The 71,600-nt window shown below is 37.4% G+C and overlaps 4 protein-coding genes and 3 long non-coding RNA genes across 12 annotated transcripts in view; 4 read left to right on the top strand and 3 right to left on the bottom strand.

Moving 5' to 3' along the window:
* Positions 1 to 946, bottom strand: part of LOC148870131 (protein SLOW GREEN 1, chloroplastic-like) — a 5,790-nt gene extending 4,844 nt beyond the window's left edge. For all 4 annotated transcript variants that reach the window (XM_088970847.1, XM_088970844.1, XM_088970845.1 and 1 more), the window contains exon 1: positions 1 to 946. This exon is cut by the window's left edge and continues 323 nt beyond it. In XM_088970847.1, coding sequence (XP_088826973.1) covers positions 1 to 776 — 776 coding nt within the window. In that variant the 5' untranslated portion in view covers positions 777 to 946.
* Positions 947 to 11,726: 10,780 nt separating this feature from the next.
* On the top strand, positions 11,727 to 15,646 carry LOC148870133 (putative glutathione S-transferase DHAR1, cytosolic). Of its 2 annotated transcripts, none has more exons than XM_088973918.1 (6): positions 11,727 to 12,093; positions 12,231 to 12,321; positions 12,492 to 12,635; positions 12,823 to 12,940; positions 13,064 to 13,204; positions 15,416 to 15,646. In XM_088973918.1, the coding sequence occupies exons 1-6, from the start codon at positions 12,036 to 12,038 to the stop codon at positions 15,500 to 15,502; spliced, it is 639 nt and encodes a 212-aa protein (XP_088830044.1). In that variant the 5' UTR covers positions 11,727 to 12,035; the 3' UTR covers positions 15,503 to 15,646. The 2 variants fall into 2 exon arrangements, with proteins under 2 accessions (XP_088830044.1, XP_088830043.1); XM_088973917.1 differs by having other exon boundaries at positions 11,836 to 12,141.
* Positions 15,647 to 17,844: 2,198 nt separating this feature from the next.
* Positions 17,845 to 20,648, top strand: LOC148870134 (uncharacterized). Its single transcript, XM_088969954.1, has 2 exons — positions 17,845 to 17,937; positions 20,271 to 20,648. The coding sequence occupies exons 1-2, from the start codon at positions 17,845 to 17,847 to the stop codon at positions 20,646 to 20,648; spliced, it is 471 nt and encodes a 156-aa protein (XP_088826080.1).
* Positions 19,941 to 22,043, top strand: LOC148870135 (DExH-box ATP-dependent RNA helicase DExH11-like). The gene is made up of 3 exons (XM_088968873.1): positions 19,941 to 20,746; positions 21,231 to 21,341; positions 21,485 to 22,043. Exons 1-3 carry the CDS (start codon positions 20,648 to 20,650, stop codon positions 21,515 to 21,517), a joined length of 243 nt encoding a protein of 80 aa, XP_088824999.1. The 5' UTR covers positions 19,941 to 20,647; the 3' UTR covers positions 21,518 to 22,043.
* Positions 22,044 to 32,012: 9,969 nt separating this feature from the next.
* Positions 32,013 to 53,472, bottom strand: LOC148870136 (uncharacterized). Its single transcript, XR_016108274.1, has 3 exons — positions 53,343 to 53,472; positions 53,152 to 53,199; positions 32,013 to 32,265 (listed from the first exon to the last, which is right to left on the bottom strand). It is a non-coding gene; the product is annotated as an uncharacterized LOC148870136 (long non-coding RNA).
* Positions 46,353 to 51,590, bottom strand: LOC148870137 (uncharacterized). 2 transcript variants are annotated; one of them, XR_016108273.1, is made up of 2 exons: positions 50,297 to 51,590; positions 46,353 to 46,758 (listed from the first exon to the last, which is right to left on the bottom strand). It is a non-coding gene; the product is annotated as an uncharacterized LOC148870137 (long non-coding RNA). The 2 variants fall into 2 exon arrangements; XR_016108272.1 differs by having other exon boundaries at positions 50,155 to 51,590.
* A 5,214-nt stretch (positions 53,473 to 58,686) lies between the features above and the next one.
* Positions 58,687 to 59,999, top strand: LOC148870138 (uncharacterized). Its single transcript, XR_016106987.1, has 2 exons — positions 58,687 to 59,414; positions 59,559 to 59,999. It is a non-coding gene; the product is annotated as an uncharacterized LOC148870138 (long non-coding RNA).
* The last annotated feature ends 11,601 nt before the right edge of the window (positions 60,000 to 71,600 follow it).

Here is a 71,600-nt window from a genome sequence, read left to right on the forward strand (position 1 = left end):
CTAACCTGAGCGACCAGTAACTTGAAATCCCTCAAATTCTCTTTCTTCTTCTCCTTCTTACACCTCTCCATAGCGCTCTCAATTCTCTTCAACACGTTTTCCAAGTCAGCCGACTCCGACTGCGAAGTTGCCATCACAAGGCCATGGTAAGCTTCAACAAAAAGAGGGTCTTTGGATAGAATCTCTTCGAACCCTAACTTGGCCAATTCGGCGTCTCCGCTGTAGTTTTGAAGGTGCGCCTTGAGTAAAGGCCATTCCCTTTCAGACGGTTCGATTTCGATCAGTCGGTCAATGATGGCGATTGCTTCTTGAAGCTTGCGAGCTTTAATCTTCACCTCCATTAGGGATCTGAGGGCTTCAACGTCGTCAGGGTGGGACTCCAAATACTCTTCGATGGTACTCTCTTTCTCTTCACCATTGAAGGTTTCGGTGGTCTCCCTGCTGGTGGATTCGACAGTGGGTGTAGGGATCGGCGCGGCATACGAGGGTTTGCTGAAGCGATTGAAGAAGAGAACACCGGCGCCAATAACGAGGCAGGTGGTTTTGAGGACAGAGGAAAAGGGTTTTAGGATTTCGAGTGGTAGCTCCGAGTGATGGCTTTGCTGTGGATTCAGCGGGCGAGGAGCATAAGAGGCTTGGACAGATTTAGGCTTAGGCTTCGAAGAGGGGATCTTGGAGAAGGAAATGGAGGAGACGGGTATTGACAAGGACAGACGGCGATGGAATGAGAGATGCAGAGGTTGGTGATGGTGATGGACTTTAGCCAGGCTCTCCATTGTATCAGTCGTGTCGTCTGCTCTTATTAGTTCTTAGTTCTGACCGGAAATTGCAAGTGTAAAGAGAAGGGGGAGAGGGGGAGCTAAAACCCTCGCAAGAGAGGGAAAAAGGGAGGAGGAAGGAAGTAAAACCCTTCGTTATAGCATTAATGTATCAGTAGTCGCCTCTTCAAATTACAATATACACGTATACGGTATACCACATTATACCATTATTATATAGGAAAAAATTCCAACCAATACCCTTTAATTTGAGTAAGTGACAACTTGTTCCCCGAAATTTAAAATGTGAAATCACTTTCCGAATTTTTGAAACGCAACAATCTAGTATATTTTTGGCAACGATGATGCTGCAGATAAACGGTACAGCTGAATTGCTGATGTGTGGGTTTGAATTATCATTTTTTAAGAAAAGTGTTTTTTTTTGTTTGAAATAGTTGTGGTTAGGTAGGATGTTTCTTGAGCGGCAACAACTTTTTTCTATTTGGTACTAATGTTCTAATAAACATTTTCAGCACTCGCACTCATTATCCAGTGTCACACCACTGCCATCTCACATTCCTGTTGTTAACAATGAGTCGCAGCTCCAGAAAATGTTAAATTCGGCGTTGCTCCAAGCCATGCCTTCCCGATTTCTAGGGTGTGGCTTGGAGAATCACTTTTTTATGGAAAAACGATTCCAAACAAACACCTGTCTCCTAAAGCATCGCTTTTTCTGATGTGGTGCCATTTTTTGGAGTAACGACAACAATGCCAAACAGACGCCTAGTATTTGCCATTAATGGATCGTCAACTATGTATATCACGTGACCTCATGTGCAATTTAGGAGTTTTGAAAATGTAAAAATTACCCTTGTAAATAAAACACACCGTTCATCATCTTCTTCATCAATATTCAAGAAGATGAAACAAAGACCAAGCTTTCTACCACAAATACCACAAAAGCAATCTTTTCTAACATACCCACTCATTGCCTCATTGGATGGTTGGAATTGCTCCAGATCATTCTTGTTTTATTTTTATTTTTATATTTTAATGAGAACTTTGTCAAGTAAATCCCTAGTACAGATGCGACATGCCCAAGGTTCTAACTCCTAGTCGGGCCTAACTCTTTTTTGTCTTGGCTTCCTATCCAATTTCAATGTCTCACCTGAATCCCCATCGGATGAAGCTTCAACTGATTTGGTAAAAGAGCTTGAAAGGTTAGAATGGAGATCAACCACCCTCCTGAATGTTGTTGTTAAGCTCCCGGATCAGAACCACACGAAGCAATTTTCTTGTAAAGAACGCAATCAAAAAATGGTGCATGTTTGGATAAAAGAGAAATCATTCTCACAAGAAAGTAAGCTAAGGGATTTTGGCCAAGGACACTGGGAATTCTCCGGATAAGCTGTTATTGTTCAACCTCCTATACGATTAGATACAAGGAAACAAAGAAAAGATAAGAAGTAAGAGATTAGATGCAGAGGACTAATGAGAAAGATGCATGAATTCAACAAAGAAAGAGATGAATAACTCTCTGTGTCTATTCAAAAAACTCACAAGTACAGCAAACTGCTGAGTTGACCCAAAGACATGGGAATGTTGTTGGAGAACCAGTTATAGGATAAATCCAACGTCTGAAGCTTGGGAAGGTTTTCGAGATCCATCAGAATTTCTCCATAAATGTTATTGTTCTGCAATAACCTACAAATTTCAACCCAAACAAGAAAAAAAAAAGCAGAAGAAAAAAAAAACCAAATGGATGTGTGAAAATTTCAGTTTGCTATTTGGTTGATTATCTCTTAGAGGAAACAAAATTAAAATGGATGATTGGTTCTGATTTTAGTGGATGGTTGATAAAGAAAATTAGTTGACACTTAATGGGTATTTGTGTTTCACATGCCACTTTACATTTGGTTAACGACATGTACTAGATTGTTACATTGCATTTTAAAGTTCGGGGACCAATTTGTCACTCGAGCCAAAGTATAGGGTATTGATAAGGAATTTTCCCTATTATATATTGCAAATGCCAAACAGGCCCGATTCAGTGAGCCTACGACTAGCCCAACTCATCTCAAGCTCTTGAAACAGGGATGATCATGGACTCTGTTGTATGGGACTCAATATACGACTAGCCCGGCCTAAAAATCTTAAAGACCGAGATCAGCATGTTTTATGCATAGGCCCTAGCTAGCTGGACCAAATACAAAAGCATAGGATCACTTGGTCAAGCCAAGAATTGTGAAGTCCGGACCGGATGGGTTTCTCCTAATTAAGGGTGTCAAAATCAATTTGGACGGATTGGACTGACCAATAGGACATAATGAATTGGGTCAATCCGATCAGAATATTTATTAGATTAGATTAGGCCTGGTCTGTTTGTAATAAATTTATATTAGATTAAGCCAATATCTGGTCTATTGGTCTAAGTTAAGAAAATAGGTGCCAATGAATGATTTGGGTTAAAACCAATTTAAATTAAATCAAATTTGAACAGATTAAATGGCCAAACATTAAATTGGACTGGTTCAAAATATTCATTAGATTCGACCTGATCCAATTGTAATGGACTCACATTAGACTGGATCGGATTGGACCAAATCCAGTCCATTTGACACCCTATTCCTAATAAGCCGTCGTAGCCGTGCTAGGATTGGTCACCCTTATGAGGAAATATTTTGGATCATGTTTGGCATAAGCTCGGCCATGCCCTTCCAGCTTCCCGGCTAGGCTAAGCTCATCTGACTAATTATTCTGATACGAATTTGAATTGATCCAGGTTTAGCTCACGTGAGCTGCTAGTTGAGCTCATTTACAATCCTAAATGGTATTAGCTTTACATACATGGCATGTGCAAATACCGGTGTGTGTCAATGGATCGTTTTGCCCCGATAGCCGGAACAAAACCAAATCGATTATGGGCTCGTTTGGCACGTCTTTTTGAGAAGATCTTCTTGTAGCTCTGACAGTCAAAAGATGTATTCAACTTTTGACATAAGATCTGGGCAGCCCGAAGACAGTTTAGCAAATGCACGTTTCAGTGCATTTGCTCGTGTCTTTCTGCGCGAGATTAAAATGCGAAAGACGCAGGAAGCTTCAATGATGCGATTAGATCTCCTGTGAGCCAAACGGAAATAGATAAAAAATCGGTCTTCCCGACTTATAAACAGCCAAAAGACCGTGCATAAAAACATGCCAAACGAACCCTATATCAGTTGTGGTTTTATGATTCTGTCTCAATTAACAATAAAGTCAGATCCAATTCTTTCTTGTAGGGCTCGAATTCATTATTTTATTAAATATATATAACATTTTCTTATTTTTAATGCTTGAAATGATAAATTTGATAGATAACATTAATTAAAAATATTTAGTTTATCAGCATATTTTACTATCATTTTTATTAAGATTATATTATCAAATGTTTTCCTACTTTTTGTCACGGCCAAGCTGTGGAGCCTGGGGATCTATAGTGTTGCCATGTCACCACGCAATAAGTAAGAAAAAATTATGTTTGTGCACTTCCCTGCCCGGATTTCCACCAAGCAAAAATTTTAATAGCACATCAGGAAATACATATATATTAAATTTATAAGGAGATATTCGTAATTAGATCTATTTATGGGCTGGGCAGTGTTTGAGCTAGATTTTGCTTATTTATAAACAAAAAATGACTAAATCTGAACCCAAAAGCTGATCTGGATATTTTTCTATTAATATTATTTTTACACAATATTATATTTTTTATTATACATATACAATTATCAAAACGAGCTGGGCTTATTTGGGAAAGCCCTAGGCCAAAAAAATATCAGGCCCGGTGTTTAGAACCCAAACCCAAGCCTGCAGTATTGGGCCGGAAAAGTTCGTAATGTGCCGTTGGATGCCTGATGTGTGCAGCATACTGCTTGAAATTCTCACAGAATGAGACAGGAGGGAGAAAATTCAAACATGAAATATGGCTCTTCATTTCTCCTTCTAATTATTGAGAAATCATCATTAACACCTAAAAATTATAAAGCAAAATCAATTCAATCAAGTCTACTAAAAAAGTTAATAAGTCTAGGCTAATGCTACACATTTGGGAGGGGATGATGATTGACAGCCTTGACCAGCTATCTTTGGTTTGGAAGAAAAAGCACATTGGATGCTGATAAAAGGTAAATTATAATCACCCCCAGTACCATGGAGTTAGTGACAATTACCTCTTAGAATTTTCATTTGGGACAAACCCTCCTTGACTATGACTATGGGTCAGTGACAATTCCCTGAATTTTCACTTTCGAATGAATATCCCTTTGTCTTTAGGGTAGATGACATTATGTGTTAAACTACCAAAACACCCACATGAATTTTCTTTATTTTTTTTCTTTGATATTTTTTCTTAAACTCTTATTAACTCAAAAAAAGACTTCCATTTTCTTCAAACAAAACCAGCTAAAATAACAAGAATCATTTCACATAGAAAAACATGTTTTTTTTTTTTTTTTTAAATTCTTATTTCATTTCACTCTCATAAATGCCTCTCTTCATAAAGGTGTAAAGTGGGCTGGCCCCATGGGCAGCCCGCCCTAAAGGTGGGCCGTGTTGTGCTGGCTTACGGGTTGTCATGGGTCATGTCGTCCTCCCCGATGGAAATTTTGGGGGTCGATCCGGCACAATCCATTGCCCAGGCCCAAGCGAGCCCGTGCTGTGCTGTACTGGCACGTGGGCTTGGGTCGGGCCAGGCTACAGGTCGTGCCATGGGCTTGGACTGTTCCGGGTTGGGCAACAGGGCAGGCCTTGGGCCTAGGCCGAACTGGGCTGCATTGTTTTTTTTTTTTTTGAATATTTTGATTTCTTTTCTAAGTAAAATTGTAAAACTAAAATATTTAACTTTCATATGAAGTTTGGGAATTAGGAACTACTTAAAAAATTAAGAAATGGGAAATCTAAGTTATTTAATACATAAATGAAAACAAATACTTAACCAAATTGAAATAAGAATGACAGAATAAAAAATTGAAAGAAAAATAGGAATTTTATTTCATTTAAATTTGAATGGTGCAAATTTAGTGAACTACAAATACAATGATTGGATCATTGCATACTTGGATGAATGAAATATAAAATTGGAATAAATTAATAAAATATAAAATATAAAATATGGTTACAAATTGAAGCTACAAAATTACATTATTAAAAAATTAAAAAAAAAACATAGCAAGTAAATTAAATAAAATTAAAAAATTTTACAATAATTTGAAAAAATGAAAAATTCTATATGTAGTCAAATTCATGAATCATCTTTCATGACTTTCATCATCTTCTTCGGGTGAAATGTCTGGTGTTGTATCATGCCCTCCATTGTCTTGTAATCTATCTTTTGCATCTAGCCAATCCTTGAAGCGGATGCACATTTCTATGCTCTCATCGTTCATGCAGTTTTTTTTTTCGTCATCCAGCACCCTGGTACCTACACTAAAACAAGACTCTGATGGAACTGTAGACACCGAAGGGGTTAGTAGATCACGTGCCATGGCGGCGAGAACCGGATAATTTTTCGAGTGTTCACTCCACCAGGCTAAAATATCAAAGTTATTTGATACTTCACCTAAATTAGAAAAATTTGCTTGCAAATAAAAATTAAATTTAGTAAATGAACTTGTTGTAGAATTAGCAGATTTTTGCCTTCTACTTATTAACTAAAAAGGCTTTTCTCTTCTACTACTAGACTCAAAGTTAGAAGGAGAAGAAGAGGATGATGAACAATTTCCTACAACTTCATATTCATACAAACTGTACATTTCAAATAATAAATTATTAATTTCTTCTTTTTTATTTTCTATATGAATATTCATATTTTCATAATATATGTTTCAAGTAAAATATCTAAACCATCTTTCCTAATCCTATGGTCTAATATTGTATCTAAACGATAAAGGGAAGAATTGTTCTTCCATAATTTCAACAATACATTGAAATTGTGGATTATTTTTATATTTGGCAAAACAATCACTAATTACCATTAATTGATATGGTAAATTACAACTAGTTGGATAATAAATTCTAGATAATTCATTTGTTGCATCATAAAAATGTTTTAAAAAATCTCTTATATAGATTGCCATTTCCCAGTCTTCTTTAAATATCATATCATTAGGCATTTTTAAATTATAAAAATAAGAAAGAATTTGTTTATGAGATATACAACTTTTCAAAATAGCATAGGTAGAATTCCACCTATGCTTTACATCTAATATAAAATGTTTATATTTTAAACCATAATTTTGGCATACATTTTTAAATTATTGCTTTCTTGCCCTTGAACATTTTATATATATAATGCAATTTCTAATTTTTGAAATATGATTTGAAATAATATTCAAGGCATATTGAATACATAAATTTAAGATGTGACATGCACATCTAATATGAAATAACTTACCATTTAAGCGTGGTTTTAATTGAGATTTTTAAATATTTATTGCAGAATCATTATTGCTAATATTATCAAAATAATTCTATTCCATAAGCATCCAAAATATTTAAAATACTTGCAGCAATAGATGGACCACTATGTGGTCATTCAAGCCTAGTAAAACTTGAAATTCTTTTATTCAAAAGCCATTTTTCATCAATGAAATGACCGGTAACACAAATATAACTAATATTAAATTTGGATGTCTAAACATCCGAAGTAATTGCAACTTTAGAATTAAGATTTGCTAACAAAGAAATTAAATTTTGTTTATATGAATGAAAAAAAATTAAAGCATAAGTTCTTATAGTATTCCTATAAACTTTTTTATATTGTGGGTTTACAGAACTATACAACCATTTTCTCTAGCTTTGGATCTTCAACTAGCATAAATAGTTGTTCTGCATGTACAATATACTTAGCAAGTTCTTGTCTCATTTTTTCTTGTGAATATCTAAAAGTACCAAAACTAGTCCCTCTTCCAATTTGTGTTTGGGTTATTTCTCTCCTTTCATCTTCCTCTCGCTCATGTGTGAGCAAATGTCTGCTCAAATGACCCGTACCACCCTTGCTACAATAACTAAAGTCTTTCATACATTTTTGGAAAATGGCCGAAAATGGCCCTTTTCCCTTCCCCTCAATATCCTCTAATTTGAAAACTTTCCAAACCAGGCTATTCGGCTTAGAAGCCCTCCTTTTTCCCATACTACTACTACTACCGGGGGTGAGAGTTCCACTTCCATTGATGGCAAACACATTGGCATTAATGCTAACACTAATACTATTGTGATGCGATTGAAAGTCATCAATGGTGAACATGTTGGGGAATCGGTTTTGAAAAGGGCCAACCATTTTTTTTTTAATTCTAAAAAGATAAAAATTAATCTAATTCGACTTACTCGGATTGTCAGTTCAAAATCCCAACTTGATTTCAACGGTTAAGCCTTTCAATGTCCAAGCCTCCTAAATTGAGATACTTGAGCTGGTTGAGCAAGCCTTCTTCTTGTTGAAAGTAGAAACTTTGATAAAATTGAGACTTGAGAATTGGGGAATGCATAAACAGACAATCAGCTAATCAGGATTTCTCATAATGTAGATAATTGAGAATGTATGAGTATGAGAGAGAGAAAGAGAATTGTTGAATTGGTGTGATGAGAATGGTGGAGGATAGGGCTATTTATAGGAATTGAACATAATTCAATTATCCAAAATACCAAAAAACTATATGTTATTTAATTGTTGGGAGGGGTATTTTAGTCATTATAAAGATACTTATAAATTTACCCAAAATTCCTCCATAAACTAGTTGTTATATAGCTGTTGGGGAGGCATTTATGTCATTTTTTCAACCCCCATAAGCAAAATACAGAAATACTTATAAATTCCCAGGCGGGCCAAGCGCGGCCCATTACGAGCCTAACGAGCTGTGCCATGCTAGCCCGTGGTGGGCCGTGCTTCGTGTGGTGCCACGGGCTGGGCTGTGCTGTCACACACTTTGATAAACTCAGTCTCGAGGCTTCTCTGATATCACCTTATGATGAGGTAAGGTTGGGATCCACTTATTAGTCCAAATATGAATCTACCTTCCATCACCTACTCTCCAAATTAAACCTTTTTCCAATAATAATAATAAATATATATATATACATACATATATAATAAAATTAATATATAATAAAAATATTATAATTCTTAATTTTTTAAATATCAAATAAAAATATTATATATATAATTTTTTTTATAAAATCTTTTATTTTTTCAAATCGAGCTCGAGCCGAGCTCAAACTTTTAAATTTTTGACTCGAGCCTTATACAATTTTGGCGAGCCGAGCTCGAGCCTCGTACTATTCGGCTCGGCTCATATCCACCCTTATGTGCACATGGTGACCAGTGGGCTCACTTTGCATGAGGTGGCAAAGATGCTCTCATAGATGTTTATGTCTTGCTTCTTGGGTTTACCAAATGCACATGTTATGAATTGGTATCAAGTTGGTACGACCAGGTTGGGTCAGCTTAGCTAAGTCAACGGGCTTAGGTGATATCGGCTAGGTCAGTTAGTCTAGGTGAACTTAGTCACGTCAACTCAGCCAATTCAGTTAGCTCGACGAAGTCTTAGGTGAACTTAGTCCTTCCAAGGTGATGTGGGGATGATTAACTACTTTGCCCCCAAACTTGCGATGCTCGGTGATTTTTGAATGGTGGTTGGTTTTGGTTGTATTTATAACAAATGTTTGAAGTATTGATATGTATGACCCGTATTAGCCGATACATATCGTGCTAATGGCTCTTCAATACGTCTTTACAGGAGTTGTATCGGATCAGCCACTGTTTTAGAAAATAACCGGGCCTTAAATCGGCCGGCCCCTCTTGGCTAGTGAGAACAACTTCTAGGCTCTAGCGAAAAGCAATGGAGTTGGGATCTCCTGCCAGTAAACGATATTCCTACACCCTGTTAACATGATATTGCACTGCACATCTCAACTATGAAATTGACATGCACCATGTATGAAATGTATAATGGTAAATTATGTTAGCAGGATGTTGGAACGTGTTTTATTGGCAAGAAATCCAGACTCAAAGAGCATTTGGATCTCCTATCCACAAAAATCATACCACAACACCTACCGACAGGATACTACAGCTGCACATAAATGGCAAAGCGTCTTGATTCATTCATTACACTTTACTCAGTACTTGATAAAAAGAGAGCGAAAAAGACAAGTCGCCAACCAACTCTTTTTATAAAAACGTAATTTTTCTTCCAAACCAATCAACTGTTGATATTTAATCAAAATTGGCGTGGCTTTCTCTGACTGGTTGAAGTTTTCAGGTACCATGTCCTTTTTCAATGGCATTTGATTCTTTTGTCGTAGATATTGCGATTCTCTACCTCTGTGTGGTCGATTGCCGAAGTTTATTACTTCACTACCTTCCCTCTTGTTCTGTTAATTAATTTTTGTTCTAGCTTAGAGGTGCTAATCATGCTGTACATTTTGTTGCTAAGGATGCTAAGGAAGTGAATTTTTTATTATTTCAAACAGTTTCATCTATTTCTATATCATATAAAGCATATACTTATCTTAGGATTTACTAAGGGGTTATAAAAGTTAAATCCAAATATCATATAATTAATACTTGTTTGTATGCATGCTCTTGTACCAACTTTGTAGAATCACTAAAAGTAAACATTAAATCACTAATAATAATATATAATAACAAAGAATTATTGTGTTATTTGCTCTTTCTTATAGGATAAATATAAAATAGTATGGGATAAATTGTTTATATATGTCATGGGGTTTTTGTCAAACATGAAGACACTTGAGCCCCTCAAGTTTCCCTAATAACTCATATCCCCTTCCACCAACAAACTATACTATTCCATGGGGATTATTCCTATACATATATTTTAATGTGTATATATTTAATCATAAAATAAAAATAATGCCATATATAATATACACTTCCAGGTCTTATGCCTAAAAACTGCTTTTTGTGAGGTTCACCCAAATAACGATATCAATTAAATGATCCTAGATGTTTGAAGAAGCCATTTTAGAAGTAATTATGTAGAGGTTGAATCAATATGATAAAAAAGATATAATTAGTAGGAAGAAAATTTTCATAAGATTTTTTTTCCTGTATTTCATTATTGTAAGATAAAAACTAGAAATAGCTTAACCCCCAATATCTATATGGATATCTATACTATATATATAAATTGCATAATTGTCTTGGTTTTGGTGTAGGATAGAATAAATAATTTAGATGATATAATGCTAACTTTTATATTTATTCTTTATTATGTATAAAAAATTTTAATCTTTATTTGGACAATACTTACACCAGTTAGTATACTTAAAATAAATACAAGTGAGGCTTTGGTACAAGGTGTACCAGTCCCAAACCAATTATTAAGTGGCTTTCAATAATATGCCCAAAATTGTCTCAATTATTAATTTGGACAAGTGGATCTGACCTAATTATAGGCATCTATAATTATCTATGTTAATAACAACTTAAAAACTTCATTTTCTTATAATACTAGGAAAGACACTGTTCTTAAAAAGATGCCCATATCACGTTTAGTTACTTAATTGAATTGGTTGTATGGATGAAATTAAATGGTCCAATAATTAACTTTTTATTTAAAATTTTCAAAAAAAAAACACAAAATTCTAAAAAAGGTCGGAAAGCAATTTGAAGAATCTGATGTACACAACTGCATTTTAGAATATAAGTATATATAACCTTAATAAATCAAAATGTTTTAACCAAAATTATTTATAAAATTTACCCATTTAAACATAAAATACAGTAAAAATTACACTAGAACTATATAACCTTTATATTAACCAATCCTGACTCAATTATTAATCAGCTCGATCTGTTTTGTTTCGATCGGATAGAACCGAACATTGAAAGGGGGTAAAAAGTTAATAGGTAAATCACATGGGAGGTCAATAGTATTTGACAAAACCCAAGGGAGGTATACGTAATTTAGCGAAAAAATAAAGTTTCATCGACCAGTATCAGTGGACAAGATCACTTCCAACATCGTCGTCACTGGAGAGCACGTTTTAAAATCCACCAACAAAAAAAAATCATAAAAGCAGGGTAGCCATTGGGAATTGGCCAACAGGTCGGTGTAAGGCGCGCTCTGTGAGGGGCAAATCCGGTCTCAGCCATTGGCCAACACAACACATACACATCACACGATTATTGTTCCGTATTCTTCCTCATTATTCTTTCTTTCTTCTTCTCCATAACTCTGTTCTTCTTCACTGCTGAGATCGATCAAAGAAACAAGTAAAATGGCCTTGGAAGTGTGTGTGAAGGCTGCAGTTGGTGCTCCTAATGCCCTTGGAGATTGTAATATCCCCTTTCTCTCTTTCTCTCTCTCTCTCTCTGTTTGTCTCTGTAAGTTTCTTTGTATATATGTTCATCGAGTTCATCAACTATGTGGTATTAATCACTTTTTATTTGTTCAATTGATCGGTAATGAAAAGGCCCTTTCAGCCAAAGGGTTCTTCTAACTCTAGAGGAGAAGAAAATTTCCTACCAGATGCACTTGATCAACGTCAGCGACAAGCCTCAATGGTGAGAATCTCTTCTATCTCTTACTCGTTTTATTTCCCTCTTGTGTTATTTTATCCCCCAAAAGAATTCACACATTTCTTTTTTACAAATTTTCTTCACACCTTATTTGATGTTTGTTCCTAGAAATGAAAAGTTTGTTGCTTTAATTGCTGTTTTGATGATTGGTTTAGGTTTTTGGAGGCAAACCCAGAGGGGAAGGTTCCGGTACTTAAGTCTGACGACAAATGGATTCCCGACTCCGATGTCATCACCCATATTATCGAGGAGAAGTTTCCCGACCCTCCTTTCTCTACTCCCTCTGAATACGCCTCCGTGTAATCTCTCTCTCTCTCTCTCTCTCTCTCTCTCTCTCAGAATACAACTTACTGAACTTTTTCAATCACCATTTCCGGAACCGGAAGGCCCACATTTAGTTCTGTCTCAAAGTGTCTTATCTCTGCTTGAACCAAGTGGAGAGAATGTTTTTACTCACTCTAGCATCAATTTCCTTTGGTCTTGCAGGGGATCTAAAATATTTCCTTCCTTTGTTAAGTTCTTAAAGAGCAAGGATCCCAGTGATGGTTCGGAGCAAGAACTGCTGGATGCTCTGCGTGCGTTAGATGATCATCTTAAAGCACATGTATGTGCCCCTATCAGTGCCCATTCTGTGTGATATAGTATCCTGTTTCTTTTGGCAATGTTTTCTACTTTGACAATTTTTACTCGTCACTGACACTGCTCATCTATCTTGGGGCGACCCCAGGGCCCTTACGTCAATGGAGAGAAGATTTCTGCTGTTGATCTGAGCTTGGCACCCAAACTGTACCATCTCGAGATTGCACTTGGCCATTTTAAAAGCTGGACCATTCCAGAGGATCTGCAAAATGTCAAAGAGTACATTAAGGTATGACCATTAAATACTAGAATAATCTGGAGTTGTTTCTTGTCTTGCACGCCATGTTAATTTCCGTTGTAGTTTGATATGGTTAGATGCTTCCTCCTATTTGAAGATTATTATTTTGACAGTTAAAAAACTACTTAATATTATTTTGAATATCCAGACGGGTGGATGAAGCAGAATTTATATACCAAATTCAGATTTGAAAATGCCTTTATAAGCAAAGCCATAATGAAAGAATTCTGGAAGTTAATGCGAAGTTAAAAATTTCTATGTTATATATACCTATGCTAGATACTGTGGTCAAAATTCCAATTGCCGATCATATTTACTTCTACCTAAAACAATAGAAAAGTAAACATATTATTCAGTTGTTGGCACCATGCCTGTCCATCTGTGCTTATGTCTAGTCTGCAGAGGAAGTCAATGTTACCCTACTTTTGGGATTCGAAATGGATAAGTGGAAGCAAAATTTAAGCTGAGTCTGCTCGATATAAATAACAAGTCTTGTTATGAAGCAATGTTGTCATGAACTCATAGTAGTGTCCTGCAAGTTAATAGGGAAGGTAGAGCACTTCTTTATTGTCACTTGTATCATAGCACCATCTACTTGGATGTGTAACTGAAGCATTAACCTCAACAGAGTAAAGAACTTCCCTGCAAGTTAATAGGGAAGGTAGAGCACTTCTTTATTGTCACATGTATCATAGCACCATCTACTTGGATGTGTAACTGAAGCATTAACCTCAACAGAGTAAAGAACTTCCCCTTGAGATTCATGGTTGTGGATGCCTTGATATGTAGGAAAAATCTTATTGTCTGTGGTTGTGGAATGAAAGCCTTCTTCCTCTGTACAAGGACAACCAGCCTATTTCTTCCAAGGAGATAAATCATATTGACAATCTGAGATAACTCCTGTCAAAAAGTAGCCTAATTGGGCCAATTAGGATTCTCCCATGGACAAACCATCTTTTTCTTTCATGGGGAGGAACCTAGTGACAATCTTAGCAATCCATTAAATGTAAGACCCCCTAGATTGGGCACATGTATTATTCATTTGTAGTCTATGTTAGGAGATTTTCCTGAGTAATAGTAGCCTAATGATACACTTTTTTTGTTTTTAAATTTGAGGAAATCCCACAAAAAAGGGCTTCTTATGGAGTATGAGTGCATAGAAAGGATGGCACTGAGCCTCCTAACATCCAGGTGCCTTTATCTTTTATGAGCTAGATTTGTTGCTTTGGATATTTTTGCTCTGTCAGCTAATATAGAATATCTAAAGATATTAGGTATGGTTGTAGCGGATATCATTTTCACTTCTTTTAATTGCCTCTCTGTTTGATAAAAAAAGGTTTATCGGATCTGCCTGAACCTGCATTGCCTGACCTACAATTTTATATATATATATATTTTTGTGACTTTGAATATAAATTTAATTTTATTAGCTTATGCAGGCAAGCCTAGATGCCTGGTTTGGCTGCATAAAACCTGCCCTGGGCATGTATTATCAGGACTGAGAAGCTCAAAATGCTATTATAACCTATATAAACCCAGCCTATGATCAACCTTATCAAACAGTATGTGCTTGGATGTTTCTAATTATTTGTCTCCATGTTATTATCTTGCTTCTCTTTTGCAACATGGACTAATCAATGATATGGTTTCATTTCTTTGTCGGTGTAAACGGATGGATAACATTAAATACTATTTAGTTTCGCACCCAGTTAGATAGTTTATTAGTAATTGGAAACCTGCTTTGATCCTCAATGCACATGAAGTGAAAGAGCAAGTATTTTCTTTTTTAGCAATATCGCAACTTCACACTATAGGATAGCATTTCAACGAGATGCTTGAGATGATTTTCATTGGTGGTAGTTAGTGCTAATACTCATTGTCCAGATCACATTTCCTTTTTTCTTAGCCAAGAAGTCACTTTGTACACGTCAGAAATCTAGCCACCTGTGTAATGAATTGGTCAAGGCCTGCAACTAGTTAATTTTACTCATCGGTTTAAGGCATGTTCACAACAGTAACACACACACACACACACCTGCATGATATTAAAGTTGATTTCTTTTCATGCCATGATTATTATTTTATCATCAGAGCTGTCAGATCACCCCCTCCAAACTTTGTTACTATTCCTTTAAGCAAAAACATTATAGTATACTTGTCTGGAGTTTCCTGGTGACAATGATCTTGTGTGACATTGTGCAGTTACTTTTCTCTCGAGAGTCATTCATAAAGACCAAGGCTGCAAAGGAGTATGTAATTGCAGGGTGGGCACCAAAGGTTAATGCATGAGGGTTCTTACAAGTCCATGTATTTGAACTTGTGACATGAATGGTAGTCTATTCATCTATTCATCTTGTGTTACTTTCATGATGTTGGAACTAGAAAGGGACTTTAGGTCCCTGCTTTAATTTGCAATCTATTCATCTTCAAATCTATTTGCTATTACTAGGAATAAATTGTTTAGTCTATCATGCATCTATAGAACTTTTCTTTCTCATTCTCATTTTTTTTGAGTTTGTTCATCTTTTACATGTTAGGTAGATCGTGGATACTGCAAACACCATTATTTTGCCAATCCTGTCAAGGTTTAGCTGTTGAGTTATCTATCTAACCAACACACCATTTCTCTGATAACAATATAGTTTGGTGCCCCTGTGCGAAAATAACAATTACTGCTATGATTCTATCTTTACCGGATGGTCATCATCAATCCCAGACCAGTCCAGTCCATTCTTTTCTTTTCATTTTCTCACCCTCCATATCTCCCGAAAGTAAAAACTGTGTACATCGCATCCAGCTGCACATTGAGAATATCTACAGTACATGTATGTTAAATTCATGGGGAGATGTTCCCAATGCGCAGCTGGATGCCTGTGCTTTCAGAGTGTGTGTGTGTGTGCAGTCTTTGCTTTCAATAAGAGATCCCATCTCTCCTCTATTTGCATAGTAGATTAGGCCGTCTGGCTTAAAATGCATTTGGTCTTTTAAATTTGCTTATTCTTTGTATACACATTTCCGTATATAGGCTGGTTATATTTCCATGTTTGTTAGATGCTTAGATGTATCATTTTCTGTGAAACACATATAGGGGGCAAGGGGTCGATTTTTATTTGATCATAGCAGTGCAAACACATATAGGGGAAGGGGTGCCAACTGTCTGGCTTGGGACATGGGACCCAATCCCGCCTGCATCAGGGTTTGGGGGGTTATGGATTGGGGATGGGCTACCCCTGTTGTGTAGCCCCATAGAGCAAATAAAAAAACAAAAAAAAACAAGAGTTGATGGCTGTCTTGGACCTGATAACCACTCTCACAACCGCATTGGTTTGACTTCGAGTGGTCGAACTAGACCTATTTGGAGAAAGCCAACTGGGGTGCTTTGAAAGTTAATGTAGATGGTGCAACCAAACCTCAGTATGGGGGTGCTGGTATTGTGATCTGTGATGGGGAGGGAAATTCTGCTTTAGTAAGGCGGTGAAGAAATCTGAGTTTTGATTCTATTAATCTGGAGGGATATGCAGTACTCACTATTGTAAAGTCTGTTGAAGAACTATAATCCTCGTGGCAATTTGGGAATATTTTCGTCGAGTTCAGGGTGCTTGTGTCGAAATTCTCCCACTACTCATGCCCTGTATTCCTTGAATATGTTATTGATTATGACATGTTGTGCTCTAGCTTGAATGGTTTGCCATTTGTTTTGGCTTCAAAAAAAAAAAAAAGTTGAAGCAAGTTTTAACTAATACCTTCAAGCCTGTAACTAACTGCATTTAACGATTTACTGAACTACATCCAAACTCTTCTTAAACCTAGGTGCTTGTTCATGTTTATTCTAACCCCTGTAAGATGGTGTTTATTCTGTATGACACTTGTTGCTGCACGGGCACGGCTGTGAAGCATATAGCATAAAGTATTAACAAGATTAGAGACGAGCATGATTCGTGCGTAAAGATATTAAAAACGAATAAGGAAACCCTAAGAAAAGGAAAAGAAGAGGATCAAAGAAGAGGATCATCTCGTTCTTCCTCAAGAAATAAAGACCTCTTACCTGCAATACTAACGAAGCAGCCATGGCCTGAAGGTCCAAAAGGCCCATTGGGGGGAAATTGAGGTGAAGAGGAATAAAAGGGAAAACAAAGAGAAATGAAAGAAGAAAATCTTACCTAACCAAAACCCTTATTCCCCGCTCCTTTGCCACGAAACGGGGTCCTGCTCTGGCAATCGTAGAGACTAGCCAAGAATCGAAGAAACCCAACTTCGTTCAGCGGTTTTGGTTTCAGAGGAAAATTAGTGAGGCATCGATGTTAAGGACTCACCTTTGCCGTTGATTCACCACTGTTCACCAGTGGAAATGCTGGATGAAATACAAAGAAATTGGAGGAAAAAATAAAAAATAAAACAACTACGGAGCTAATCGAAACCTTAAGGCTGCATTTGGTTGGAGTGTAAACCTGAATCGTTGCCAATTTGTACTCCGGTTCAGATTTGCATCCTTGAGGTTAGGTTTAAAAAATGCATCGATTTTCAATGCAAATTTGTATATTTTATTAGGTTTGTATCGAAAATAGGAGAAAATATTGCTTTCTAAAAAAGAAAGAAAAATTTGCTCCTATATTAGGTCGAAGTAAATAGGGATGGTTGTATCAGGTTTGAGTTTTCTTTTCTCTAAAACCCTCGAAGAAAAAGAGAGAGAAGAACGACGAGCAACTCTCAACTGCGAGCGAAAGGTATCTGCGAGCAACTGTGTAGAAACAGAGTAGGTTTATATTTATATTTTAGTAATGGTTTTTCATAATTGATGGTTATTACCATGGTTTTTAAAATCAAACCGGTTAGGGCTCTGGTTACCGGTTCAAACGGTCTGATCGTTCGACTCGAACAACTGGCCCATGCTGACAAATAAAAAATAAAAAAATGAAAAACGATCAAAACCATTTGAATGGTTCAGACGGTTAACCGGTTGGTTCAGCAGTTTGCTGACCAAAATCAACGGTTTTGGGAAAAAAAGTGATTTTGGGGGAAAACGAAACCGGTTAAGTGACCATTCCAAGTTTTTTTGGTCTGACCGTTTGGTCCAATTTGGTCGAAAATCATGGTTATTACTACACTGCTTAAAAATGTGCTTGAAGTTATGCGATTTTTGCATCATGAATTGTCAGTGGAAAGCCTTCATGTTGTTTTCTGACATCATGTCTGATGGAAAAAGCAAAGAAACTGTATCCATTTTTCATTTCTTTCATCCTTCTCAACTTCGTTCACTTTTGGTTATGCCATTGTCTGCCAGGTGATCTTTAGAGAGTTATTTATTTATCTCTTCTTTTTCTTGGAGTGTTCTTTATTTCTGATGAATTTGCAAGCTTCATGCATTTTTGGTACAATGCAGTAGTCAATTTCAAATTAACATTAGTAACCCTATATTAAACATTTAAAAAAAGTTTTGGTCAATGGAGTTCTTTTAACCCTCTTTAGCAGTGATGGATCTCCCAATATCAATGTGAACCTACAGAAACACAACTTGCATGTTATCCTTGTAATATTTTCACTTGTTTGTTCATGAATTATTGCATCCGAGTAACTTTAAGGCATTTCTCTTGATGACATAAGAAATAACCTTCCCCTGTTTTTACATGTGTGGGCTCCCGTCCGACCGTCCCCGTATAACATTGTAATACATCTTGATAGGAGATCACAAGGAAATCCAAGCTTGCCAGGCATAAGTGGGGATTGCAGACTCCAATATGCTGAAGTTATTGCCCTCCCTATAGTTTCTCAGATAGCTGGCCAGGAAAATATTACATCTTTTTTGGTGGAAGGCAATTCAAAAGCAAATGTCGCTAGATGAGCCAAGGTTTGGTAAGGGGCCCATGATGTCTCACTTCCATTACAGCTGGTATCCAATGGACTTCAAAAGAAGTCAACATGATGGTTCAGGCAGCTAGAGCGGGGGTGGAAAGAACCAGTGAAAACTTTTTACCTACCTAATTTTTGAGATGGACTGCTCATTTGCGGAATTTTGTACACATATATACATCCTCTCATGTACACCATTTTGCCAAGCATTTGGTCTATGAAAGGTGCTTCGACATACAATAAGAGGAATTTTGTACACATATTCCAAAAGTTTGTTAGTTTAAATGATAGTTATTTTTTCCTTACAAAGTTAGCTGAATGTTCAAGATGAGAAGGTGGGACCCATTCTAATTTTTTCTCTTAACTTTCTTGCCGACCAAATAGAAGTTTCAGAAAAAAAAAATTCCTCTTCTTTTCTTTTCTTGTTGTCTTTCAGTTTTTTATAATCTTTTATTGACAACCAAACAGAGTCAAGACTTGATAGGAATAGGAAAAAAAAATGAGGCAGGAAGAAGCCATTCCATCATATTTTGTTGCACTCCATCTAACAGACATCCTGAGTAATCATGACCCACCGTCGAATAGATAGACCTTTACTTGATAAATTCTTTAATTTATTAGGGGATCATCATCATCAAGACCCATATAAATGTGAAACCGGATTCAGTCAGTGCAAAGTCTGGAACAATCATTATACCCTTGCATTGGGAATATCTCCCCATGAAATAAAAAACAGAAGTATAGAAATATTCGCCCCCGATGCAAGGCTGTAAAGGACTCTATAAATGTATTTATTAACTATCAATTATTAACTTAAATTGCTTTTTATAAATGTATTTATTAGTTTCCAAAGCTTTGGAAGGAAATGTAGTATTATGATGGGTCCAAAATGTTGAAGCCAGTTGGGTGGAAATAATATGATAAATACTATTTAATCAAGAAGCTTCACTGTTTTATGCATGGGTGCATGGGCATTCTGTTCAAGATCTATGCACCTTTATCACCCAAGAATTTCCAATTAAATTGTAGGATTCCCTTGGTTCCTCCTGAAACAAACTATTTGTTAAGCCTACAAGCCTATTAGTTGCAAAAAGAAAAGCTTCCACCATGGGTTGCATAGACCTATTACCCCTCCAACCTAGGAAGTTGTCTTTATTGTTCATTATTTCCCTCTTCTCCTGGTATCTTATTCTACTTCGTTTTTCTGTAGAGCAACCTGATTCAAACACTCACCATCTCAGAACATGACCTTGGGGGAGAAGATCTCTTCAAAGCTTCAGAACCTATCATAGAAGAACCAGAGATGGGTCTTGTTCCCATTATAGCTGCCGTTTCAGTGATTTCTTCTAGGGAAGACGTCATGTCCTACCAAATAATAAAGGACACAGACATGGAATCAATTCAAGGCGAGCACCTACTGAGTGAGGTATTATATGGGTGCAGCAATGCTCTCATGGTGAAGTCTGCCATATCATCCCCTGAAGTCTCAGATATCAAGGTTCCTTCCATGTTAATGGAGGATGCTACAATTGCAGAGAAAGATCAGTTAGTCATGGAAGGGCCAATTGAGAAAAGTTATAGCTCATAATGTTTGAGCTCAATGGAGTGGACAAATTGTGGTGCTTTCAGGTGGACTTTGATGCTGCCTATGGGATTCAAAGAGCATTCAGTGAAGGGGATATACAGGTAAGAATTCCTCATTTCACCTTGTCTTTGAGCCTTTCAATTGTGTTTTCTTTGCTATCTATAATTCCGTAAGTGAGCTAGCAAATACTCTCTAAGAGGCAGAACTTTATACCTGCTTGATTGCAACACCTATTTGTAAAAGAGATTATCCACCTGTAAACTAGGAAGTTTTAAATGAGAAAAAAGAGTATTACGAACTAACTATTAGACGTTAGCACAATCTGCTGGCATAATTTTTTAGGACAGTACATCCCTTCTAAGAGGTATGTGACTAAGCATGCACTTTTAAATATCATTGAGGACACCTGAGTAGAGAAACAATTGTACTTTGACTGATAGAACTTTCTAGTGTTGTTATCTCTGTGGCAAACCTATTTCAGACCTGAAACTGAAACATGTTGATTTCGTGGAGTCGTACCGCACATGGAATAGTTTGTTGCAAAGGATGTCTGAAAGCAAGTGACATGGTTGCACAAAATTGCAGGAGCACATTATCTTACTAAAAGAAATAAATAAACACAAAGAGGAAGTTAGTGCACTGAAGTACAAAATCTCAGATGAAGCACTTCAACAAATGCCAGCCTTTCAGGGCCGGGTATATTTTTCCATGAAATCTCTTTTTTTTGCTTTCACATGACATGGCTTCTGCTTTGTGGTATACAGGTCTAGTGTGAACTCATCTTAGAAACAGCGATATATGGTAACTGAAGTTTTTATAACATACTAATGCTTTTGCAGATTGATGTTGGCTGCAAGATGCTTATCTTGTAGTTCAGAACAAGGGACGTGTTGCATGTGAAATGAATTCTGGGGAAGAGTTGATATGCACAGAGTGTGTTTGAGAAGGGTGCAACATAGAAGGGTTTAATACGCCATCACCAGCACCTTAAGCCGACCAACTTAAGGCATTAAAGCATCTTTTCCTAAGGGGCGACCAATCCTTTTAGGTCCTTTTAACTCTTTGTCTCAAAGTGAAAGAGTCCTCAACTTCAAGGGTGCAAAAAGGAAGTTGCGAATAGCGGCAGTTGAGTTCACAACTCTGATGCCATGTCACAACACGAGAAAAAAACAAGAAAAAAAAAGGAGGGATAAAAGTAGAGAGAGGTCTTGTACAAAAGAAAGCAAAAGGGAAGAGAAAAGGGGTCTTGAGGAAAAAGAGAGAAAACAGCATCTACTGCTTTAGAAATTGTAAAGTTACAAAAATGCCCCTATTAAGTGATTCTTAACAAGGGCAATACAAGGTGATATCGAAAGACAAAAAATACCCTCATGGGAATACATTTCAACAAAGAAGAAAGGTCAATGAACAACAAAGAACGTGCAATACTATTAATGGACAACAAATTAATAAATAAATTAGGAACATGTAGAACACTTGAAAGAGGGACGACAAACAATAGAGAGATGGATCTTTGACCAACTATGAAGAGAAGGAATCATCAAGTAGTTTCACCCTTTAGAACAAAGTTGACTTATGAGTCATGTGGTTGGAAGCTTTGCAATCAATTATCCAAGGAGATTCCAAAAAATGAGAGGACACATAAAAGGCAAAAGAGGTTGAGGGAGTAGGGTTAGAATCCATCTGATGTAGTGCCCTACCATACAATTCCAAATGGTCACGAAAGGCATTGATGAAGTATTCCTTGATCAAAACTAAAGGGATGATTTTGAGGAACACCTGTTTGTTCGTAAGAGGCCATGTTTGCAAAGGTATACTCCTTTTAATTAAATTTATTATCATGTTCTGGTGCGAGTTTCCTGTTCAGTTCTTGAACCCGCAACCCTATTATAGGAGCTAGATCAACAACACCTTTAAGTGACCGACCAAACATAACCTCAAAAGGAGTCTTCTTGGTAGATCTATTAACTGAATCATTGAAAGCAAACTCAACTTGAGGTAGGATAAGATCCCATTGCTTTAAGTAATCTCCAACTAAGCTCCTCAACATATTGCCCAAGCTTCGATTAACCACTTCAATTTTTCCATCTGTTTGTGGGTGAAATGTACTCCTATGTTGTAGGGTAGTAACCATACGCTTCCATAAAGTCCTCCAAAAGTGGCTAAAAAATCTTGTATCATGATTTGATGTGATAGACCTTGGCAATCCATGCATCATAACTTCTTTAAAAAATAAGTTAGCTACATGAGAAGCATAAGAAGTCTTTTGGCAACCAATGAAGTGGGTTATTTTAGAGAAACTATCAATCACAACACAAATTCCATAGTAATATCAGTCCATACTTATATGCTTTATTTCATGAGGAAATATTCCTAATATAAGGTTGAAAAAGGCTGTAGGAATGGTGTGGGCAGAGGTTTGCCTTGACAGAAGCCGATCTCAATTGGTAGATACATTATCAAACATATGTTAGTCAACTTCTTCAGATATCAATTACCGAGTATAATCTTATTACTGAAGAGGTAGACATCTTCATTATCATTTCATTATATGATTCTTATCATGTTCTTATAATATTCTTAATTCCATTCTTTATTTACTCTCATAGGATTTATTATGTTTTGATCATTAGCATACTTTGAAGATATGGGCAAGAATGGAGTTTGATTTGGCGAAATAAGATACACCCATAGGATGAATAAGACTTTTTAGGTTAACTGCATTTTTTATCAGTGGGTTAACTACTTTTTCTTGTTTAATGGATGCATTATTCTTCATGTCATTTGGATTCTTGTTCAGTAAAACAATTCTCTGCCTTTTTCAAATAGTGTCAAGTAACAAAAGAAAGAGAGAAGAGAAGGGAAGAGGTGGGTGAATTACTGCTCACATCCAAAGAAAAGTTTATATTATCCTGAAAAAAAATCATAAATGCCCCTAATAGGGTGTCCAAATACAAAAAGAATTGAAAAAACCTTAAAGGCCCTTGTTACAATACATATTCTCAACACTCCCCCTCAAGTTGACCATATATATTTATCATGTCTGGTTTGCCAAGGTTTATATCAAATTTCGGTTTGTGGAGACCCTTGGTGAGACTATTAGAAAGTTGATCTTCAAACTTGACAAATGGCATACATATTTCTCCACTGGTTATTCTATCTCTCATCTCCCCTTTTCCCTTTAAGCCCCCATTGGTTTTTTATGGAAGTTATTTACCCGTATTCTTTTATTTCCTAAGTAAATAAGACGACCGTTTTAGTCATATAAAGCCATTATTAAAAGTGACAATTTTGTCCCCATTCAAGTGTTGTCAAATTTCTCCTAGGTGGCAAAGTTATTTATCCACTTGGAGTGTTTAGGGAATATAAATTTTCCATGGACCCCCATAAATTAAAAAAAAAAACAAAACAACACAAATATCTTAGTTAATGGGAACCAAAATCTCATTGATGAACTTTTCCCCCTTACAAAATCTAAGGTGGTGTTCATTTTTGGGATTTTGAGAGGAGGGAAAGTTGTCCAATGGGATTACAAGAAACCCATGCTCTTTTTATTTTTTTAGATTTATTTTGGGGCTAGGGAAAGTTTATTTTCTTGGGTAAGTGACAGCCATCTCCTAAGTGGGTAAATTAACTTTCCCATTTAGGGGGAAGTTGCTAACACTTGGATGGGAGAAAAATACCCCTTTTGATAATGAAATTTTTATGGTTAAAATGATCATTATATTATTTACCTATGAAATAAAAATAACATGGGTAAATACACTTAATGGGTTAGTCCATTTACCTAGGTAAATAACTTACTGAAAAACAAATAGGGCCTAAACGACAAGCCCTTATTGGAGAATTAGGCTCTATTTGGATAGACTTCTCAAAAGTACGAAAAACACATCATGTTTGGATGGCATATGTCCTACCTTGGCTTTCATACTTTTTGAAAGCACAAAACCCCCCAAAAGCACAAAGTTGACTTTTATTACTTCGTGCTTTTGGAGCCAGGCTGGATTTTTCATTAATATGTTAATTAATTATTCATTTTTAGTAATTATTTATTTAAATAATTAATTTTCAAAACTTCTCGAAATTAAATTACCAAAATCAGTAATTTTCATTAAGTGACTGTAATTTTCATTAAAACTTGTGCTTTTAAAAGCACAAACCCCCCGAAAAGCATGGAATAGACTTTTATTACTTTGTGCTTTTGGGGCCAGGCTGGGACAGATTTGGGTTGGGCTCTGTCTATGTATCAATAGAATACATTTAGGCCCAAGCCCGGCCCTCATAAAAAGCCCAAAGCTTGGGCCCGAGCTCAAGCTAGACTAGAAATTTGAAAATAGAAAATTTTTTCATTTTTTTATTCAATAAAAAAGTGTTTTATTTATATTAAAAACCTTCAAAACTCAAAAATAATAAACTTCTCACTATTACTTGAAAAAAAGAGAAGAATAACAAAGAAAAAATATTGTATATATATATTGTTAAATAAAATATAATTTTTATTATTTAATATAGAGTATCATATCGGGCTCATGCTTAGGTTGGGCTTTTTTGAGAAAGCTTGAGCTTGGCCTGAAACAAGTAGGGCTCAGTTCTTTAGGCCCAAGCCCAAGTGTGTGCCTAAAATTATGACTAAGCCCGACTAATAACGGGTCGGGCCATCGGGCTACTCGGCTCATGAAAAGGAATAGTGATCACCCTTCAGGTAAAACCCCTTGGTCGAGACTCCCCCATTTGCCTGTCATCTTCAAGCCCTAACCTCTTTGTCGCGGTGGGTCCTTGTTCCGCCGTTCCCATCTACGGCCCACCATTGCCATTGGAAATCGTCATCGGAAGCACAGTCTCAGGGTTAATCATGGGTCGGGCCCAAGCCGGGCTTTGCACTTATGATAAGGGCTAAAGCTTAGGCCCGGGCCCGGCCCGACCTGGGGTTTTGGGCCTATAATATAAGCCCTAGCCCAGGTCTACATGGGTTCGGGTCGGGCCAGGCTGGGCCTGATTCCGGGCCAATGTCTTTTATATATAAAACATTATATATCTATAATATTTTATATTAAATGACATAACATGCATATAAACTTTTATTTTATATATTATATAATATAAAATACTACATATAATATAAATTATGCATGTTATGTTATAATATTTATATATAAAATATATAATATAATGTAAAATAGCATGTTTACATATGTATACAGTAATGCATAAATTTAAATATATGTGGGCCGAGTCGGGCCAGGCTGAAATGATCACCCCTACATAGTCTTCACCGGAACTGCAGGTATGGATCCTGGTTTCATATTTTTCCCTTTCTTTTAAAGTTTTTCTCCATTACCCATGATTCATCTGATTTGTATATGTGACAAAGGCCACATTACCCATGATTAGCCACCTGTTTACACGGAAGATACACATGCCACATGTACACATCATGTATGCGTATCAACCACTTAGAATTGGCACTTGGTTTAGGAAACGAAGTGGTTTTGTATAGGTATAATATAACATTACAGCAAACAAGCTATAGAAACATTCTATTAAGCTTCAAGAATAGTTTAGGAAACGAAGAAATCAACGACATTGATTCTAATGGTGGTAAACATGCAAAAATGGTATTTTTGTTTTGAAAAGTATGTTTTCCAAAATTTTTTACCCAAACGATTTTCAAAGTAAAAATACCAAAGTAAAAACTGTATTTACACTTTATACTTCGTGTTATTAAAAGTACGAAAGTAGAATTCTACCAAACATAGCCTTAAACCCAAGTTTCAGAATAAGGGAGGTCGTGCGGGCTTGGTTCTTATTTTAGGTCCATTAATATGTTACTCTGATCTTGGTTAGATATGCAAGCCCAAAGGATATAATAGTGAAATTTTGATCGCCGGACATGAGTTTGGGTTAGGGAGGAGTTAGATGTGGGGTCGGTATGCTGTGAGTGGATAAACTTTTGTCGGCTTGAGGGTCGGTATGCCGTGAGTTAGATGTGAAATTTTGACGTCGGCTTATCTCAGCCACGTTGGCATATCTCGACTGAGCTACGCTATTACTATGGCTCCCCATCTTATCCTTTCAGCCACACATCACACAAATGAGAACAACTACGGATAAAGAGGAATAAGGAAGATGACTCCGATGGGGAATGGAACTCTATCTTGAATATCTCGGCGACTAACCTCATCCCGACAACCCCGAAAGCCCAATCCAACTAGGACATGGATATTCGGCTATAAAAAGGTACTCTATGCTCAAGGTAAGGGATCCCACTTATGACACCCATACTGCTATTCTGCTCGAACCAGCATCCCTGTAGCTCAGCCCGACCATCTATCACCTCCTACTGACTTGAGCATGGGAGTATCTATCCGGGGATAACTCCTCGGGCCTTTGACTTCTCCTTTCTTGATTGCAGGTCTTGAAGTGTGGCCTCGTCCTTGTAGCTCAGCCCCACCATGGGCTTAAGCTCTCACAGATCAACCCCTTCAGCAACAACTATGTTTACTTGTCTTTGGAGCTCCTCATGCTCCTTAGAACTCATCCTATAGTGGGGTAAGTTAGGCAATGTTGCTCCTGGCACTAAATCTATATGATGTTGCACATCTTTTAGGGGAGGAAGGCCATTAGGTAATTCCTTAGGCCTCACATCAACATATTCATGAAGTAGCTTCTTCACCATCACATCATCATATTCAATTTGTTTGGGGTGAAGAGAGTAGTGGTTGGCATTGTTTCCTTCCTTGAAAATGAATCAAGTTGCGTTGGTTTAAAAGTTATCTTCGTATTGCCTTTCAGAAAGTTGCATGTGTTCTTGTCCCCATGATGAATGGTCTTACAGTCATATTGCCATGGGCATTCCAAAAGAATATGGCATGCATCCATTAGGACAACATCACACCATACCGATTCTTTAAATGTATTACCAATAGAGAAATTAAATAAGTATTTAGAAGAAACTCTTACCTCATTTCCATTGTTGAACCATAAAATATGATATGGTTGGAGGTGTTGAACAGTTTTGAGCTGTAATCTATCCACCCTCTCTTAAGAAACAAGATTCTCACTACTTCCACTGTCAATAATCTAGTTACACAACTTCCACCAGTTGCACAATGTGTTCTAAAGATATCATTTCTCAACCAATCCCCTGGTAGTGGTTCTTTAGGTGCAACCATGGAGTGTCGTATCACTAAAACTTCACCGTCTATGTCCCCATCCAAGTTTTCTTCCTCTAAAGCATCAGCTTCAATAGTTTTAGCCACTTATTCATCCTCAACATGGCCTATACCATCTTGTTGTTCATCACATGACTTCATCAACTAGATCTGTTTGCCCTTCAATCGATCTCTTAGGACCATGGTTTTCAAAGCCGGACCAGATCAGATAGTCGGACCAGAAAAACCGGGAAACGATCACCTGACCAGTTCTATTTTCCCCAAAAATTTTGATTTTGGTTAGCAAATCGCTGAACTGACCAGTTAACCATTCGAACAACCTTGATTGTTTTCCAATTTTTTTATTTTATTTATTTTTTGTCAAAATGGGTTGGCCGTTCGAGTCGAATCGTCAGACCATTCGGGTCGAACCCCTAACCGGTTCGTTTTTAAGAACCATGCTTAGGACATTCATTGGAAGGATGTCCAACTCAATACAAGTGAAACATCTACAATAGGCTGCCCCAGATTCCTCTTGGTTGCATTTGGAGCCCCTTGGACTATAGGTCGTGTTTGGTTAATCACACAATCCTTACCAAACCCAAAACTTCAGCCTACTAATGAAGATGTACCTTGGACAACACTTAGTTTTCGCCCCAAGCTCCAACTCAATTGTGCTTCAACAATCAAAGCTAGCCGATATGCATCCTTTACTTTATATGGGCAATGTAGGCTAACTTAATCCTGTATTGGCAACCTCAAACCATTGATATATCTACTAACATTTTGATGTTCAATTTCTGTCACAATAATCCAAAGAATTAATCTATTAAATTCTGTTTGGCATCTTTAAACCATTGATTTGGCATCCTACATTTTTCTCATCTCATCCCTCTATTTTCCTCAAAACAAATAAGAGAAAAATGAATGTTTTTGGAACATTCCCTTTTTTCTCATCCCCATCCCACAAACCAAATGAAGCCTTAAACTCTTTTGCGTACTCCTTTACAATCTTTTCTTGTTGTCTTAAATTATGCACCCTTTGGTAAACAATTTGCTCATAATCTGGTGGTAAGAATTGGAATTTCAACTTCTATTTCATTCTTCCCCAAAAATTAACTTATATTTTTCCCCTTCATTTCTCTACCCCTTCGGTAATTTTTCCACCAATCCAAGGTTGTCCGATGCATCTTTACTATAACAAGCTTTGCTTTTTGTTCTTCATTCATTTTTTTCCAATTAAAATAATTTTAAATGTTGTCCAACAAGTCTAGAAACTCTTGAGGTTCCAGCTCATCATCAATCTCGTTAATATATAGTTAAACACTATGACCTTGAGTTGATTGTAAAGCTTAAACTATTTGGTTTTCCTACCCCTTGTTATTCCTTTCATGTTGATCACTTCCAAGTTGCTCAATGTCTTAACTTGACTATTCACTAATAATGTTAGTGGATTGTTCATCAACTCTAGGAGATTGTCTTCTTTTTCCTAGCCCCAAATCACCTATCATGTCACCATGATAATATAGCAAAACCCAACAACGAGATAAACTTTGAGGCAAACCCAAGGAAAGAACTTGCTCTTGTACCACTTGATATGGACAAAAATACAAATTACAAGCAACACCAATAAGCACAAGAAATACCCAACTAAAAACAGCAAAACAACTTGGACTTTTTATGGATTTTAGACTTGAACCTGATGTAAAACTCCTCTTGTAATAGTTCCATTATAGTAACAATGCAACAAGTTGGCCATACAATTCAAACAAGAGGGAAAGAACCAAACAGCCCCACCAATAACAATCCCCCTTCTCCTTTATACCCAATGGCTTGCCAGAGAAACCAATTAAAATGTTTACACATAAACCCCTAGAATGCTTCCCTCTCACAAGCAACTCCATAAGAACAAAAATAACTTCAAATGAACCCCCAAGAGACTAAAACCCAATAGATATGCACCCTACTGCCCCTGACTAGAATGTAACTTATAAAATGACAAAAAACCCCGATCGCAAACTGTCAACAAAGCTACCCAAAAACAACAATTTAGGATCATACTACAAAAACCATGCAAAACAAAATTCATTATCATTTTTTTTTCAAATTTCTTTTCTTTTTTTGCCTCATCTGTTTTCAAACCATATCCCAACAACTATCACAAGTATGTCTAGGTCACTAACAATGCCCACGTCTTATCATTCTCATACCCTTTCTTCAAGACGTACATTTCTTGAACATACAAGAGATCCCTAAATTTCTTGTAGGCCTTAACATCCTCATGGCTTTCCCATTCAATACTCAAGAAATTATCTAATTCCTTCAAGATACCTATGAGAGTATGGTAAATAGATAGAGTTTGATTGTCCCCAAATTTCACGAGTTGTACCCACCCTTGTAAAGTTTTGTTTGATTAGTGGTAACATAAGGTAAGAAGCCAAGTCATGATTAAGCAGTTTTCATATTCCCACTTATCATGCTCAACAGTCCACAGAACCAGACCGGGTCGGATAGTTGAACCAAAAAACCAGAAACCAATCAAGTGACTGGTTCCGTTTTCCCCCAAAACCGTTGATTTTGGCTAGCGAACCACTGAACCGGGCAGTTAACAGTTCGAGCGGTTTTGACCATTTTTTATTTTTTTGATTTTTTTTTGTGTCAAAAAGGACCAAGTGTTCAATTCAAACGGTCAGACCGTTTGACCCAGTAACCAGACCCCTGATCAGTTCGATCACCAGGTCGGTTTTAGTTTACTTATAGCATGCCAAGTAACTCTTACCGTCAAACATGAGTAATAGTCATTGGAAAACACATATGGGTCACACCACCATTCAATGCTCCTTGAGTAGAAGTCATCCTAGAAGCCACCCTTTTTACTTCAGTTCACATTGAGAAAAGAGGCACCACCACCGAGCACTAAACCAGCACCAACTCAATGGTCGAACTCTAAGTTACTTGAGGAAAATCAGTCCCACGCTCTTCAATGACAAACCAGACGACTCCCAAGTCGACGAAGGCTAGTCACCACCAAATCAGACCACATGGTCCTATGATACCATAAAAATGAATTCACATATGCCCCCCTCCCCACAGAACGTGTCTCAAAAACGCCCCACATGCATATCTCAACGTGTATTGAGAAACATCTCTCGTTCTTGTCATTAGAAGATGTTCCTAATACACGGTTGGGATGTGCTGTGGGAGGCTGTTAAACCTCTTCACAACATTCAGCCACCACCATCACGCACACAACCAGGAAAAGAGAGGAACAAAAACACTTGAAGGTCCTAGATCAAGTCGATTAACTGTTCTTGAGTCAATCACAGAAATCAGAGTAAAAAAGGAGGAGAAGTTCATCAATCTGTTCTCAGACACTAGAGTCCTGCTCAAATACCATATTAACAGCAAGAAAACCAGGAAAAATAAACATAAATAAGAGGAGAGAAGAAATAAGAGACAAGTTCTTGAGTCGAGAAGAGTTGGCTGGCGGTGCCTTCGGTATTATTTATAGTAGGGTGACTCAGCAGTAAAAAGTAAAAAAAATAGAAAGGCAAAACTGCTCCTGCAGCACGTAAGTGTCAAATACAGCACTCTTGAAGTGGGGTCCTATTGCATGGTTGAGTAGTTTGCATAAATAAGCTATATTGAAAAATATGGGACCCATAAAGAATTTTGGAGGTCTTTAAGGATTAAATTTAATCTCAAGTTCCGATTAAAAAATGATGCTATAGCTAAAGAGGAAAAGTAGTGGGTAATGTGAAATACAGGGCACAAAAGAATTCGACTATAATATCTTTGAACTACAACACCTACCAAAAAATATCTTCAAATTGCAACTTTTTACCAAGGCATTAAATTTCTTCTGAAAGCCAACATTGTTATCCAAATCACAAAGGTGATGGCTATAGTGGGTTACCAATGAAAGATGGTTATTGTAGAACCCAGAATAAAGAATGAATATCAGCTAATGAAACTACAAAAGTAACAAAAAGAACTCAGAATATAACAGCATTGTAGAAACTCTAAGATTGGATTTAGAAAACAGGATTTACTGCTACAAAGATCCAAGAGCTTTATGCTTATGATGTCAATAGTTGTAGTTATTATTTATTAACCATATATGTTGGTAAACATGTTATGGCATTAGGTAATTACTCTCTTTTCTTCATATGAGATGCATAAAATATTGAATGAGTTATAGATCATAGGAAAAGAGTTATAAAATTATACCAAGAAACCATTTTATAGCAGCCATCACAGACATTACATTATTGAAATCACTTTCTTGTTCATTCAGTGCTTTTTTCATTATGATTTTGAAACCACAGAACTTATAGCAGAACTTATAGGGAGGCCCTAAAACTGGTGCATTCACACACACACACACTGGTGCATTCTAAGATTATCACAATTCTCACTGAAGCAAGTTCAGGAGTTGAGAAATGTATGTGGCTCCCATGCTTCAAGACCTGGTATCATCTTGCAAATATATATGACTTTAGTCAGAGCCATTGGGATATATGCATATAAAAATAAATAGATATAATGATCATATCCACAACCTGAATAAATTTTCCAGGAAGTTTTCCACTTGTATCCTTATGTGGAATGCTAAAGTAAAATCCCTGCCTATTATTGAAGGGAATTTTCAAATTTGGCATATTGAATTCCCCCGGATATTTTTTTGGAAGGTTATGTATGGCTGTCATTTCAATGTTGATTAGAAAATACTAGTATCACAATAATTTCTTTGCAACATCCAGAAGCTCATCTATGCCATCCTTCACAGCAAAACATTGTTGTGTTCATGCAGCAAAAGAAACTCGTGAATGAAGTATATCCCCCATTAATAACATTACCAATCCTGAAAGAAATCCAGTAGCTTCTTGACGAAATTACTCAAATGTTTAAATATTTTACCTTGCTTTTTTATCTAAATAAACAACTGATCTCCAGTTATGCATAGTGTATTATATCCATGGCAGCATACAAATGATAGAAGAAAATTCAAGTCTAAACTATGACCAAGGAATGCTGAAGCCTAAGCCATAATCTTGTTACTTTTGCCAAGACATAAACGGCATTAAACAGAATGAAAGGCCATGCATGAAGTAATATCCTCATCATTTTTTCGGACACATAACAATCAACTTTATTGTAATAAAGAATGTTAGTATCTCCAAGGAATAAGTGCCAACCATCTCAATGTGTAATGCTACAATGATAACTCCCATCTCAATGTGTAATACCATTCCCATTTACACCTTTTCTTTTTATTTATAGTCTTCACCTAATTAGATTTAATTTATACTAATGTGTAATGCTACAATGATAACTCCCATTAGGGGCCCATAACACAATATAATTGAAGGACAAAAATGCCGCTTATTTTCTCAGCAATATTATCAAAATCAAGCCCTAAGTTACTATTATCATTGATAATTAAAGAGGTCAAGTATAATTAGGTCTAACCGAGTCAGACCCAATAGTCCCAATTAACAAGCAAGTTCACATCTCCGCCCCACAACATCCCACAGCACATTCCCGCCATGTATTGGGAACATCTCCCGATGATAGTACCAGAACTGATGATGTCATCATCGGAAGATGTTCCCAATACACAGCGGGGATATGTTGTAGGACGTTGTGGGGCGGAGATGTGAATTCTTAACGAGCAGCTCAGATATGGGTCTTATCTTGTTCCGATTAATAATCAGATCAGGACTGGTACTCCCTGTCCCAAACCACGCACAACCCATTGACAGCCCTAGATTGCAGGGGGTTAGACAATTGTGGACCATGGTGATAGAGTTAATTATTTGATAATGAGGTTGGGAATTTGGTGATATGTGGATATTTTCTAAGGGATATTGGGCCGGAATATTCTTATACTTTTCCCCGTCTCTTATTCTTCTTTAATGAGTTACTGTTTGCATATACACAAACATAATGTAAGAAAAAGCAAGTGTACCTTGACTTTTTTTTCTTATAAAAGCATACTTTTCATTTTCACAGATGGAGTGAGAAATGTTTCAAAGAAGAAAACACTTTGAATCCTTAAGCACCTAAATGTTTAAAACAAAGAAGTTAGTCTAGCATCTCAGGAAAGTATAGATTCTCATGGCATCATGGGTGCAAAATACATATTTATATACCTTTGCAAGTAGGGGCATATCGTCCAAAGCAATCTTAAGAAGGATAATCTTAATATCAGCACCTGACTCCTAGCGTTATCAACACCAGAGGCCACATAGGCAATTTTTTTTTTTTTGCTTGACACAGAAGTGACAGAGGACCCTATCTAGTACTTTCTGGCAATTTTAATTTGCTTCAACAAACATGTGCAGCTTTTGCAAAACTCAACTACTTTATTGAAAACTATTAGAGTTGCCAATTGGTAAGGTATAACTAAACCAAGTACCAAACCAACTGGACCGATTATGTCAGTTCTCATTCGCTGGTTTGTGTCCTGATTAATAATTGGGTCAGGAGTTATTTCTATTCAAAACCAATTATATAGTCAATAATATATAAAGGTCTCCTGGTTTTCTTGCATTTCTTTCTCCCCAGCATCCATACGATTGTAACTCTTGTACAATTCCACATTGTTCTACCCCTTTTCTTTCAGCATCTAACCACAGAGAATCAAACAATCTATCCAAGCCAACAGTAGATTAAAAACTAAAAAGTGGTATACAATCTCACCATTCAATTTGCACATGATACACCGGTTAGGAAATAAAGGCTACTAGTCTCCTTTTTTGCAACATGGAACAAGTGTTGATGCTCCCATGAAAAAATTCCCAATAAAAACCCCAATTTTTGGGGAAATAGGTGCACACTAGACTTCCTTCACAAGAAAGGACCTAGAGGGGAGAGAAGTGACCCTAACAAGCATATTTGAAAACGAAGTATAAGAAACTTACCCGCAGGGTTAGGAACTAAGAAACAATAACAAATTTAGACTCTCTTTCATAGGGGACTCCCCATGCTATCATACTCAATGTGATTAAGAAGTATGGGAAAAATATTATGGATTGCCTTCCAAGGAGAAGCAAGGATAAGCCGGATAATTTTGCATAGAATGGAACGTACTATGGATTGCCTTCTAAGGCATCTGATTTTGGGAAAATATATTGCAATGAAGTACAAATAAAATAAAACATTGTTAAGTTATCCTGAAATTGGCAATTGCATGTGTTTTTATTTTCCTGGGTGGGCAAAGCAGATTAGAGGTTAGTAGGTCAGTACATAAAAACAAGTTTCAAACCCGCTTTCCAGATATCGAGAAAGATTATTTTTTCAGACAAGATAGAAAACATGTAACCTTGAAAATAAAAAGTAAAATCTCCGCCATAAGATAAATTGTAATATGCATTTTAAACTTTTCCTTGGGATGGGTAAGTAAGCTGAATTGGGCAGTGGACCTCACTGCCAACTGATCAAGAGAAATCTTCCTTGAAACTAGGTAGCAAATAAATTATTTGATACGGATGCAGTTGACATCAGATCTGAGATAATGCATCCTACCTTTTGAAATCAAGAAAAGAATGTAGCACGCCATTTCATGAGGATTAGATCCCAAGAACTTTCATCTTAATTTCGCAAAGAAAAATCAAATGCAGTGGTACAAATTTGTCAGGACGAAAAACTACAACAAATTCATTTTCTCAGTTTAAATGAGAAGAATAAAAATTCCTTGGGAAGTTTCAAGCTTTGAAGTTAAAGATTAATGAGTGCAACAAATTTCATTTTGAAAGATAGGAAAAAAGTCAAACTAGTAAAATAGAGTAAATTTATCAATAACAAAGTTTTTTTTATTTGAAGTTAGACAGTTTTTTTTTTATCAATAACACACTTCATTAATTAATCACAAATAATTACAAAGGGGAAGATAAACTTTCTTATCTTCCAGCTGAGGCTTGAGCCCCAAAGAAAGGAAAAAGAGAGTTACAACTGAGCCCAAAGCATAAACTCCCTCTCCACCCCTTGTTTAGCTAACACATCAGCAAAAGAGTTAGCTAATCTTTTCACCCAACTGATCTTGACTTCCATCTCTTGAACCAGCCACCTAAATTTCCTCCTGTCATTGCTGTAATTCAATAACCCATTGTTGTCTTTATTCAGTCACCCTACCACCATCTCCAAGTCCCTTTCGATTATAAGTGTTCTTATATTCATCTCCTTAACTCTCTGGACTCCTTCCATAACTGCATAGGTCTCAGCTCTGAGAGAGTCACCCACTGCAATTGGGCCTGAGAACAAGGCTGAAACAATCCCCTAAACACACCCCAATCCCCAAGTGTCCAGGATTCCCTCTACTACACCCATCAAAGTTTAGTTTTAAGAAACCAGCTGAGGGAGGGGTCCAAGACACACTTATTCCAGTTCTGGTCTGGGTGCAACTAGAAATCTCATCCCACTTCCTCAACATGTCATCCACTGTGTAATCTGTGAACAACTCTGAGGATTTCAGCCACTGTACAACCCTTATATGGATCCTGAAGTTTCTTTCTTCCCATCAAGACTAGCATACCGCAACCCTCAGGCATCTCCACATGGTTATACCCTTTTTCATATGCCACCTAAAGAAAGAAGGGGAAAAAAGACTTTGCAAATTTGATGGAGGGTCATACCGCAACCCTCAGGCATCTCCACATGGTTATACCCTTTTTCATATGCCACCTAAAGAAAGAAGGGGAAAAAAGACTTTGCAAATTTGATGGAGGGTTCCATATACACCCAAAAAGGGAGAAAACCCACTCCCAAATAGACTTTGCAAATTGGCATGATACCAATAGGTGAAAACCAGTCTCCCAAGCAGCTTTACAAAGAACACACATGTGAAAGCTGTTTGGGGGTACCACATTCAGGTTGTCAAAGAAAAGAGGATTATAATGTGGAGATATACAAGAGCTACTTTGGTTTGAACAAATAGAAGGAGAGGAATGCACGAATTATCAAGGAAAAAGAAAAAAAAAACAAGGATGCTTTAATTGAAAGCATTACAGTTAGGGAGGCACATTGATTAAGAACAATGTATTGTTCTTAGATTTCATTATGCATGATGTTTACAAAAATTAGGCAGCAATTGTTGCTTCCTCAATGAAAAACGCAAGAAAACAAGGAGTAATTGGAAATCATGAAAGAATGGATGGCTGAAACTGAATAATGATGGTAATAGTAATGGTAATCCAATTGCCCTTTCGGATAGGGGGACACAAAAACTAAATTAATCAAATTTATCACTTTACAATATAAGTAATCCCATTATTTCATTTGAAGAGAATTAGGTGCAAATTATTACGATCTAACCAAAAAACAATTGCTACAAGGACCCAATGCTAAAGCAGACAATTAGGTGATGGTCTCCACTGCAATAAATTAGTCACAATATCAATTCAAACCAAGCCTTGATGTTAAAAATTAGAGAGTGCAACAAATTTCATTTCGACAGAATGCAAGAAAGTCTAATTAGTCAAATAGAGTAAATTGATAAGGAAGAGCAAGAGCAGATGGAAGAAGTTGTGAGGGAAACAGTGGGGTTAAACAAAAATTTTTTTTATTAGCAACACTAAGGAAAATTTTGTTCATTAAATTTAAAAAGGTACTACAAGAGGTTGTGCATACAAAAAAGAAGATATACTGACACCCCCAACTTTCCCACCCACATACATTTTACATTACATCAAAGCCAAAAAAGTACTTGTCAATTAAATCCTTACTTAGCCAGGCGATAAGCCAAGCCATTATTAGATATTTGAACTCATTTAATTTCAATCTACATGTCCGTTGAGAACAATTTGACAAACATTATTTCATTCCTAAACAACAAGTAACATCCACCTCCATCAAGCAGCTAACCATAAAGGAGTCAAACAATCTATCCAAGTTAACAAGAGGATCTCACTCACAACCAAAAAGAGCAAGAACCAATCTACCACGAAAGAATACCGAGCAAAAAGTACTAACTTTTGAGGGAATAAAAGCACACTAGATACCCTTCACAAGAAAGGACAGAGGGGGACAGACCTTGATAAACATATTAAAAGGGAACCACAAGAAAACTTACCCGTAGAGTTAGGAACCCAAAAGATTAGAAACAAGTAAAAATAAAAGCACTGGACACCCTTCACTCGAAACACATCTTTCATAAGGGATTCCCCATGCTAGAGATACTTCCAGAATTTAATCTTATTACCAAAAGAGATATCATACCCAATGCACTAGCCATCCAAGGAGAAGCAAGGATAGCTTTGCGTAGAACAACAGCATCCCAACCATTCTCTCGGAAAACCATAGCTCATGAATAATGGTTGGGATACTGGACTATCACATAGAGCCACTATGCCTCACTCCACGGAAATCCATCAACAATATCGACCCATTCTACCTTAATCTAATCAGGCATGACCTTTTCTTCGGCAGTAAAATCAGATTTTGGGAAGACCCTTGTGTTGGGGAGTCTCCGTTAAAAGATATTTACCCCACTCTTTACCTCTCTCTCTTAAATGTAAACTCATTTCTGAGTTTTCTATCTCCTCATCTCCTCCGGACTCTGAACAGAACTCTGGGTTTAGAAAAAAACTTATAGAGATTCTAGAATTCCTCTTGTTTCAAGGAGATTGGGCTGTCGTTTGTGGGTCCCCAGACTTACCGGACAATATTCCTGTACCTTTTTAAAATCTTTAATTTCGTCTAGTCCTTCCACTTGTCCTTCCCTATGAAGGGAAATTTGTGCGTTCTAATCCCTGCGAAAATTAGTTCCGCCTACTAGGAAGTCTACCAAAGGGCATTGATGGCTTGTAATTATTACAAATTAAGCAAGAAACCCAACAAGTATTTTTCCGGGCCCCCTTGGATGTGGGTGGTACCTCCCCACTAGTTGATTGTAGCAGCAGAACTTAAGCTATTCAGTTCAGTTCTATAGAACAAGAGTTTCAATATCGAGAGTTCCAGTTGATTCCAGCAACAGCGGCAGCCAAGCAGAAATAATATCCCTTGTAATAGGTGTCTAAACCAAGTGCAGATGGCTCCTTGGCTTCCAGACATTAAACTGCGACAGCTACAAATAAACATTTGAGAAATTCCAAAAACAGTAATCATAGCAAACAAATATAGATAACACCATTACAGTTTCCAAAGTCAAGATAAATAAGTGAAACACTAAAAAGTGAGATGCACCTCTTACAGTTTCCAAAGCCAAGCGTTGATGTTAAAGATTAAAGAGTGCAACAAATTTCATTTTGAAAGATTGCAAGAAGATTGATTAGTCAAAAAAGGAAATTAATAAGGAAGAGCGAGAGCAGTTGGAAGAAGTTGTGAGGAGGGAAACAGTAGAGTTAAACTAAGATTTTTTTTATCAAAACACAAATGAAAATTTTGTTCATTAAATTTAAAAAGGTACTACAAGAGGTTGTGACTACAAACAAGGAGATATACTGACACCCTCAACTTTCCCACCCACCCATACATTTTAAACTACATCAAAGCCAAAAAAGTAGTTGTCTATTAAATCCCTACTTATCCAGGCAATAAGCAAAGCCAATAATAGATATTTGAACCCATTTAATTTCAACCTACCTGTCCTTTGAGAACAATTTGAAGCACATTATTTCATTCCTAAAGAACCAAGCAATATACACCTCCATCAAACAGCTAACCATAGAGGAGTCAAACAATCCATCCAAGTTAACGAGAGGATCTCCTTACATCCAAAAAGAGCAATTACCAATTTAAAATACAAGCCAAAGGGCAAGAGATTTGTAAGGGGCTTGCAATCTCACCATTCAATTTTCACTTGATGCAACAATTAGGAAATATAAGCTAGCCAGCTCTCCTTTTTTGCCACATGTCACAAGTGTTAATACTACCATGAAAGAATACCCAGCAAAAAGTACTAACCTTTGAGGGAATTGAAGCACACCGGACTGGCTTCACAAGAAAGGACCTAGAGGGGGTCTGACCATGATAAACATATAAAAAAAGAAACCACGACAGAACTTACCCGTAGTGTTAGCAACCCAAACGATTAGAAACAAGAAAAAATTTAGGCTCTCTAAAATGTCTCCTAAAACCAAAATTTCAATCAAAACCAAGGGATGAAGAAACAACAAAGAACAAACTCAAGGTTTGATTTAGTCTTAAAATCAGATAATGCACAGAGAGAAGGAAACACATCTTTCATAGGAGACTCCCCATGCTAGACCCCATGCTAGAGATACTTCCAAAATTTAATCTTATTCCCAAAAGAGATATCAAACCCAATGTGATTAAGCATGGGAAAAGTATTAGCCATCCAAGGAGAAGCGAGGATAGCTTTGTGTAGAACAACAGCATCCCAAGCATTCTCTCGGAACCCATAGCTCAGTAATGGATGGGATACTGGACTATCACATAGAGACACTATGCCTCACTCCATGGAAATCCATCAACAATATCCTCCCATTCTACCTTAATCTAATCAGACATGACCTTTTCTTTGGCAACAAAATCAGATTATGGGAAGACCCTTGTGTTGGGGAGTCTCCATCAAAAGGTATTTACCCCTCACTCTTTACCTATCCTCTGTTAGATGTAAGCTCATTTCTGAGTTTGCTATCTCCTCATCTCTTCCCGGCTCTGGACAGAACTTTGGGCTTAGAAAAAACCTTATAGGGATTCTAAAATTCTTCTTGTTTCAATGAGATCGGGCCATCGTTTGTGGGTCCCTAGCCTTACCGGAGAATTTTCTCATACCTTTTTAAAATCTTTAATTTCGTCTAGTCCTTCCACTTGTCCTTTCTTATGAAAGGAAATTTGTGCGTTCTAATCCCTGCAAAAATTAGTTCCGTCCACTGGGAAGTCTACCATGGGGCATAAACGGCTTGTGATTATTACAAATTAAGCAAGAAACCCAACAAGTATTTATCCCTATTGGCATATTATGTGCAAATCTAATGACGAGACGGCTTGCAACTTACAAATCTCAAATCGGTTTGTCTATTGAATTTGGAAAAAGTTCCGGGCCCTCTTGGAAGTGGGTGGTACCTCCCTATTAGTTGATTGTAGCAGAAGAACTCAAGCTATTCAGTACAGTTCTATATAACAAGAGTTCCAATATCTAGAGTTTCAGTTGATCCTAGCAGCATCAGCATCCAAGCAGAATTAATATCGCTTGCAATAAGTGTCTAGACCAAGTGCAGATGGCTCCTTGGCTGCCAGACATTAAACTACGACAGCTATATTTAAACATTTGAGAAATTCCAAAAATAGTAAATATAGCAAAGAAATACAGATAACACCATTAGAGTTTCCAAAGTCAAGATAAATAAGTGAAACACTAAAAAGTGAGATGCACCTCTTACCATTTCCAAAGCCAAGCGTTGATGTTAAAGATTAAAGAGTGCAACAAATTTCATTTTGAAATATTGCAAGAAAGTCTTATTATCCAAATAGAGGAAATTGATATAGAAGACCGAGAGCAGCTGGAAAAAGTTGTGAGGAGGGAAACAGTGGGGTTAAACTAAGATTTTTTTTATTAGCAACACAACTGAAAATTTTGTTCATTCAATTTAAAAAGGTACAACAAGAGGTTGTGAATACAAACAAGGAGATAAACTGAAACCATCACCTTTCCGACCCACCCATACATTTTACACAACATCAAAGATAAAAAAAAAATAGTTGTGTATTAAATCCCTACTTATCCAGGCAATAAGCCGAGCCATTAATAGATATTTGAACCCATTTAATTTCAATCTAGATGTCCTTTGAGAACAATTTGAAGCACATTATTTCATTCCTAAAGCACCAAGCAACATACACCTCCATCAAGTAGCTAACCATAGAGGAATCAAACAATCTATCCAAGTTAAAAAGAGGAACTCATTTACAACCAAAAAGAGCAAGAACCAATCTAAAATACAAGCCAATGGACAAGAGATTAGTAACGGGCCTGCAATCTCACCATTCAATTTTCACATGATGCACCAATTAGGAAATATAGGCTGGCCAGGTCTCCATTTTTGTCACATGTCACAAGTGTTAATACTACCATGAAAGAATACCCAGCAAAAAGTACCAACTTTTGAGGGAATAGAAGCACATTACACTCCCTTCACAAGAAAGGACCAAGAGGGGGACTGACCTTGATAAACAAATTAAAAAAGGAACCACAAGAGAACTTACCCGTAGAGTTAGAAACCCCAAGGATTATTAACAAGAAAAAACTTGGGCTCTCTAAAATTTCTCCTAAAACCCAAATTCCAATCAAAACCAAAGTATGAATAAAGAACAAACTCAAAGTTCGGTTTAGTCTTAAGATCAGATATGCACAGAGAGAAGGAAACACATCTTTCATTGGGGACTCCCCATGCTAGAGATGCTTCCAGAATTTAATCTTATTCCCGAAAGAGATATCATACCCAATGTGATTAAGAAGCATGGGAAAAGTATTAGCCATCCAAGGAGAAGCAAGGATAGCTTTGTGTAGAACAACAGCATCCCAACCATTCTCTCGGAACCCATAGCACATGAGTAATGGATGGGATACTGGACTATCACATAGAGCTACTATGCCTCACTCCATGGAAATCCATCAACAATATCCTCCCATTCTACCTTAATCTAATCAGGCAAGACCTTTTCTTTGGCAACAAAATCAGATTTGGGAAGACCTTTTTGTTGGGGAGTCTCCGTGAAAAGATATTTACCCCTCACTCTTTACCTATCCTCTCTTAAATGTAAACTCATTTGTGAGTTTGCTATCTCCTCATCTCTTCCAAGCTCTGGACAGAACTCTGGGTTTTGAAAAAACCTTATAGGGATTCTAAAATTCCTCTTGTTTCAAAGAGATTGGGCCGTCGTTTGTGGGTCCCTAGTCTTACCGGAGAATTTTCTTGTACCTTTTTCAAATCTTGAATTTTGTCTAGTCCTTCCAGTTCTCCTTTCTTATGAAGGGAAATCTGTGTGTTCTAATCCCTGCAAAAATTAGTACCGTCTACGTGGAAGTCTGCCATGGGGTATTAATGGCTTGTGAATATTACAAATTAAGCAACAAACCCAACAAGTATTTAACTCTCAATAGGCATACTATGTGCAAATCTAATGAAGAAATGGCTTGCAACTTACTAATCTCAAATCTGTTTGTCTACTGAATTTGGAGAAACTTCCGGGCCCTCTAGAATATGGGTGGTACCTCCCTACAAGTTGAGTGTAGCAGCAGAAATCAAGCTATTCAGTTCAGTTCCATATAACAAGAGTTCCAATATCTAGAGTTCCAGTTGATTGTAGCATCAGCGGCAGCCAAGCAGAAATAATATAACTTGTAATGGGTGTCAACCTAGTGCAGATGGCTCCTTGGCAGCCAGACATTAAACTACGATAGCTACATATAAACATTTGAGAAATTCCAAAAATAGTAAACATAGCAAACAAATATTGATAACACCATTACAGTTTCCAAAGTCTAGATAAATAAGTGAAACACTAAGAAGTGAGATGCACCTCTTATAGTTTCCTAAGCCAAGCGTTGTGTTAAAGATTAAAGAGTGCAACAAATTTCATTTTGAAATATTGCAAGAAAGTCTTATTAGTCAAATAGAGGAAATTGATAATGAGAGTGAGAGCAGCTGGAAGAAGTTCTGAGGAGGGAAACAGTGGGGTTAAACTAATATTTTTTTTATTAGCAACACAACTGAAAATTTTGTTCATTAAATTTAAAATGGTACAACAAGAGGTTGTGAATACAAACAAGGAGATAAACTGAAACCATCACCTTTCCCACCCGCCATACATTTTACACTACATCAAAGACAAAAAAAATAGTTGTGTATTAAATCCCTACTTATCTAGGCAATAAGCCAAGCCATTAATAGATATTTGAACCCATTTAATTTCAATCTACATGTCCTTTGAGAACAATTTGAAGCACATTATTTCATTCCTAAAGCACCAAGCAACATACACCTCCATCAAGTAGCTAACCATAGAGGAATCAAACAATCTATCCAAGTTAAAAAGAGGAACTCACTTACAACCAAAAAGAGCAAGAACAAATCTAAAACACAAGCCAAAGGACAAGAGATTAGTAAGGGGCCTGCAATCTCACCATTCAATTTTCACATGATGCACCAATTAGGAAATATAGGCTGGCCAGGTCTCCATTTTTGCCACATGTCACAAGTGTTAATACTACCATGAAAGAATACCCAGCAAAAAGTACCAACTTTTGAGGGAATAGGGGACTCCCCATGCTAGACATACTTCCAGAATTTAATCTTATTCCCGAAAGAGATATCATAACCAATGTGATTAAGAAGCATGGAAAAAGTATTAGCTATCCAAGGAGAAGCAAGGGTAGCTTTGTGTAGAACAACAGCATCCCAACCATTGTCTCGGAAAACCAAAGGTCATGAATAATGGTTGGGATATACTAGACTATCACTTAGAGCTACTACGCCTCACTCCATGGAAATCCATCAACAATATCCTCCCATTCTACCTTAATCTAATCAGGCATGACCTTTTCTTTGGCAACAAAATCAGATTTTGGGAAGACCTCCGTGTTGGGAAGTCTCCGTTTAAAGATATTTACCCCTCACTCTTTACCTATCCTCTCTTCAATGTAAACTAATTTCTGAGTTTGCTATCTCCTCATCTCCTCTGGGCTCTGGCCAGAACTCTGGGTTTAGAAAAAACCTAAGGGATTCTAAAATTTCTCTTGTTTCAAAGAGATCGGGCCGCCGTTGTGGGTCCCTAGTCTTACCGGAGAATTTTCTTGTACCTTTTTAAAATCTTGAATTTTATCTAGTCCGTCTACTTGGAAGTCTGCCATGGGGTATTAATGGCTTGTGATTATTACAAATTAAACAACAAACCCAACAAGTATTTAACTCTCAAATGGTATACTATGTGCAAATCTAATGAAGAAATGGCTAGCAACTTATTAATCTCAAATCTGTTTATCTACTAAATTTGGAAAAACTTCCGGGCCCTCTAGGATGTGGGTGGAACCTCCCCACAAGTTGATTGTGGCAGCAGAACTCAAGCTATTCAGTTCAGTTCCATATAACAAGAGTTCCAATATCAAGAGTTCCAGTTGATTGTAGCATCATCCATGACCTTTTCTTTGGAAACAAAGTCAGATTTGGGAAGACCCTGGTGTTCGGGAGTCTCCGTTAAAAGATATCTACCCCTCACTATTTACCTATCCTCTCTTAAATGTAAACTCATTTCTGAGTTTGCTATCTCCTCATCTCCTCTGGGCTCTGGACAGAACTCTGGGTTTAGAAAAAAACCTTAGGGATTCAAAATTCCTCTTGTTTCAATGAGATCAGGCTGTCGTTTGTCAGTCCCTAGTCTTACGAGTGAATTTTCTTGTATCTTTTTAAAACCTTTAATTTTGTCTAGTCCTTCCAGTTGTCCTTGCTTATGAAGGCAAATTTGTGCGTTCTATTCCCAGCGAAAATTAGTTCCGTCTACTGGGCAGTCTACCATGGGGTAATATTGGCTTGTGATGATTAAAAATTAAAAAAACCAACAAGTATTTATCTCTCAATTGGCATATTATGTGCAAATTTAATGAACAAATGGCTTGCAACTTACTAATCTCAAATCTGTTTGTCTATGCAATTTGGAAAAAGTTCCTAGCTTGTGGTGGTACCTCCCTACTAGTCTATTATAGAAGAAGAACTCAAACTATTCAGTTCAGTTCTATATAACAAGAGTTCCAATATATAGAGTACCAGTTGATAGTAGCAGCAACGTCAGCCAAGCAGAAATAATATCGCCTGTAATAGGTGTCTAAACCAAGTGCAGATGGCTCCTTGGCTTCCAGACATTAAACTATGACAGCTACATATAAACCTTTGAGAAATTCCACAAACAGTAAACATAGCAAACAAATATAGATAACACCGTTACAGTTTCAGAAGTCAAGATAAGAAGGTGAAACACTAAAAAGTGAGATGCCCCTCTTACAGTTTCCAAAGCCAAGCGTTGATGTTAAAGATTAAAGAGTGCAACAAACTTTAATTTGAAAGACTGCAAGAAGTCTGATTAGTCAAATAGAGGAAATTGATAAGGAAGAGCAAGAGCAGTTGGAAGAAGTTGTGAGGAGGGAAACAGTGGGGTTAAACTAAGAGGTTGTGACTACAAACAATATCCTCCCATTCTACCTTAATCTAATCAGGCATGATCATTTCTTTGGCAACAAAATCAGATTTTGGGAAGACCCTTGTGTTGGGGAGTCTCCGTTAAAAGATATTAAACCCTCACTGTTTACCTATCCTCTCTAAAAAGTAAACGCATTTCTGAGTTTGCTATGTCCTCATCTCCTCCGGGCTTTGGACAGAATTCTGGGTTTAGAATAAACCTTATGGATTATAAAATTCCTCTTGATTCAATGAGATAGGGCCATCGTTTGTGGGTCCCTAGTCTTACCGGTGAATTTTCTTGTACCTTTTTAAAATGTTTAATTTCGTCTAGCCCTTCCAGTTGTCCTTTCTTATGAAGGGAAATTTGTGTGTTCTAATCCCTGCGAAAATTAGGTCCTTCTACTGGGAAGTCTACCATGGGGTATTAATGGATTGTGATTATTACAAATTAAGCAAGAAACCCAACAAGTATAAATCTCTTAATTGTTATATTATGTGCAAATCTAACGAAGAGACGGCTTGCAACTTACCGATCTCAAATCTGTTTGTCTATTGCATTTAGAAAAAGTTCCGGCCCCTCCTCCATGAGGGTGGTACCTCCATACTAGTTGATTATAGAAGAAGAACTCAAGCTATTCAGTTCAGTTCTATATAACAAGAGACCCAATATATAGAGTTCCAGTTGATTGTAGCAGCAGCGTCAGCCAACCAGATAATATCGCCTCTAATAGGTGTCTAAACCAAGTGCAGATGGCCCCTTGGCTTCCAGACATTAAACTACGACAGCTACATATAAACCTTTGAGAACTTCCAAAAACAGTAAACCTAGCAAACGAATATAGATAACACCAATACAGTTTCAGAAGTCAAGATAAGTGAAACACTAAAAAGTGAGATGCACCTCTTACAGTTTTCAAAGTCAAGCGTTGATGTTAAAGATTAAAGAGTGCAACAAATTTCCTTTTTGAAAGATTGCAAGAAAGTCTGATTAGTCAAATAGAGGAAATTGACAAGGAAGAGCAAGAGCAGTTGGAAGAAGTTGTGAGGAGGGAAACAGTGGGGTTAAACTAAGATTTTTTTATTAGCAACACAAATGAAAATTTTGTTCATTAAATTTAAAAAGGTACTACAAGAGGTTGTGACTACAAACAAGGAGATATACTGACACCCTCAACTATCCCACCCACCAATACATTTTACATTAACACACCAAATTCAAAAAAAAAAAAGGAGTTGTGTATTAAATTCCTAGTTAGCCAGGCAAAAAGCCAAGCCATTAACAGATATTTGAACCCATTTAGTTTCAATCTGCATATCATTTGAGTACAATTTCAAGCACATCATTTCATTCCTAAAGCTCCAATTAACATCCACCTCCTTCAAGCATCTAACTATAGAGGAGTCAAACAATCTATCCAAGTTAACAGGAGGATCCCACTTACATTTTGGAAATATAGGCTAGCCAGATCACCTTTTTAGCAACATGACACAACTGTTGATAACACCATGAAAGAATACCGTACAAAAACTACTAACTTTTGAGGGAATAGATGCACACTAGACTCCATTTACGAGAAAGGACCTACAGGGGGACTATCCTAGAGAAACATATTAAAAGCAGAACCACAAGAGAACTTACCCGTACAGTTAGGAACCAAAAAGATTATAAACAAGAAAAAAATTAGACTCTCTCAAATTTCTCCTAAAACCCAAATTCCAATCAAAACCAAGGGATGAAGAATAAGAAACAACAAACTCAAAATTTGGTTTAGTCTTGAGATCAGATATGCACAGAGAGAAGGAAACACATCTTTCATAGGGGGCCCACCATGCCAGAAATACTTCCAGAATTTAATCTTATTCCCAAAAGAGATTTCATACCCAGAGTGATTAAGAAGCTGGGAAAAGTATTAGCCATCCAAGGAGAAGCAAGGATAGCTTTGCGTAGAACAACAGCATCCCAACCCTTCTCTCGGAAACCATAGCTCATGAATAATGGTTGGGATACTGGACTATCACATAGAGCTACTATGCCTCACTCCATGGAAATCCATCAACAATATCCTCCCATTCTACCTTAATCTAATCAGGCATGATCATTTCTTTGGCAACAAAATCAGATTTTGGGAAGACCCTTGTGTTGGGGAGTCTCCGTTAAAAGATATTTACCCCTCACTGTTTACCCATCCTCTCTTGAAAGTAAACGCATTTCTGAGTTTGCTATGTCCTCATCTCCTCCGGGCTTTGGACAGAATTCTGGGTTTAGAAAAAAACTTGTGGATTCTAAAATTCCTCTTGTTTCAATGAGATCGGGCCGTCGTTTGTGGGTCCCTAGTCTTACCGGTGAATTTTCTTGTACCTTTTTAAAATGTTTAATTTTGTCTAGCCCTTCCTGTTGTCCTTTCTTATGAAGGGAAATTTGTGTGTTCTAATCCCTGCGAAAATTAGGTCCTTCTACTGGGAAGTCTACCAAGGGGTATTAATGGATTGTGATTATTACAAATTAAGCAAGAAACCCAACAAGTATATATCTCTAATTGTTATATTATGTGCAAATCTAATGAAGAGACGGCTTGCAACTTACTGATCTCAAATCTGTTTGTCTATTGCATTTGGAAAAAGTTCCAGCCCCTCCTCCATGAGGGTGGTACCTCCCAGTAGTTGATTATAGAAGAAGAACTCAAGCTATTCAGTTCAGTTCTATACAACAAGAGATCCAATAATATAGAGTTCCAGTTGATTGTAGCTGCAGCGTCATCCAAGCAGAAATAATATTGCCTCTAATAGGTGTCTAAACCAAGTGCAGATGGCTCCTTGGCTTCCAGACATTAAACTATGACAGCTACATATAAACATATTAAAAAAGGAACCACAAGAGAACTTACCCGTAGAGTTAGAAACCCAAAAGATTAGACTACTGGACTATCACATAGAGCTACTATGCCTCACTCCATTGAAATCCATCAACAATATCCTCCCATTCTACCTTGATATAATCAGGGATGACCCTTTCTTTGGCAACAAAATCAGATTTTTGGAAGACCCTTGTGTGGGGAGTCTCCGTTAAAAGATATTTACCCCTCACTCTTTACCTATCTTCTCTTAAAAGTAAACTCATTTCTGAGTTTGCTATCTCCTCATCCCCTCCGGGCTTTGGACAGAACTCTGGGTTTAGAAAAAACCTTAGCGATTCTAAAATTCCTCTTGTTTCAATGAGATCGGGACATAGTTTCTAGGTCCCTATCTTAGCAGTTAATTTTCTTGTACCTTTTTAAAATCTTTAATTTCGTCTAGTCCTTCCAGTTGTCCTATTTTATGATGGGAAATTTGTGTGTTCTAATCCCTGTGAAAATTAGTTTCGTCTACTAGGAAGTCTACCATGAGATATTTAATGTCTTATTATTACAAATTAAGCAAGAAACCCAACAAGTATTTATATATTAATTGCCATATTATGTGCAAATCTAATGAAGAGACGGCTTGCAACTCACTAATCTCAAATCTGTTTGTCTATTGAATTTGGCAAAAGTTCTGGGCCCTCTTGGATGTGAGTGGTACCTCCCTACTAGTTTTAAAAGTTGTTTGGTGGTTCCACACTCGGTTTGACTGTCAGAAAACGTCTCACTTGCCACTTGGGCTGAAAGTGGAGTCGCCACCCATCAATTAAGGAAATGGAGGTGATTGGACTTCCAAGAATGGCATTAAAATCGCTTTGGCTCAATAGTGACTCCAATAGCCCAAGGCACCAGCTAACCAGTCCAGGTACGTCTCAGATGGGAGAGGGAAGGGGTTAGGCACCCCTCTCCCAGGTACAATAAGTGGGCCCACATGGTGATTCCAATAAACATAATCACAAATTCATGACTAATCAAGGAAGATAAGAAAGAAAGTAAATCTAAGGATAAATAAATAACAAAGGAAAACACTATTTTTTATTTTGTTTATTTTATTATTTTGATTTTTTAGATCTAAATGCTATTTGTAACTGAAACGATTGCATACATAATCTAATTGCAGAACTTTCTAAAATAACTAGGAACAACAAATCAACGAGTCATAAAGAACAGAAAGAAAATGAACACTAATTAGCTGACAATTTACAGAGAGAACTAGCCAAAGAAGACATAAATGAATCATTCAATCTCTACTCAATTAGCAGGTTTAAAACAAATCCATTTGAAAATGATAAAACACGGGATTGGGTGAGAGTCCAGAGCTTACAGGAGCCAGTTCGGTGGAACTTCATCACCGGATCCGTAAGCTTTCCCTCTCCTCAGATGCAAAAGATATCATGATTCAAGACGATAAAACCCAGAAAATAGAAGAAGAAAATCACACAATGGGGGAGCAATGATAGAATTACCTGATTGGATTTTGGCCTTAGACTGAGATCGATTGTAGCAAATAGGAAGGATGACAAGAAGAAACAATCGTTGGACCTTGAGACGACAATAGTGATTGGAGGCGATAATTCCGATGATGTTTGGCAAAGTTCAGTGGGGAGACGTAAAGAACTGATTCTATCAACAGGGGATAGCCGACACTAGGTGAAACTTTCCTTGAAAGATGACGGTGTTGCTCGACGGCTAACCGGACTAAGACATCAAACGGGGAGTTTGTTATTCATCATCTGTCACCTTCTGCTCGATTGGCGATGGGAAATAGGGAAGGGAAGAACCGCCATCGCCGCTAATAACCACCGCCCACCATTGCGTCAAGAGAGGAAAAGAAGAGCAGGAGGTTGTTCGGTTACAGTTTGGTAGAAAATAGGGGACGGTCAGGATGAAAAAAAAGAGAGAGAACGTGAGGGAAAAAGGAGAGAATGGGCAGGAATGGAGGAGACTACCACTGGTAGTTTGGTACGCCACCGCCGCTCTCGTCATTTCTGGTTCGATGGTGACAGAGTAGTGGAGACGAAAAACGACGAAGAAAAAGAAGAGAAACAAAAAGAAAAAAGAGAGAGAATACTGAGAGAGAGATTAGAGAGGGGACGAGCAGATCTACCGCCGCTGCAACTTGCAGCGGCGGTGACGAAACGGAACGAGAGAGACAATGGGGGAAGAGGGGAAGAAGAAGGAGAAGAGAGAAGAAGAGGATCTGGGAGAGAGCGGGAGAGAGAGACCGGAGATGGGTTTAGATCCGCCGATTCTCTTCCCAGCCGCCGCTCTATTTGGTCGAGGGTGAATAGTGGGTTCCTTCGTTTACCCTTACCCGGAGATGAGTGCAGATCCGCCGCGAGATCACATCTCCGTCCCACAATGAGCCGCCCCACAGCACATCCCGACGTGTATTGTGAACATCTCCGTGGCGTTTGTGGGGCGGCTCCTTGTCGCGCGGAGATGTGAACTCGCTTCATTAACCCTAAGGTTTCAATCATTTTTGTATTGAATGCAGAGGTGCTTTCGCGATTTTTACCAAATTTACGGGTAATTTGAAATTTCGCGAACCCGGTCAGAACCGGTCTAGGAGACTGAACGGAGGGGCCTGGTTCAAGGGTGGAGATTTTTGAGTGGCAAGGAAGGGTTGAGATGGAACCGACCACTGGGAGTGGGTTTGTGTTTGTAGAGTAATAGGATTGACTGAAATGGAATATTTTTGGATTGATGGGTTAATTAATGTATTTTTGGCTGATATTTTATAGGATGGGATTTCCGGATATTCTGAATTGATTGGTGTGGTCCGATTGGCGCAAGTGGGTTCGGATCAGACAGATTTGTAATCCAGATATTTTGGTATCTTGGCATGATTGAGGGTAAATGGAGGTATTATGGGCTGAAATTTTATATGTAGGGTTTTTCTTGTATTCTGGGGTGATTGTAAAGGTTTGACTGGTTTAGATGTGTTCGGATCAAGTGAATATGGGTTGTGGGTGTGGTAATGGTTGAAATAGAATCCTTGTTTGATGGATGGATGAACGGAGGAATCTTGAGTTCAAATTTCATGGGTATGTGTTTTTGGAGGTCTTAGGTCTAATGGTTGCATCTGATTTAATGGTTGAGGTGTAAGTGAGGGTCGATTGGGGCCATCAGATATATATTAGGTAGCTTTAACGGTATATATAGGTTTCTCAGGATTAAATTCGGGTTTTTTGGGTTTTTTGGTGTTTCAAAGAAGTTGGATGAGTTTGATCGGATGTTTGGGGAAAATAAAGGTTTTAGGTGGCAAATCAAGTGCTGACACTAGCAACTATGATTTTAACAAAATGGAAGGAGAGGAATGCACAAATTATCAAGGGAAAATAAAGAAACAAAGATGATTTAATAAAAAGCATTACAGTAAGAGAGGCACATTGTTTAAGAATTAGGGGTGTAAATTGTATTCAAAAATCCGATTTCAAATTCGATATTCGATATAATCGAATTGAATTTGGACCATTCGGATATCTAATCGATCAAATTCGGATATCCTATTCTTATCAAATAATTAATCGAATTATAATTCGAATATGACCTAATTCAATTCGGTAAATATTCGAAATTAACTGATTATTTAATTTTTATACATAATATATGAAATATTTTATATAATAATTAAGTTATATAAATAATTTATATATTTATATACCTTATATCAATAAAATATTTATTTTATATATTTATTAATTATCTAAAATAATTAAGTAATCAAATTCGAATCGAATATTCGAATATTTAATCGGATTCAATTTCGTATATTAATTTTTAATATTCGTTGGATATCGAATTTTCTAATAGGATTCGAATTCAGATGTTGTATGATCCGATTTGAATTGGACCCGTTTACACCCCTGTTAATAACAATGTACTTGTTATTAGATTTCATTATCGATGATATTCACAAAAAATTAGGCTGCAATTGCTGCCTCCTCAACCAGAAGAGTAAGACAATAAGGAGCAAAAGGAAATCATAATCATGAAAGAATGGATGGCTGGAAATGGATTTTGATGGTAATAGTAATGGTAATCCAATGCCTTTTAGGATAGGTGGACACAAGAATTGCATTAATCAAAATATAAGACTCATTGTCTACTGGTAAGAAGTATATAATAGAGATTCGTTTGCTCAATTTAAATTAGAGGTAATTTCTCGTAGTTCATAGATTTCTGGATCATTAAGTTTAATCCCTTCAGTCAAGTTTCGAACCGTTAATCTTAGTCCTCTGAAGTCCGAGTTAATGGCGCTAAGAATGAAAATAAAGCAAATAACGATTTTCATTTCCAAATTTCGAAACTAAGTTACCTTTTCGGCCAATGGTTGCAGTAGGAGCACAGGTTCATACTCGATAGGCTATAGAAGGAAGAAAGACAGAGATGAGATCACAAAAGAAGAAAAAAATAGTTGCGGTTTCAAAAATCCTCAACCTTGATAAGATCACAAAAGAAGATTAAAGCGAGAAAGACAGAGATGAGATCTTGGATCAAATACGATACCTCATCTTCTTTATACTCGATCAGACTGATCACGATGCTCAACTTGTCTCCACCTCCGTCTTCCATTATCCTTTTCTCTTCGAGGGAACAATCACTTCTACCGTTCTACTAATACAAAAAAAGAAAAAAAAAAAAAGGGCACCAACTTAAAAAGCTTTGTATTTACATATACATGTGTCAATGTGTTGAGTATTTATTAAGGGATGTGGAAGACAACTCGAGCTAATAGGACGAACATCCACGGCCATGATGTAGGATTCTTAAAGTTACCCTTAGATTGGAATCTCTAGTTATTGTCTTTAGGTACATATCTAAAAAGCTTGAGCGTAAATAGATGATCCCATATTATGAGGCTTCCTCGTCAGTCGTCTGTATAGTGGGACTATTTTTACACATCCTACGATCAATAGTAGCCAAGCAAGTGGCAGACACGTGGAGGTTCTTAGTGATAAAGACCCAAAGGGAGGATTTCATTCACTTGGTTATTAGATACTTCTTCTAACAGAAACAGTACTTGCAACCCACGTTCTTTATAGCGGGAAACGAAAAGAAAAATGATTCGTCTCGCTCACCTTGACTCATCGTTGAGACTTGAGACTTTCTAGGGAATCTAAAACCCACAAAAATTGAACGTTTTAGAAAGTTAGAAAACCCCACTCTCTTCAATTCTAGAAAACCATTAACTATAAAAAGCTTGAAAGTTTTAGAAAGTTAGAAAACCCTACTCTCTTTCTTCGCATCATGTCTGCAATGTTATAACCCTAGTTTCGCTTGCATTTGATGATGGATCTGCTTATCGAACTCTGTAATGAAAGACAACCGCATCATATGAGGAGAGATATAGAAAGAGATGGGAGAGACAAAGAGACAAGGAACATGCGAGGAAGACGACAACGATGGAAATCGTTAATAATTTCTACAGAGCGCTATGGTTTCATCCTTTTATAATGTTTCTTTAATTCCTAGCTTCTAAATTCTAATTTCTTCCCTTGTGCCGTTAGCGTTAAAGATCACGTAACTGACTACTGTATCTTCCAATGGCAACAAAATCTTTTTTTTTACTGACAATGCTTATTTTATAGTTTCTAAATTCTAATTTTCCCCCATGCCGTTAGCGTTAAAGATCACGTAACTAACTAATGTATCTTCCAATGGGAACAAAATCTTCTAGTTACTAACAATGCATCTTTTATAGTTTCTGAATTCTAATTTTTCCCTTATGCCGTTAACGGTAAAAGATCACATAACTGATGGGCATATCTTCCAACGACAACAAAATCCTTCTATTACCGAGTCTCAATCTGCTCACAACTCTCCTTAGTCCTCATCCAAATAAATAAATAAGTAACCTGCTCACAACTCGCACACATGTTGGTCTTATTGCTATGGGTCACAGTCTCATGGTGAGATGTACAAATGGCGTTATAATTATGTTGTGATAGTTTTTGTTGTGAGTAAACTTGGCTTGATTAGGCCTTATAGCATCAGGTTAGGGTTAGGCATTTTAGGGTTAGGTTTGGGTTTTGATCAAGTCTTTTTGTTTTTTAATTGGATCGAATAAGTAACCATTTTATACTCCAATTGTTAGGTCAAACGGTCTAATCGTCTGGCCTGAATGAAAGGCCCACATCAACAAAAAATATTAAAAAACAAACAACCCAAAAAGGGGCCAAAAACCGTTCCTCGGCCAAACAGTTCAACGGTTCAACCGCTTGGGTCAATAATTCATTGACCAAAATCAATGGTTTTTGGCCAAATAACAATTTTAGGGTAAAACGAAACTGGCCAGGTCCAAATTAATGTTATGGGTCGAGTCCAATCAATATTGAGTTAGACCCTATAAGGTTGGGACGGGATAAAAAATTATCATTTGAGTCAAGTTAGGTTGGATTAGGGGTGAGGCAAACCCATATTGAACTCAACCCATTGACATCCCTAAACATATAAGTGATATAGCATCACGTTATTAATAGATGTTTCAAGCCATCATCATTCATGACACCACGGATGAAGACAGAGATCATTTTGTAAGCAAGTTCACTCAATTTTTTTCTATAATAGTAAAAGGAGTATGTGGAGGCTAAGGGTGCCAAATCACAAGCCTCACACTTAATCTTGCCTTCCCTCTTTCACACGTGTAAAATATTAAAAATCCTCTTATGTTGTCTCATGGAATCCTCTTATGCTATAAGTTTTATATTAAACCCTATCATTACTTCTCTCTAAAAAAATCATTTTTAATCCCCCTTCAACAGTTGTTTTTTTTGTTCAATAGTTAGTTAATGTTTGTAATATCCCCTTATATCCATTGTCAATTAGTAGATATTAGAGCAAAAAAGGCCACATCATACGGGCTCACGTTTTTCTTTTACCCCCATTTTACATTTTTACTGCTTCTCCAAGGCGCCACCTCATTATAACCCTTTTCCTTTTATTAGGAGTTTCCTTTCATAACTACTAATTTAGGAATTTTCATCAATAATTTAGATTTTATCATCTCCGAACAACTCACATATCCCTAGCATTTATTTTTTCAGTCGCTTAGGCATCTTTTTACCGCCACTATTCCAAATATTACAATAAATGTGGCAAACTTTATTTGGGTAAATTGTTAAAACCTCCCTTGCTCATGCCTAATTTACCATTTTTATTTTCATTCTCTTTTGGATCAAGATTGGATAGGATTTCAATTGAGTTCGATAAATTAAATAATACAAAGAAGAATTTGAATGCCCGCTCACCCACCCAAGAAAATGAAGAAGGGGTGAATATATGAACATTTAACCCCACTAATTGTTTTGGGTAGGTTCATTAAACATGTTATTTTCTTTTTTGGTGATTAAGATACAAGAAAATCCATCAATTCATTGTACTTCTTATATTTTTGTCTATAAAATTATTCTTATTTTGTTACACTTATCTTTATCTAATATGATGAACATACAATATTAGAGACATGCCCAAATGTTTTTTTTTTTATGTATTTTTATACTTTTGAGTGTTTTCATCATTTTTATTTCTAGTATTATTTAATTATGACATCAAGGGTTGACATATTTCACCCAAAAGGTTGAATTGTTGACTCCCCACAAAATAGGAAAACATAATTCCATTTTTTGGTTGGTTTAAATTTGTATTTTATTTATATCATCAATAAAAATTATTCTTTGTGCATTTATTTATTTTTTAATATCGTTAACTAATATAAAATATTAGTGTCCAAATGTTTTCTACATAATTTATATATATATATATATATATTATTTTTTATGTTTTTATCTTTTTAATTTGTATTGTTTAATTTTGACTTCACGGGTTGACACATTTGACTTGAAATATTGAATTATTTATTTACCACCAAATAGTAAAACAATTCCGCTTTTTGGTGTTTAAAATTTAAAATTTTATTTTTGTTCAATAAAAGGTTAAAAACAATACTCGTTTGTCATGTTTGATTTTTAATATGATTAGTATAAAAATATTAGAGATGTGTTCAAATGTTTTCTATAGAGTTTTATTGTTTTTCATAATTTTATATTTTATCTTTTTTATTTATTGTTTAATTAGGATATCAAGGGTAAACAATTGTATACATCAAATATTAAAAATCCTCTTAACAGATTGTATTAAAAACATTTGATGTAAACAATTTTATACATCAAATATTTGTTTTTCTTTTTCATAATGTTTGTATTGTTTTTATTGCATAAACTAGCATCAGTAGTAACTGCATGGGTATTTTGGGCATTTTCATGCATATTGTTAAATGATTTTTACAAATATTGTGTTAGAAAGTTTGGGAGAGGTGATTGCAATTACCAAACTTATGAGGAGGTTTAACAGCGATGAGAACTTTAGGGGAGGTTTTAACAATTCACCATTTTTATTTTCATTTTCTTCTAGATCAAAGATTGGATTGGATTTAAACTAATTTCAAGAAATTAAATAATATGAAGAATCATTTGAATGCCCTCTCACCCACCCAATAAAACGAAGAAGGGGTGAATGTTTGAACCTTCAATCCCACTAATTGTTTTGGGTAGGTTCTTTCAACATGTTCCTTTCTTTTTGGTGAATAAGATACAATCAAATCCATCGATTCGTGGTACTTTTTATGATGAAAGTGATAGTAAATAATATGTTTCTAAACTTTTTTACCTTTTGTTATATTTTTGTCTATAAAAAATATTCTTATTTGTTACACTTATTTTTGTTTAATATCATGAATATATAGTATTATACACATATATACTTTTAAGTGTTTTTATCTTTCTAATTTTCATTATTATTTAATTATGACATCAAGGGTTGACATATTTGACCTTAAAGGTTGAATTGTTAACTCACCACAAAATAGGGAAACACAACTCCATTTTTTTGTTGGTTTAAATTTGTATTTTATTTATATTATCAATAAAAAATTATTCTTTGTGACATTTACTTTTTGTTAATATGGTTAATTAATATAAAATATTATAGTGTCCAAATGTTTTCTACATAATTATATATATATGTATATATATTGCATTTTTGCATTTTTACCTTTTTAATTTGTATCATTTAATTATGACTTCATAGGCATTTGACTTGATATATCGAATTATTGATTTACCACCAAATAGGAAAAGAATTTCACTTTTTGGTGTTTTAAATTTTTTATTTTATTTTCAATATCAATAAAAGGTTAAAAACAATACTTGTTTGTCATGTTTGATTTTTAATATGATTAGTATAAAATATTAGAGATGTGTCCAAATGTTTTCCATAGAGTTATATTTTTTCATAACTTTATATTTATCTTTTTATATATTATTTAATTAGGATATCAAGGGTAAGCACATATGACCCAGAAGGTTGAACCCCTGACCTACCATTAGAAAAACAATTTCATTTTGGGTCAGTTTTAAATTTTATATTTTATTTACAAAATCAATAAAAACAACTATTATTTATCACAGATTTTTTCTAATGCAATTCATATAAAATATTAAATAAGTATCTAAATGTTTTTTTTACAAAATTTAAATATTATTATATAATTTTTTGTGCTTTTTTTTACATAATTATAATATCAAGGGTTGACACATCTGATTCCAAAAGTTGAATTGTCAGTACAATAAAAATGGCCTAGACCGGCGGTCTTAACTAATGTTAGGAAAGATTGGCAAATCCGAACAAAAAATGACCCATTTAGTAGCCGGCTGTCAAATTTTAATTAAAACAGGGATAACGTAACGCACCATGCATCCCGGCGTTTGTTATTGACAAATAAAATTAAAATTAATAAAAAATCAAGATATATTTTAGGGGTCCCGCCAAAACGGTTAAAGTTGCGCGAAGAGAGGGGGTCGTTAATACCAAACAACGAATCTCTCGCAAAAGCAAGTTCAAAATCCTTGCGTGTCCGAAACTTTAACAGGGAAAACCCCAAATTTATTTAAGAGCTTGGGGTTGGGTAGGAGATTGATAGTGGTCAGAGTGAGCGCAGAAGAGATAAGTTTGGTGCTGCCTCTTTTTCCATGTTTATGAGGTGTGGTCTCTGTGGGAGTCAACCTGGGAAAGCCTGGCGAATTCTTCGACGGCATATTCAACTGCATCCATGAGATCACTGCTGCTCTCCCTTTCACAAGGATAACCAATTCCTCAGCTTACAGAGTCGATACCACGTCCCGTCTCGCCCAATGGAGGACCGACAGCTTGGCTTCCTGCACCTACTAGAAATCCGATCCTTTCAAGATGGGCAACGGGAATTGGTGGGGGATCCGATCAATTCTTGCCTTTCCCCAATTTCAACAAACATTTCGAATGATCATTTCTTTATCTCTCAAAGATAGAAAATTGCAATTATTTCTTTTCAGTTCAATCCATTCTATTTTGTATACAAAGTTAAAAAATGAAATGACCTTTTTTTTGCGCACTCTCTCTCTCTCTCTCCATCGGTAGAGAAGAATCAGGTATTGTCCATTAAACTATACACAGAAATATCAAATTTAACAAGAGACAACCCCCCAATTGCATCCTTCATTCTAGTCGTATGTTCTTTGGGAGATCGAAAGCCACTGGTTCATCTAGGTAAGTGCACAATATTTGTTTACTTATTTTTTACTTGAGCCTAATTAGTTAAGTTCCCCTTTTTTTCTAAAACAGAATATCCATGGCAAAAAAACAGCTTCTTGCTTTCTTCGTGAACTTATTTCTTGTTACTTGGGATTGCAGGAATAACAAACAAACAGATAAAGAGTAACGACGATTTTGTTTGGGTGATTGATACTCCATTAACCGGGAAGTTCATCATTGACGTCGAGTTCCTTAATTTGAAGATCTCATTGCCAAACATATGATTCTCTCTCTCTACCATATTTTCCCTTAAGTATTACCTCTCTCTCTCTCTCTCTTTTTCCTAGTTCAATTTCTCTCTCTTTCTCTCTCAGATGTCAGAAAGCGTTAAATTAACAAAATACCCCACTAAACTTGTTCTATTTTCTTTTTCTTGCCCTTTTTCTTTTAAAACCTATTTAACATAGGAAATGGATATCTAGTCCTGCAAAGTGATTTTGTTTGTTATGATTACTGGTTATCTTCCCTTCCATGATCAAAACATCATGGCCATGTACAAGAAGATTTATAAGGGTGAGTTCTGGTGCCCTTGCTAGTTCACCGCGGAGCTTATTTAGCTGCTTTCTCTTCTTCTCCACACAAATCCCTTTACCAAAATAACAAATCCATAAATCATGGAGAATCATTGGCTCAAGAAGGGATTCAAGCACATTAGATTCTATGTAGAGAACCCAAGATTCAAGCACATTGTTTTTATTGTAGTCATTTCACCTAACTTCAATGGAGAAGACAATGATCAATATAAAAAGGGTAATTTGGACATTTAAAAAAAATAAACAGTTGAATGAATTTTTTTTTGAAGTTAGTTGACAGAATGTTAACAGAATGGGTCTTTGTCTAGCGGCTAAAGTTTAGGAGGTATTTGTCACAAAACAAAAGTACAGGGGGGACTTTGTCACTGACCCCATAGTATAAGGGGGTCTTTGTAATTTACCCTTTAAATTACGCCATCATGGATTGAGTCATTTGATATCATGTAGTGGTTCAAATTACATTAATTGTTCTCACAAATAAAGAGGGACTAAATTAAAAAAAAAAGGATATTATAGTAAAGAACATGATTTAATAATGTTAATGAGAGATAATACCTCAAATATAAGACTTAGGAAGTGTTCTATACTATAGATGAGAAATTAGGTGTTGTGTTTTCATCCACACCACCCCCCTAACAAGGTAGATGTTCTGCGTCGTGGACAAAGATGTATGGATTGAACCACACCACACCTTTGTATGCGTTCTATAAGGTATGTTGCATTTCAGTCCACACATTGTGTTATAATTCCATGCATCTCAGTTACAACATGGGTTAACACACGATATGACAGTAATGGGAAATTAGGAATGTGTATAACAAAATATACCTAATTTTACAATAGCCTGTGCATAAATTCTTACCAGTGGTGATGATAGTTGTTGTAGCGACAGATAACAGGGGTAGTGGTGCAAATCGATTATATCTTGATATGGTTTAATTCGAGATGTGATCATACTTGGTCGAATTTGGATTACCCCTGTTTGGATTTTCGAGTCGAATAATAAGATCTAATCAGAAATCGGATCGGATTTGGATCACCCCTATCTGATCTGAGAAGATTTGATCTGATATATATGTTATACATTTTTTATATAAATATATAATACATATATATGTCATTTATTTATAAATATAACATTTATATTGTATTTTTGTAAATTTGTTATATTGTTTATTTATTTATAAAAAAAATGTATGTATGTGATGGAATAATTAAAAAATACATGTATTTTTTGTTTTTTTTATTTAAATTGGTATATTTTAATTTTCTTTTAATAATTTATTATTTTTTAAAGAAGACAAATCGGATCAGGTTAGATTTGAATATTTGACTTCCCGATTGGATTTGAATTCAAATCCTTGCCTATCATATCCGATTGGATCGAATCTACAATGAATAATGTCGGGTCGGATTCAAATATACCTTGATTCAAATTCAATTTGATTCGTTTACATCCTTAACGGGCAGGAAATGTTTGAACAATGGCGAGTTTCAACCTAGCAACAGATTAGTAGCGGCAAGCTGTGTAATTACCAATAAAACCAAACGGTAAGAGGGAAACATTCCACCAAAAAATAAAAAAACAAAAGGACAGTGGAAAATAAAGATGAATCACTTACATCCAAGGTTTTTAAACCAACCCGAACAACGAACTGGTAAGGGGTCCGGTTCTCGGGTTGAACAGTCCGACCATTTTGATAAAAAATAAAAAATGGTCAAAACTGTTGAATGGTTTGAATGGTTCAACCACCTGGCCTAGTGGTTTCCTGTGGGAAATGCACAAAAAACCTTTCTCGAAAATCTTTCCTTCCTCACTGCGCAATCAAGAAGGCAATTAAGATGCCCAAGAATCTGTCCGAATGATCAACAGGCCAATCCTCATCCCAAGAATCTCGGCATCGCAGCCCTCCACATCAAGAAATTCTGCAGCCTCTAGCCGCGGTTGATCCTGTGCAGTTCCGAGCAATGCAAGAGAAGGTTGATAAGATCTTCGAGATGATGTAGTCACTAGGTTCTGTGGCACCGCCCAACTGGGTTGTCCCCCTCATGCCTCGACACGTACGAAGGATGACCCACATCCCAAGGACCCCAAAACGTGTCATTCGGAAAGGAGGGAGCGTAGTCCAAGCGTGAGAAGCAAGACACAACAAGAAGGTCTGCCTCCACGGCTTGCTCTCGCAAGTCCAACAACCACAGTAGGGCATACCGAACACACATGCACCGCGTAAGCCGCACTACACAACTGCTCTATACGACTGCGCTAAACGGCTGAGATACACGACCATGCTACAAAACCGAGCTACACAATCGCGCTACACGACCGCACCACACATGTGTAGCTCAGCACAACTCACTGACTCGGGTGACCTCTGAATGGCCCGAGCCCATAACGCATAGCTCGGAAGCGTATTGCCAACCAACTTGACTCTGCTCACCTACCGACTAACAGTCATTCAGAGCTAGCCGAGCAACGACTAGCCTTCAAAGGGCCCCAAAGGCTCTCGAGACAAGAAACTGAGCATCCCAAAGATGAGAGCTCGGAATACACTCCCGCTTTGCCAGTCGGAGGATGAAGATCTCTGCCAACTCAAACCTCGACCAAGGCAAGGCTGAGGAACCCAAAAAAAAAGAGAGAGAAAAAATGATTGCACACAAGTTTAGAACCAGAAATTTTCATTAAGTTAAATAGCCAGTACAACAGATGAAAGTTCGACATACCGAGCCATTACAGGAACAAAAAAAAAAGAGAAAGGAACCCGTAGTAGTTCAATCCGTGGAAGGGAGGTTAGTGGCCTCGTCACCATCATCATCATCATCATCGCCACCTCTGCTTCATTCGTTCCCTTTCTGCCTTCAGTTCGATAATCTCGTGCTTCAGGCCATGGACCAACTCCACTTGCTCGGCCAACCGAGTCTTCAACACAGCCACCTCCTTCTCTAGTGCAGTGGATCACTCCCCATCCGCCCGAAGCTCGGCCAATTGGGCCTTCACTTGTAGGTACTCGGTATGCTCCTTCTCGTACCATCGCCGCAACTCACGAAAATAATCAACTACGGCAATGGTCGAGCATGTGTTCTACGGACACAAGGAGCATTGTTAGTACGAAGAAACATGCTTAAAACAACAAAGGCAGGTACAAACTTACCTGAGCTGCAACTCGAATAAGTGAGCACTCTAAGGTGCTGCTCCCAGAGTAGCTACTTGGGACCTCTGGGGGTCTCTAGCCCATCCCGGCTACAGACTGTCCAGCACGACACATGAACATCAGAGCTACTGCTCCCCACCTCAATTCACGAAGGAAAGGTAGCCTGGTGAGCTTTCCTGGGATCCATGACCACAACGTCCTCATCGTCATTCCCCTACCGCCGAGCTCTTTTTTGGCGACGAGACACCCTCTTAGAAGACCTTAGAGGAGGAACTACCTCGGGACTGACCTGCGGTGGCGCGCTAGCCCGGTTCTGCCTCTGGCAATTCTCCTTCATTCGACGTACAATTTCCTCCTCACTTGCCATTTCTACACCTGCACCGCGGAAGTATGACAATAAGTACAAGATCAAAGAAGCAAACAAAGTACGAGCAAACAAAGCAACGAAAAGGACGAACCAACCACCCAACGCATCAGCCCACCAAGTATCAACATCTCTAAGCATGTATAAGTAGCTACATCTATCTCGTGAATCATGCTCAGACCCAACCTCTCCTCCCAAATAAGTGCAGACCATTGAGGTTAGGGCACTCATGTTCTCGGCTATTGTAGCGCGGCCAAGAAGGGGAGGTCCCCGAGATAATGCACAAAGAAGAAAGTTTCCTTCTAGTGCTTCACAGAAGAGGGGGCCCTGACCAGCACTCTAATATTCTTCCTAGCCAAAAAGTAGTAGTAGACCTACTGGTGATGTTTGAATGGAAGAAGGAAATTCACCATACCCAGGGTCAGCTTGATATCACGAATGGCACAATAGGACAGAAGGCCGACCAAAAACCTAAAGGAGTTTGGCATCAGCTACATCGGCAATACTCGGTACCATGCAAGTACCTCAGCAACCCCTTCATTTAGAGGAAACCTCAGCCCGACTTCCAAACTATTATCGTACACACAAATCTCGTCGAGCCAAGCATCGGTTGCCATCTCACCGTGCTTCAGGCACCTCATTCAGAATTCCTCAGGGATGTTGTACATAGCTCGGATCTGAGCCATGTCCTCGAGGGTCAAGACACAGGGTGTGGTCCCAAACCAGCAACCAGCCCGCAAGGGAAGCTTGGCTTCTACCCAAGAGGGACCAACCTCGGCGTCCTCAAAAGCCCCAACCACGGACTCATAATCGAACTCACTAGAACCAGAAGAGCTAGAAGTGGAAGAAGAATGGGAAGATGAGGAAGACATCTTTTCGAGCTTGAAGCCGAGGAATAAAAACAAAATGCCGAGCAATACTAACAACATCCCGCCGAGCTATCCAAGCAACTCCTCTCGTAAATGGCAAAGGGGAAATGCCCTAACAAAATGCCGAGCAACACTAACAACACTCCGCCGAATCAATGTCAGATCTATGGTGAGGATCAAGTGCCACCCTAACAAAGCTCGAGAAGACTAATCAACACGACTATTACCGCACGCACAAGGCCTCGGGAACCAAAACAGTGACCTTGACAAGCAACGGCCAGGGCATTAATTGCCCCGGTCCACCCTGTAGCAATGGTCCAACCAACATCATAGATGCTCAAGGTTCACCCAAGATCACTAGGTCAACTAGTCTCTATGGTTTCTTCGGAACACCCAATAGCAAATACCAACCAAAGGAAGCTTAGTTGCGCCTCAGCAGAGGACACCACCCTTCGACTTCGGAACAAGGGGAGTGGTGCTCGGATTCCAAAATTTCATGATCAAGTTCCTCAGTCGAAGAGCAATGGCCTCTGCCCCGTAGCTCGACACCTCCGAGGCCCTCAACATCAAAGCTTGGCATACCTTGGCCGAGCATTACAATGGCCTTCGCTTCGTAGCTTGGCACTTCTGAGGCCCCCAACTTCGAAGCTCGGCATACCCTGGCTGAGCTTCACAATAGCATCAGCTCCATAGCTCGACACTTCTGAGGCCCCCAACTTCGAAGCTTGGCATACCCTAGCCGAGCATCACAATGACCTTCATAGCTCAAAAACTCTAAGGTCCCCGACGTCGTAGTTTGGCGCACCATGGCCGAGCATCACAATGACTTCAAATCTGAAGTTCAGCCTCCCTCTGGTAGTAGAAAGCTTTTCCTCGACACCCGACTGAGTTAAGCCCTGACTTCAGAGCTCGGCACATCATGGTTGAGCATCATAGCGGCCTCAACTCCAAACTTCAGACCCAAGTCCGGACTCGACACACCGTGACTGAGCATCATAGTGACCACAACACCGAAGCTCAACTTTCACCAGAAATCAGAGAGCCCTTTCTCGGCCCCACCAGGAAAATGGATGTCGAAGTTCAGTTCGACACCTTGGAGCTTTGTCGAGCTACGCAACCGTGCAACACTTCGGATCGAGCACTCCCCCTCATCGGCTCTAGAACTGGGGGAGTGGTGTTCGGATTCCGGAGTTAGAGTCTTGGGAGTTTCGCAGCCGATAATGGAAAGATTCCTTGGCCACGTTCCATATTGCTCGAATCCCTAGGTCATGGCAGGCGTCGAGGAACACCAAAGGAACCAGACGCTCAACCAGACATCAACTTGGAAGTTCCTCGGCCGAGGAACGAATTGAGAACACTTCATTCCTCGACTTTAGAAATGGAGTGGTGTTCGGGTCATGGCTGAGCTAGTCCTGAGAGACACGTGGCCGCTCAGTCATTGCCCGGCCACGTCAGCCTAGCTCGAGCACATCGGCATAGCTCGACCGAACTACGCTATTACTATGACCCCCCATCTTATCCTTTCAGCCATGTCAACGACACGTCACACAGATGAGAACAACTAAGAATAAAGAGAAATAAGGAAGACGACTCTGCTGAGGAATGGGACTCTATCCCGAATACCTCAACGGCTAACCTCATACCGACAACCCCAAAAGCCCAATCTGACTAGGACACAGATCTTCGGTTATAAAAAGGTACTCCATGCTCAAGGTAAGGTATCCCACTTCTGACACCCATACTGCTATTTTGCTCAGACCAGCATCCCTGTAGCTCGGCCCAACCATCCATCACCTCCTATTGACTTGAGCGTCAGAGTATCTGCCCGGGGATAACTCCTCGGGCCTCTGACTTCTCCTTTCTTGATCGCAGGTCTTGAAGCGTGGCCCCATCCTTGTAGCTCAGCCCCGCCCTACTAGTAATGATTATCTGGTTGCTCTCTTCAGTTCGTGCACCACCTCGGATTGAGTAGCATCAGCATTCAACACAAGCACATTCTTACCACATGCACATGTGTCAACTAAAAGGCATGATAAGTGAACCAAGCTCTGACCATGTATGAGTAATATGCCCGTCCTTAATAAAACTCCTCTCTTATAAATAGGTGACACTACAAGGCTTAGGTGAGACATTGACACCCTATTAATCGAGGTTTCTAACAACTTTTCATTTTTACTATTGTTCCAAGTTTTGGCATATCCTCATGTATTTAGTGGTTGTTCTCCAAATACTTGATAGCGTGTGCCAAATATGATTGCTTTCTAAACCAAGCCGAGCTGAGTAGTATGAGGTTTGATCTTGGCTTGAGTAAAAAACTCATAAGTTTGAGTTTGGCTCGATTCAAGCTCGATTTGAAGAAAAATATTTTATAAAAAATAAAAGATTATATATAAAAAATATTTTTTAGTTGATATTTAAAAATTAAGAATAATAATATTTTTGGTATATATGTTGTTAGACAGTGTATGCCCTTAGCTCCAATCAGAATGAAGTACATTATGATATTTATTGTAAATGAATAAAGTACATATTTGATTCATGTTATTGTGGTGTGTTTCTGTGTAATACCCTTAAACTGGACACATATGAGACTCGTGTTAGTTTAGAATCTTCATAGCCGTTGGATAGATCTAGGGAGATTTATCCTGCCAAGGCTGACATTGATGTGCCGCCAAATTGGTTGGGGTGGCTTATCTTAGCTGCCAGGGTGAGACCTGAGGTACATGCAGTGTGGGTTTTCTTGAAACCCTGAACTGGACCAAAATTCCAGTATTGCCTTGGACCTTTGAGATTTATGGGCAAAACTGGAATGTTACACCTGACCCCTAGACTCAATTATGATACTGCACTAGGTGTCGGATTGGACTGACTTTTGTATGCCAATCAGTGAGATCCTTAGAGGGGGTCAAAACCTGGGTATGTTGGGACAGTCTGAGAATTCATTTGAGTGGGTGATCATAGTGACAGGATCAGCCCCTTTTACGGACAAAGTGAATGATCGGGGATGCACTCTCTGTGATGGAAACCAAAGCTTCCAGCAGTCGATTTTAACCGTTGAAATTTGTTGTGAAAATATATATATATATATATTATGGTTTCAAAATGTTTGCAAAAGGTTTTAATTCCCGGAATCCATGTGAGTAGAGAGTGCAGCACTGTACCTTGTAGTCGAGGGATAGGGCATCTCTTGTCAGGCAGTGTTTGATCATTATGGGCTGAGTTGTTAAGTGTAAGACCATTGAGGGTAATACCTGATGGGCTAATCTTGCATCTGCCCATAGTCCTTGGGTTTTTATAAGGTGGCTTGACCCAGGGATCATTTAGTATAAATGTTGGGCCCATTAAGAGCCCATGGTGATGGACTTAGGGGTTCATTGTTTCCTACATTGAATTCGGCCAGGCCTTATAACAGAGGCTGGGCTAAACCCATGTGGCTGATGTGTATATCAATGTTTGGGTCCCACGCCATACAAGGATACCCAACTGGGCAACAGTTTGGAGGATAAGTGAGTACATGGACTTAATGGGCCTAAAGCCCAAATCGAACTGGTTTAATATGATTAATTAAAGAGAGGCGGTTCTGGGATTTAGATCAGTAGATACGGTAAGGGATTGTCCCTATCCAGTCAGAGAGTCCAGATCCAAATAGAGATTTGGATCAGGAAACTCCTAATTAGATTAGGAGGGTTGATCTTTATCTGTAGATAAGATAAGGAATTATCCTTATCTCTTAAAGAGAGTTTAGATCCAAATACAAGAATTGGATTAAGAAACTCCTAATGGGATTAGGAGAATCTCTCTTTAAGGCTATAAATAGAGGAGGAGGGTGAACCCTACAAAACACCAATCAGATTACAGATTCAAGAGAGAAGACAGTTTCAGTTAGACTGATGCCATCTTCTACTCTTGCCTCCTTCTATTGCTGTCGCCATTGCCAGTTCGATCTCCACCTGTAGGAGCGATCAAGAAACATTCTTGATATCAGTTTTTTGTGAAAAACTGATCTGAAGTCATGCTCACTTACCCTTTATCGAATTCTTGCTAAAGAGTTTGGTTCTTGTTGAAGAACCACCTGTTGATTCTGCTCCACCCTACGCTATGTCATCTTTAGTGGGAGCAGTCTTTGGCATTTTCCTTGGGCGTGAACAACTTCGTTGGGAGTTACTGTTACTCCGTATCAGGTGCATCCCTCTCATACCTTTTGGTTTCAAATCTGGTCTAATTTAAGTTCAAGATTGATTTTTGAAAATACAATTTTCTAAAACATGGAATGTGATTTGCATATGGGAGAGAGAGAAATTTTTGAAATTCCGTCCTACCTACCTGTAAGGTTCGGCTATCCATAAGATGGATCTCTCATCTCTATATATATATAAGATGGATCTCTCATCCCTTCAATATATATATATATATATATATATATAATCCGAACCGAACTGAGCTTTTCACAAATCGAGCTTGAAGAGCTCGTGAAAAGCTCGGCTCATTGCCACCCTAAAATCATGAGAATGATAAATTACACCATAATTAGACAACAAATGTTCAACCGGCACAACCACAAATTATCCATGTAATTCCGATGAAGAATAAAGAAAAGAAAAAGAAATAGGCTTCCCACATATAGCCAATTTTATCATCCTGCCCTATTTTGGGAATTTGACATAACAAAAGATATGAATTAAAATAGAGTTTTTTTTTTTTGGTATCATAGCATTCTGCATGCTATGGCAATGTGGTGATAATGATTATGATACAGTAGGAGAGTCCCTATGAAATGTATGCAAGTCACAATCATGCACATGGTTTATGCAGTGAGTGGATTATAGTGGGCAGCAAGTCTTACTCATGGCAGCAATGTGTAGAGGTCCATCCAAATGTGGCAATTTAAGACAAATACATCACTTCCACGTCTCTTCTAATATTTAAATATTACAATTCCAATGGTTGTTCTTAAGAGGGAAAAGTGCTAAAACACTTTTTCATTGCTGGGATGTCGATGGACACTATTTGTAGCATGTAGGAAACAATTTCCCCGTGATTGTTTTTGTTGAGTTTTGAATTGTCTATATCAACTCTAGCTATAGTTCTATCAGCGCCCTAGACAAGTTCAGTTATAGAGCAGTCCATCAATATGAAAGCTCTAGGTCTAAGAAATAGCAACGTTTGTTATAACATTCTTAATGGTGGGCGGTGGAAGAGGTATCTTAAAGCCTGCCCTGCCCTTGGATATAGTTGAACCAGAGAATTCTTCTCATCTTCTAAAGCATCTTTGGGCTCATTCACTTCCCCAAGTGATGTGGTTGTTAAACAATAATAAATAAATATGCATTGAGTTATGTATAAAAGAATTAATCACTTCCCGATTTCTAAGACTAGTTTCAGGTGCAAACATTGTAAGTAGAAGCGATTAGGGTAACATAGAGGCCTTTAATTAGGGGTGGCAACGAGTCAAGCTTTTTACGAGTTGTTCAAGATCGGCTCGGTTTTAATCGAGTTTGAGCCCAATTCAGTGACTCAATTATTAAACGAGCCAAGCTCAAGCCTATTAGAGCTCGGCTCGTGAGCCAGCTCGAATATATATTTGATATTTAATATATAATATATAATAAAATTATAAAAAATAATATATATAATAAAAATATTATAATTCTTAATTTTTAAGTTTAAAATTAAAATTTTTTATATATAATTTTTATTTTTATAAAATATTTTTTCTCAAAATTGAGCTCGAGCTCGAGCCTTATAGAATAGTCTCGAGCCGAGCTCAAGCCTGGTACTATTCGGCTTGGCTCGGCTCGAATCCACCCCTACCTTTAATGAATGAATTCCTACTAAAATTATGACTGTATGGAAAAGGAAAATCAATTTAAACATGACCTTTTTTATATCATTTAATTTAATTTGGAACTTCAAAGAAAGTTTTCCTAATGTCTATTTTAAGGGATAATTTGCTTTGTGGGAATAGGGGTCTAGAACCCGACAATTCCAATAGTATGGTTGGGTAGAATTGGGATCCCATTCTCATTCTTGATGGAATGACATTTCCACATTTGAGGGAATCTTCAAATCCCCATTCCTCACCCTCCTTTGGAAGTAAAATCCCATTCCAACTGATTTTATTTCCCATTCTGATTCATCTGAAACAAACAGATCCATTATGGGAATATACCATTCCAATTTCAAATTCCGGTGGATTTTGATAATTATTCCGGTTCCAACTGTGAATCAAAATGGACCCAAAATGTAACAAAATCTGAGGGTTAGAACTTTCTGGACTAGCAAGTTATTTGATCAGATGATCCCTTGAGTAGGATCTGATCTGATGGTGAATTCCAAATAGATAGTTGGCAAGTTTAGGGCGCCGGATCCGCAGATGGAGCGAGGACCCCAGGGGGGCCACGCCCCTGACTCCAAAATTAAAGCCTAGTGATTTATGAGTGAGTTTAGTTTAGAAAGTCTTCAGTCCTAAAGGAGGGTTTGGTTGCAAGGTTTGTGATTTATGAGTGAGTTTGGTTTAGAAAGTAGACTATGCTTTCTGGTTGACATCGCCTCCAAGAAAAAAAAAATAGAAAGAAAATGTAGAAAGAATGAGAAGAGAAGAGGTTTTGAATCAGTGGGAGCCCAGGAGAAGAGACGACATCTGTTATATTGGAGTTTTGTGCGGGGAAGCCGGCCAAGACAAGGGAAAGAGAAAGACTCAAAGAAGACAGAGTGATAAGAGAAACCTGTCAAACAGTATTACTATAAGCAATGCCATTTAATATTCATTTATTTTCCTACTATCACACAGACACAGTATCGAAATTCCGTTCTATGCCCCACTGCACCACTTCTTTGTGATCTTTCGAATAACTCTCCAAAATTCGCATGAAACAGAAGGGAAGGGCCCAGGCCCAGCTGATGAAACAGTGGGTGGTACTGTACGTGTTCCTTTCTGGGTTCTGGCGACCCAACACGAATCTTTCTTTCTTGTACGGTTGTTCTACTCACAAGTCACAATAACAGAAGCTCGTAAAATTTCCTCCACACTTGCAACAAATGCACCACTACCACTTACATTTTTGTTCCGAAATTTCCTATTCTAACCCCAATTTACATTTCTTTTGTGAACGATACTGTCTGTAATGCATAGTTTTGCTGTAACATTTTGCTCTTGTGTTTTATTTTTAATTTTTTTTTATCTTAGACTAGAGGGGCATTATTGTAAATATATATTAAGGCCTTCT

The sequence above is a fragment of the Nelumbo lutea genome, chromosome 2, assembly GCF_056320005.1.
Source record: "Nelumbo lutea isolate HS-2025 chromosome 2, American lotus-T2T, whole genome shotgun sequence".
Lineage (NCBI taxonomy): Eukaryota > Viridiplantae > Streptophyta > Magnoliopsida > Proteales > Nelumbonaceae > Nelumbo > Nelumbo lutea.

Coding starts and splice junctions, on each gene's coding strand:
- LOC148870133 (XM_088973917.1), top strand. CDS start 12,036: ATGGCCTTGGAAGTGTGTGTGAAGGCTGCAGTTGGTGCTCCTAATGCC. Junction 12,142..12,230: donor CTCTCTCTCTGTTTGTCTCT/GTAAGTTTCTTT, acceptor GGTAATGAAAAG/GCCCTTTCAGCCAAAGGGTT. Junction 12,636..12,822: donor CCCTCTGAATACGCCTCCGT/GTAATCTCTCTC, acceptor TTGGTCTTGCAG/GGGATCTAAAATATTTCCTT.
- LOC148870134 (XM_088969954.1), top strand. CDS start 17,845: ATGGTTGTATCAGGTTTGAGTTTTCTTTTCTCTAAAACCCTCGAAGAA. Junction 17,938..20,270: donor CTCTCAACTGCGAGCGAAAG/GTATCTGCGAGC, acceptor GTTTTTCTGTAG/AGCAACCTGATTCAAACACT.
- LOC148870135 (XM_088968873.1), top strand. CDS start 20,648: ATGTTTGAGCTCAATGGAGTGGACAAATTGTGGTGCTTTCAGGTGGAC. Junction 20,747..21,230: donor TCAGTGAAGGGGATATACAG/GTAAGAATTCCT, acceptor ACAAAATTGCAG/GAGCACATTATCTTACTAAA. Junction 21,342..21,484: donor TGCCAGCCTTTCAGGGCCGG/GTATATTTTTCC, acceptor ATGCTTTTGCAG/ATTGATGTTGGCTGCAAGAT.